This window comes from Dasypus novemcinctus, chromosome 7 (assembly GCF_030445035.2).
Source record: "Dasypus novemcinctus isolate mDasNov1 chromosome 7, mDasNov1.1.hap2, whole genome shotgun sequence".
Lineage (NCBI taxonomy): Eukaryota > Metazoa > Chordata > Mammalia > Cingulata > Dasypodidae > Dasypus > Dasypus novemcinctus.
In genome coordinates this window covers 103,440,761-103,512,849 of record NC_080679.1, presented here as the reverse complement: position 1 = coordinate 103,512,849, position 72,089 = coordinate 103,440,761, and positions in this window count along the sequence as shown.

Genomic DNA, 72,089 nt, shown 5'->3' with positions numbered 1-72,089 from the left:
GCCTGAGATGCATAATTCAACATGGAAGGGTTGTCAGAGTTGAGAATACCTTTAAATTATAAAAACTTAGCACCACGAGTTAGTTATAATTGTAATGGAAATGTAGTTTTCTGTCATTTTATCATGGCAAACATCTCTCAAGAAGCAATTTCACGTGTTAAAATATTTTGCCAAAGTGACTTTTGATTCCCAAGGGATACAGATTATCTGGTTTTATACCTGAATATTATTCTTACAAATTGACTTTAACAGCCTGTACTGCTTAAGACAGCAAACACAAGAGTATTATTAAAATCCCATTGGAAAATCTCACAGGGAGACTACAGGTTATAGTAATTCACCAAGCAGGTCAGGTTGTGCAAAAAATGTATTATTTTAGTAGCAAAATATGACAGACAGTTCTTCATCTGACATCCAATTATTTTATATGGGAAATATCTGAATATGAAAATGGTTGCCATTTTAGATAGTATTTCTTTTCCTTACAAGTATTTTTATGATTAAAAGTGAAAGTGAAAGTAAATAGTTCAAGATCTTCCTGAATTCTTAAGCTTGTGGTCTTTGACATCTTACCCAAAACTTTCTCCTCTCCTGATCATAGCTTTTTCTTTCTCCTGTTCTACAAAGCTTTAACTATTTAAGAAGAAAAATAAAATAAAAAATAAACTACATTGTAAGAACACAAAAAGCATACATTACAAACTCTAAGTTTGTGTAATGTTGATAGATGAAAAGTTTAAATGAACCCAGAATTTACAACCGTGTACTAAGAGTTTTGAGCAACAGGAGTCTTACTGAGGACACAGTTATTCAAATTGTCATCAAAACTACTTCTTTCAAAATTTCAATAAGTGCACTTATTAAGTTTACATTAGCATTTCTTTTTTCAAATTAGCCCATGAGTGTTATTCTAATCTCCAGCTAGTTTGAATAAACTTCGGATGCACAATTTATTTCTTCCAAAAATGAATAGGTGACTAAAGTGTTTTCATGTACCCAATAAATTTATCTAATATATACAATATATGCAATATTCTATTCAGTTTTGTATTTTAAAGTAAAATTAGGATAATTGCCCATTTTTATTCAAAATAGTTAATCAGGAATTTTTTAATACAAAACTATATCCAAAAAGTAGATTGAGAAAAATGTGTCAACAACTTGGACTTGATTGTATTTTTAATTAAACAAATATTTTTTGAATGCATACAATGCCTACGGTATTTTTCTAGTCACTGAGGATATATGAATAAAAAGAAGACAGAAATTATTTCCATTGTTTGGTTTACATTATTCATCTCAAAGAAAAATAGAAAATCCAGTGGGATATCTACAAACTTCAGAGATAAATAATATATTCAATAAATTATTTTATCATGAGTTTTCCATACTTTCTGGAAAAGAAGATAAAATTCAATAGAAGCAAATTAAGTGTCATTAGTGTTTTTAATTTAAGAGTTCTATGAAAATAATTAACTTCATATATATGTATTCCTTGCAAATAATGGAAAAAATACATATCTGAAAGGAAAAGAGGCAGAAAGGAAAAAAGTGCATGAAGCAACCCTTTCAGGCTAGTTGCTTTAACTTCTGTTTTATCTTTTCATCTATGGTATGGCATTTGAGGAGTGTAAACTCCATTCCACAGATTAAAAACTGAGAGTCAGAGTTTCAGCAATTGTCTCTGAAAAGTATGATACAAAACAAAGAAACAATCAAAAACACTAGTAATTAAATCTTTAAGTGTTCCTAACTCAGCAAATTCTACCAAATTAAATTACTTTCAGGAAATTTTCACAAGTCAAAAAACCTGAAATGATATTTATAAATAGCTTAATTCATATCCTTGCCTCTCAAAAGAATCCATTGTTCCTAAATAAAGAAGATGAGTTTTCAAATAGAACATTTTATAAACTATTTCATTGTTATTTTTCTTTACACATAGAACCTGCTATTTTCTATGCTGCATCAAATGTTTACTTAAATACACACACACATTCCTTGAAAAACTTACTACCAAGAATTTAAAATTTAAGTGAATTTCAGAATGCCAAAAATTTCCCCACTTACCCCCTACTTTACCTATTGCAATTCAAAATGATACATATTGAAAATTAATAACTAAATATTTTCCATCTTAAGATACAGGAAAAGCTACAAATGCTACATTCTCTGTCCAGAAAGCTACAATCTTGGAGATGTTGTAATACACTTATTTCTTTATCAGTACTGGAGTTAAATGCATTCTGCTGATTAATTGAATGTAGTTACAGTATTATTTTATTGTATCATGGATGGAATCATCTACAAAATAAGGAGTAATGTATTATAGTAATGTACTCTACATATGATTACTTCTGGTATAATGTGGTATAAGGTTTAAATTAATTCCAAGCAATTTCTAATTTTATTTCAGCACAACGAGATCACAAGTTGTAGGGAAGTAGAAATAAAAGTTAACCAATCTTTTCTTTGTTTTGTTTAGACTGAATATTTGAACTGCTACAACACATAACAATTCTGTAAATGTTATTTTCTTTAAAAGGTAATTTGATAACTTGTCTTTTGTGATCACTGTGACTAAATGAGTGAAAATTGGAACCAACATAGTAGAGTGAAAGAAAAAATAAAAGGAAATGGAAAGAGAAAAGAGAAAGCTGAAAATGGTAGGAGGGCAATTGAGAGGGAAATTTTTAAAAACTAAGGAGTGAAGGACAATTGGGGAGGAGATATGAGGCAAAAAGAAAGGATAGTGTGTGTTCAGCAAATTGGAAAAGTAAAACAGGCAAAGCTCTCATTTTAACTTTTAGATTTACCTTTTTTTTATTCCTTAATAATATACCAGTTCAAATGGGAACTTAAAATTAATGCTATAAATATAGCCTTTAATACAATGTTGCATTTTGCAGAATATCACATTAGGTCTTTCTAATGAGTCAACACAATTTCTACATTGCCCTCTAATACTCTACAATAAGAAATTTAATAATAATTAATAATAAATATATTCATTTTAATAGAGGAAGAGTTAGTTGCACAAGTTTTATGTCAGGTTTTGTATTCAGCTCAAACTGTGAGGCAGATAGACTTTGTGATGTGGGTTCATATCAACAATATTCTTTTTTTAGAAGACAAAGACATTTCGAAGTTGACTCATCTTTTCATCAACCAAAGGGACATTGTGTTGAAATTTCAATCTCAGCCTGGGATCTTGATAAATATTGCTAATATAACTCCCTTTCTCTTTCTCCCTCCATTTTGACTCTTGGCCTTTCTATCTCTCCTTCTCTTGATCTCTCTGTCTCACTCTTTCTCTGACTTTTAGATTATTAAATAAAATGCTCTTACTAATTCAGTAGAATTAGGTACCTACATTTCCTATCTGAATGTGAAACTACTGAGTGTAGAGTTAAATAATAGTTTGTTTTAAGTTCTGCTTTACTTCTGAATCATTTAATTATTATAAGCAGGTGGTTAAATTGACCTTAAAACATGTTTTACCTCAGTCTGTTGAAAATTATAGAAGCTATATATTGTGAATTTCCAAATATAAAATAACAAAAATAGCACTTATGTATTATGGACGACAGGAACATTCTGAGTAACAACATGTTTTGACTGACCTACTAAACATCATAAAGCACTATCCACCTGTGATTTTATTATCTTAGTCCACCATGCTATCTTGTTTTAGTAATCTAGGCACCTAAAATATTCACTCCACAAGAATATTATTGAATTTTTTCAAACTTCAAGATAATATATATTAAATCAGAAAATTTGGAAAACACATAAACAAACATTCCAAATCACCTGATATGCTTCTATCTCCCCAAAGAAAACCATGACATATAACTTTCTAGTTGATTTCTCCCTGAATATATCATGTATTTTTATAGGTTTATATTTTTTCACTTATCTGAGATGGTTTTCAATTAGTATTCTGCAATGTGTGGAGAAAATTATGAAAATAAAATAAAGCTTGCTTGAAATCAGCCTTTGAATGGATGGCAAAGAACATAAACATGTTTTTACTTTAAAGCAACAAACAGAGAAATTAATTTCCAAACCAAGTATAGTCAACAAATAGTCAAGATACAATGGGAATAGGAAGCCACTGCAAACTGGATAGAAAAGAGAAAATAGCAGTAGACATAAACCTTGGATACTTAGGTTACTATTTTTGTTGTTGTCTGATTTTAGGATGCCATTTTTTAAATGAAGTAGATGTGATGAATGTTCTTTGTTGCACTGAGCTTCTTTATAGCAAAAATTTCCCCAGGATCAGCCTGATGTTGAGGACTTTCTCTCACTGCTGGTTCTTTCTTTGCTTCTATCCATATCCATACACTTCATAAGGCCTTATAACTTTTTAATATGAATGGTAACAAAAACGACAAGTATCCAAACTCTCTTGTGACTAGTAGACTGGTCAAATACTTTCGTGGGCTGAGTTGAGGAAGCAGACCATCTAATGAGAACTGAATACCAGTTTACAGTTCTAAAATCAGTAAGTTTTCTAAGTTACATTTTATTAGATTGTATTAAAGCCAGACCCATTACAGCTAGGGTCAGCCTTTCCTTTCCCCTCCTCCCTTTTCAAAGAACCTTTATGATCTAAAAATGCCTCGGTCCAGTATTCGTGAATTCTATTAATGGAAGCATTCTTGCACTTACGTCAAGTTATACTGCATATAAATGGAGGATAAAAGGATTACCAGATTATAAATCAAATGGGAGTTTCTGGCAATATAAATCTCAGCTATGTCAGGCTCTTGTGTTAATGGAATTGCAGAATTTCATTGGCCAGAAAGAATTTAAATTCTGTGTTAGAGACCTTGCTAATTTTTCACAGGACTGTTCCAGCAAAATACTAAAAAATAAAGGGGAAGGTTTGCAAGCAAATTTGTATCAGGTCTTAAAATTGTGTTTTAAGTGGTGCCAAAATACTATAGGCATTTGAAAATATATTATAGTACCAATACTATGCAATTCTAAGGCTAGCCTTGGAACTTATTTATTACTTTAATCACTCAAATAAACATAGCCAAATTTTGTGAACTAGATAGTATATTTAACATTGACATAAATGGTATGATTTGGACAATGGAGTAGAATCAAATAAGATAGTATCTGTTTCAGTCAAATATCTGAACAAATTTGTTCAATCTAACCAACCAGTTCATTCTAACAACCATGATAAAATGTTTGTGATTATGCATTTTATATATGCACAAAAGTACACAATTAACTGATTGTAGGAATTAACCTGGATTTAGCAGTTGTGTTTGTGGATGTAGTAACTGGCCTTATCTCTGAATATATATCTAATATCAACACACATGATATTATTAACTTGGTTTTATTGAAAATTATATTTAGTATGGGTGGTTATATAATGAAATTAACTTGAGGTAATAAAAACAATTTATATATAGTAACTTTTAAGTTATGTTTCTTCAGGATTGTCTGTGTACATTCTAATATACTAAACATTAATTCATTCACCTAATCAATATTTATTGAGCATCAAGAAAATACAAAGGATTGTGCTAGATATGGGATTTATGAAACATAGTAAGATATCATGCCTGACCATGAAGATGAGACAGATTGTCAAGACTGATCTTCAATAACAATTGAAGGAATTATACATTCCTTTTAAAAAGTCATGATCAGAAATTATCTCTCTTTCATTCAATATTTTTATCCAACTTTCCTCAAGGATTAAGCATCTTACAAGCTACTGTCAGTCTGTAAAGGTCATTCTGTGATATACTGTAATTTCTTTGCCTTAAGTGATGTTTGCTTTTATATCTCCCCTAGTCCCTGATGCTAGACAGAATGGAGAGGACCCATCTCCTATGTCTCACCTGGATGTACAATATCACCCAGATCTGTTTGTACTTAAGAGTGTCAAAAGATACCAAGAATTCATCAGAACAGAAAACAGACTTTAGACCAAACTTCACTGACTTTTTGTCTTAAGAAGACCCACATATTCTTCATTTTTAAGCCTCTTTTAAAATACATTATAAATTGGGGCTTAACATATTCATTAATTTAAGTCCATTGCTTAGGTGAGTCTTGGGTAAAAATGCTCTATTAAAGTATAGACACCTCACGCTTGTTGCTTTTTAATGTTATCCGTAGGTCCCAAAGCACCATTCTTCCAAAAGTAATACCACTTGAGAATGTCCTCTTCAATAAATGGTGCTTGGAGAAAAGGACATCCATATGCAAAAGAAAGAGAGGGATACAATCTCACACCATATACAAAAATCAACTCAAGGTGGATCAAAGATCTAAATATAAGAGCCAAGACCATAAAGACCTTGGAAGACAAGGTAGGGAAGCATCTACAGGATCTTGTAATAGGAAATCACTTCATGAACTTCATGCCCAAAGCATGAATATGAAAGAAAAAAATAGATAAATGGGACCTCCTCAAAATTAAAGCCTTTTGCACCTCAAAGGAGTTTATCAAGGAAGTGAAAAGACAGCCTACCCTATAGGAGAAAATATCTGATAACCATATTAATGATAGGAGCCTAAATCCAGCATATACAAAGAAATTGTAAATCTTGAAAAAAAGACAAACAATCCATTTTAAAACTGGGCAAGAGATTTGAACAGACATTTCTCCAAAGAAGAACAAATGGCTAAAAAGCACAGGAAAGGATGTTCAGCATCATTAGCTATTAGGGAACTGCAAATCAAAACTACAATGAGATGCCATCTTACACCCCTAGACTGGCGACTATTAAAAAACAGAGGACTACAAATGTTGGAGACAATGTGGAGGAATGGGAATTCTCATCCATTGCTGGTGGGAATGTAGAAGGATCCAGCCATTGTGGAGAACAGTTTGGTGATTCCTCCAAAAAACTAACTATAGATTTATATGACTCAGCAATTCCACTGCTGGATATATACTCAGAAAAACTGAAAACAAGGACACGAACGGATATATGCATGCCAATGTTCATAGCAGCATTATTCACTATTGCCAAAAGTTGGGATCAACCCAAATGCCCATCAACAGATGAATGAATAAACAAAATGTGGTATATACATACAATGGAATACTACTAAACTGTAAGAAGGAATACAGTACTAACACACAGGATAACATGGATGAATCTTGAGGTCCTTATGTTGAGTGAATCAAGCCAGGCACTGAAGGACAAATACTACGTGACCTCTCTGATATAAATTAAGCAAATCACGCTGTATAACTGAAATAAAACCTGGAAGATAGGCTTACAGGAAGTAATGGGGGAGGGGGGGAGGAAGTTTGTGAGCTGACACCTACATGAGCAAAGTCTATAATAAAGTGGAGGTAAGTAGTTGTGCAATGAAGGGATAACACAGGGGCATGGAGATATTATTGGGTGGAGCTTCACAGGCTTGAGAGGTGCTAAGGTTGGGAAGATGGGTCAGATGGTCCACAGAATTGGGGGGAAAGTTGGGGGGGAACAGTTGAACACGGGAGATTGTCAGGTATGTGGTTGAAACTATAATATTGAGAAAACTCTTTAGAAAATATAATAAGGAAGGTTTACTGGTGTAAGATGCTTGATGCAGGTATCTGGCACAGGGTGCAGCTGGGGCAGACTTCTAGGGAGTGTGTGAGTGCTCATCTTGTCATAGTGTGTTATATCAGTGGGTGGAGACCCATACAATGAGTGGCATTTTACCCCCATCCTGGGGAGGCCTGATGTTCTCAGATAGAGAGGAGGGTGTCTTTCGAGAGCATGGGTGGCTCCCAATGGGGGAGGACAGACTAGTGTGTCAAACCCTCAGCATTGTTGCAAGTATCTATGAACCTTGTCCCTCAAGCAGTGAAGCTTGTTGTCACTGTGGGCCCCAAGGGAAGGGGAAGAGAGGAATAGAATAGATGGAAGAGGAGGTAACTGGGGGGCAATAGAAGTATTCCATAAGATTGTGCAACAATGGGTACAGGCTATGTTAAATTTCATCAAAAATGTATTAAAGTATGTAGTCTGATGACTTCCAGGACCCCAGAAACAGCCAAAGTGGATACAACCCCAGGCACTGCTTCTCCTGAGGGCTTCAGAGACCCACAGGGATATGGTCATGGCAGATAGCTCTGGAGCTCAGTACCATGTCAGTGGGCCCTACTGTGGAATTTGTGTCCTTGAGTGTGATGGAGTTGGACTCAGATGTGACCTTTCTACACATGCCTCTTCTGTCCCTTTTAATAAACCTTTGGTTGGTGCTAGTGTTGGTGTATACTCAGGAAACTTGAATCTCTGGACTGTCCATATGCCAGCTGGGCCCTGAGCCTCAGCAGAGTTGGAACTCCTACTCTCTGGTTCATTGGACTTATGCAGGTCAGCTAACAGGGAGGTGAAAATTGTCAATCATCACAGCAGGAAACTGAGAGTGCCTACAACTGCAAGCAGGAAAATTGCATCCATCATCCATGTGGAATCTAAGCCCCCTCTCAATATGGAGGTGGAGTGGATATCACCATCCCAGGGCCCCACAGAGTGGAGGAATAAAATATGGATTAGAGGGAACTTACTGATAGTCTACTATAAAACTTTTGTGACTACTAATACAAAAAATTGTATCATTGATGGGGAGAAAGTGGCCACATTGATGGGGAGAAAGTGCTGAGAAGAAGAGATGTGATGAAGGGGCATTTTTGGGACTTTGGAGTTGTCCTATATGATATTGCAGGGTCAGATGCTGGGCATTATATATCCTGCCATAACCCACTGAATGTAACGGGAGAGTGTGAACTACAAAGTAACCTACTATCCACATGGTGCAGCAGTGCTCCAAAATGTGTTTGCCAAGTGCGATGAGTGTGCCACAGTGATGGGGGAGGTTGTTGGTGTGGGAGGATTGGGGTGGGGGAATAGGGGGTATAAGGGAACCGCTTATGTTTTTTATAATGTAACCTTTTTTGTGAGGTACATATCTTCAAAAATATATAATTTACAAAAAATGATGGGGGTGAGGGAGTGGGGTGTGAGTTATATGAGAATCTCAGTTTTTTTAATGTAATGTTCTATGTGATCTATTAACTTTATTTTAAAAAGTGTTAGTAAAAAAGTATATTGTCTGAAATGTAAACCTAAAATTTAGAAAATGTACAGTCTACAAAAGAAACCATAATGTAAACCATAATGGAATCATGGTTGTAACTATGTTTCAGTATCTGTACATCATTTGTAGCAAATGTAACATTTGAAAAGATCATTGCTGGAGAAGGGGGAAAAGTGTTTGATGTTGGGTGTATGGGAGTCCCCTATATTCTATATGTGACTTTACTGTGACCTAAAACTTTTTTGAATACATAATAAAAAAATTTTTTAAAAGAGGATATTGAAAATGGGGAAGAAATGGAAGAGATTGCCTTAACACTGTACATACAGGGCAACATATATTAGAGTGATGAAAGGCAAAATGTCAAAAAAAGTTTTATGGTATTTTTCATTTTTTAATACTCCAAATAATTATTTTACTTTATTTTAGTTTTTCTAAATTATTATCTATTCTATTTCTAATCCTTAAGCCTAGCATTACTCTTGCATTTTCCTACTAATTGAATTTGCCAATATATTAGGCTTCATTTTTGAAGAAGTTTTGGATCACAGAGGGGTTCCACTATGGAGGAGCACTGGTGTGGGTGTCATTGGTGGGGGATGCGTGGGTGGGAGGGAGTTCTTCAGGGCATACATATAGGGTATATAGATATGTTTGGATGTTTGTTGGGTATTTTTATGGTGGGTAGAGTCACACATGACAACTGAAGGAGTGCTGAGTTCCCATCCTGGGGAGCTCTGTTGCATTCCCCAATGGAATAGCAACAATTCACCAAGTGCAAGAGCAAAAACCAGTGAGGAAGGATGGTCCAATGATGGGCCCTTGACACTGATGACTATGCTTATGAGCCTGTGTGCTCAAAATTTCAATTAGGCCTAGAGCTTCAGGGTGCCTAAGATTTACCTCCTGAGAGACTCCATGTTGCTAAAATGTGGGCACTCTCTAAAAGTCAAACTCAGTGTGTAAATGCATTACCTTCCTCCCAGCATGGGACATGACTCCTGAGAATGAGCCTCCCTGGTGCCAATGGATCACTACAAAGCACCAGCTGGTTATGCAACTAGAAAAAAACCTTGAACAAAAGGGAGAAATGGTAGAGACAAGTGAGTTTATTTGGCTAAGAAACTTCAAAATAAGTTGGGAGGTTATCAGAGGGGTCAAGCTTATGCATGATTCAGAAGGATCACAGGACAGTCAAAGTAGATCCAACTCCAGGTAGTGAAGCTCCTGAGGGCTGCAGAGACACTCAGATCCTATGGTTATGGCAGATGACTCTGGAGTTCAGTGCCTTGCCAGTGGGCCCTACTTTGGAATTTGTGCTCCTGAGTGTGATGGAGTTGGACTCAGATGTGACTTTTCTATACATGTCTCTTCTGTCACTTTTACTGAACCTGTGATTGGCACTGGGTTTGATGTAAGCTCAGGAGCCTTGAATCTCTGGACTATACATGTGCCAGCTGGGTCCTGAACCTTAGCAGAATTGCAACACCTATTCTCTGATTCATTGGACTTACCCAGGTCAGCTAAAAGGGAGGTGAGAATGGTTAACCACCATACCAGGGAATTGAGAGAGTCTACATCTCCAAGCAGGAGAATCCCATCCATCAGCCACATGGGATCTAAACCCCTTCTTGGTGGACTGAACACCATCAGGACCTCAGGATGGAGGAATAAAATATGGATTAGAGTGGACCTACTGTTATTCTACTGTAGAATTATTGTGGCTCTATCAATTGAAGAAATTGTATCATTGATGTGGAGACAGTGGTCACAGGAGTTGCTGAGAGCAGGGAGAGGAAAGAAGAGGTGTGATATGGGGGCATTTTGGGGACTTGGAGTTGTCCTGAATGATATTGCAGGTACAGATGCAAGACATTATATATCCTGCCATAAACCACTGAATGGACTGGGGGAAAGTTTATAAACTACAATATAAACTATAATCCATGCAGTGTAGCAGTGCTCCAAAAGGTATTCATCAAAGGCAATGAATGTACCACACTAATGAAAGAAGTTTTTGATGTGGGAAAAGTGTGGGTGGAGTGTGGGGAAATGGGAACCTCTTATATTTTTTAATGTAAAATTTTCTGTGATCTATCTATCTTGAAAAAAAGATAAGAAAAATTCATGAAACTAAAACATTTTACAGTAGTTTTCATAATTTAAATATTTACAATGGATTTATAAGCACAGACCATAATTTAATAGAATTTATATGGAACCATTTGATCTGGAACTTCATGAATGACTAGAAACATATCAGATATTGAAGATGGGAGAGACATTGAAAGCTGAGGAAAGAGATTGGATAGAGGCATAAAAGTTGGAGCCCATTAAAGAAAAGCCATCATATATAAAGAAGCAAGAAGGGACATTATCCAATCCATGTCTCTGAGAGTTGTCTGTGGTAATAGTTTCAATTGGAAAACTGAGAAAGTAGAGTCAGAAAGAACAATTGAGTTGTTTCAAGGATTCACATAAAAAATGGTGGAGTCTAACAATTGAAGTGATGTGGAAAGGAGTTAGATTCAAAATAGTTTAAGTGGGGAATTAGGAGTGATGATTTCACTACTGCTCACTTCTGTTATTGCCTAGTTGCACTGGAATGTGCATGGATAGGAACTGAGTACTGGTTCTGAAGTCAGGCAAGTCTATATTGATGGTACAGCTTATCAACTGTGTCACCTAGGATGAGTATTTTAATCTTTCTAAAGTTTTTATTTCCTTATGAAAATGTGAACATAATAATCTCTAACCCATAGAATTGTGGAATTTAGCAAACTTTCCACAAGTGGTAGCTTTTAGGTATTAGAAATTTTTTTTTTTTTACTGCTGTAAGCATCCACACCTGGACAGTGATAGCAAGAGAAGTTACAACTGCTTTAAAATTTTGTATGAGTATGTTGACTTTCAGAGAACTTATAAAAGCTGATTGGATTTAGGACAACATTAATTTTCATCTACTTAGAGGAGATTGTAATCTGTAAATTGGAGAACAGCACACATCATATGCAGTGGTACAGTGCTTCTTGGGCTTGGGTTTTGTAAAACGGATTTATCAGAAACTTCAAAAATAGAATTACTGGGACAAAATCCAAACCTGATGAATCAATAAATCTAGGAATTGAGTCCCAGAGCCGCTATTTTTAGAGGATTCCATGTGATTGTAATGCACAGGTTAAACTGATCATCACTGCTTTAGGGGGGCCACATCAGTGCTTCTAAAGATTTAAGATGCATAAGAATACCTGGGTGAACTTGTTGAAATGCACAATGTAGACCTGGAGTGAAGCCTGAAATTAAGCAATTTCAATGAGTTCTTAGTAGATAATTACAAACCATACTTTGAGTAAAAAGAATTCAGGTGATTAAGATCAGAGAGGTTGCTGTCGACGGGGAAAGCTTCCTGAGCTTGGGTCAAGGATGGGCTGAATTTTGTTGGTTGATTGCAGGATGGACATTCCATTCTCTTCAGGTAGACCATGATGAACACAGATGTACACAGAGGCTGCATGGAGGACACCATGACTGATGCATAAGTAGATTTGGGCAGAAGATAAAGCTGACATGTAGAGGATGACTGAGACCAGACAGAAGGTTTAAAAGCTCTGGAGAGGTAACCAGGGCTTTTAACTCGGGTTTAGACAATATATTGGAGGCAGTGGGGAGCATAAAATGTTGAAATATGGGAGGAAGAGACTTTATGCCAAAAGGGTGAAAACTGAGAAATGTAGTTATCAAGGGGAAAAGCAGAATTTCCCCTGATAATTAAAGCCCTGTGGTAAGAATACAAATGGAAGTACATTTTTAAAAAATGTTTGTAATAAATTTAGGTACAATAAATATCAATAATGGATTTTATATATGCCAGGCATTCTGTAAATGCTCTGGGTAAATTACATAATTTGTATTGCTTCTGTTTTATTGATTGTGAACAATATAGGAAAGAAAACTCTTATCTTGTCCAAGATCAGAAAACTGATCAATTCAGAGCTGGCTACTCCAATAATTTTCAGTTATTGAGAAACATCTCTGTACTATTCCCACTTTTAAAATTCCAAGTTGCCATGTTTATAGTTGTATTCCATTACTGCTAAAACAGTTTTAGTGAAAACTCAGTAGGCTGTTGAAAATTTGTCCAAATTCTGTTAAAAATGCTGAAATACATTGCATGACTTAGTCTATGAAACTATATAGTCCTCTTTTTATGGCATTATACGTAGTGGTTTGGAAAAGATATTTTTTAAAGATTAATATCAGTATTCATAGTTTATCTATTTGTGACCTTATATAATGCTTATGTAATATCTAAAAAGGTATTTTTTAAAGAGTAATACCAGTACTCCATAGTTTATCTATTTGTGACCTTATGTAATGCTGAATATAAAAGCCTTGTTCTTCAAGTAAATATCTGGGGCTCCATACTGCTTAGGTTCCTATATCCTAAAGCTAGAACAACAATTTTCACTTACATACTTTCCTCTATATAGCTTATAAACCCTTTGGAAAGTTTTTTTTTTTTTTAAAGGACAGTCTTTTGCCATTAAGTATTATGTTTTTTAAATATATTCCTTTTATCATGTTGAGGATATTTCCATCTATTCCAAGTTTTTAAGCATTTTTATCAAGAAGTGGTGGCTCTCTCTACCTGGAGGGGCCTATACCAAAACTTGGTGTATATTTCTGTCTTTCTCTATCATTTCTCAGCAAGCTCTGTTCTTTCCCACTTAGAATTTCTCAAATAAATTCTTCTTATAGGCCTAAGTAAAAAATTAAAAATTAAAAAAAGGTGGTGCTGGATATTGTCAAATGCCTTTTCTGTATCTATTGAGATGCTCCTGTATGGGTTTTTTTCCTCCCTACTTTATGTTAATGTGGTGTATTATATTATTTGATTTTCTTATATTGAACCACTCTTGCATACCTGGGATAAATCCCCTTGATCATGGTGTATAAATTTTTAAAGTTTGCTCTTAGATGTGTTTTACTAGCCTTCTTTTGAGGAATTTTGCATTTATATTACACAGGATGTTGGTCTGTAATTTTCTTTTCCTGCAATAATTTTATCTGGCTTGGTAGGATGTTGATGTGACCTCATAGAATGACTTAGGAAATATTACTCCTCTTCAATTTTTTGGAATAGTTTGAGTGAATTTGTGTTAATTCTTGGAATGTTTGGTAAAATTCCCATGTGAAGCCATTTGATCCTGGGCTTTTCTTTGTTGCAAGGTTTTTGATGAATGATTCAAAGTCTTTACTATTAATAGTTATTGGCCTGTGATCTATTTCTTCTTGAGTCAGTTTAAAGAATTTTCCAATTTCTCCTAGATTATCTAATTTGTTGGTGTACATTTCATCATAGTATCCTCTTAAATCCTATTTATTTCTGTGGGGTCAGAAGTAATGTACCCCCTTTCATTTTCAATTTTATTTATTTGTATTTCTCCCTTTCTGTCTTTGTCACTCTAAAAGTTTGTTGATTTTAATTGATCCTTTCAACAAAATGAATTTTGGTTTTGTTGTTTCTATTATTTTCTTCTGCTCTATGTCATTTATCTCCCAGTCTATGGATTGTCTTTTCACCTCCTTAATAGTGTCCTTTGATGCAAAGATAGATACAACATTGTACATTTTCAAAGCCTAAAAAAAATGGTACAGCAGAAAGTGTAAACCAAAATATAAACTATAGACTTTGGTTAGTAGCAAAGCTTCAATTTTGGTTCATCACTTTTAGCAACTACATCACACTAATATAAGATGTTAATAATAGGTGAAGCTGTGTGTGTGTGTAGGTTATATAGGTATTTCCTATAATTCCAGTTAATTTTTCTGTAAATGTAAATCTAAATCTTCTCTAAAAATAGAGTTTATTACCAGAAATGGTTTTAAGTTAATAAAGTCCAACTTGTCAATCTTGTCTTACCACTTTTTTGTCATATGCTTTTGGTGTCATATCTAAGAAATCATTACCTGACCCAGGATCACAAAAAATTACTCCAGTATTTTATATTCAATATCTTATAATTTCAGCTGTAACATTTATGTCTGATCTATTTTGAATTAAATTTTGTATGGTGAAACATAGGAAAAATTCCAGAGACCTCCTATTAAAAAATAAATGTAATTTATTACTTTTACTGAAAAGCAAGGTTTGAAACAGCATAGTATCCTAGGTGATCTGTCCTTAAATTTTAACCCTGCATAATACTGAATGAGGAATATACTAACATTCATATTCCTGAGTCCTACTCCTAGAAAATCTGACTCAAAAGGCCTTTTGCAAGGCCCACAAATGTAACATTTTGACAAGATTGCTCAGTGAACAATACAGTATTTCCAAACCCCACTTTGAGAAACACTACTTTAAGCCAATTATTTCCAGTAAACAGTGAAAACTTTAAGACACCTTTTGAAATAGTGTTTTGAAAACCATGATAAGCCTAAGGGGACTGTAGACATCCTGACCCTGAGAATTGAGAATGATAACTCTGTATGCTAGAGATGGACTGCTTTAAAGTTACTAAATATGATGCATTCTCAGTCCCCTTGGTGTTGCATTCAGTGACTAAACAGCAACAGGGTAACCACTCTCATTTTCCTATACTGTAACAGACTATCGACCATTCTGAATCTACAGACAGGGTCAACGCTTTATTGCAAGTGGGACCTTCTGATTAGATTATTACAATCAAGGTTCCTTTGATTAGATTACTTCAGTAAGGCAATGCCCAGAGTGGGGCTTAATCCTCTTACCAGAGTCCTTTATAAATGGGATGAATACACAGAGAAATGCAGAGAGAAACCCCCAGAAGCTGAGAGAGAAACTTCTGGAAGCCAGAAGTTGAAATCAATGGATTACAGAAGCATAGAGAGAAATCTATGGAAGCTGACAGAGGAAGCCATGGAAACCAGGAACTGATAGACATGAGACCCAGAGGAAGAGGGAGACATCACCATGTGCTACCCTATTTGACAAAGGAGTCCAGGATCACCAGCAGCTGGTTTTCAGGGAAAGAGCATTGCCTGATGCCATGATTTGGACATTTTTTCTCAGTCTTAGAACTGTAAGCTTATGTTAATAATTCCCCACTGTAAAAGTCAACTCATTTTTGGTACATTGCATTGAGCAGCTTTTGGCCAACTAAAACACCAGCTGTGTCATTAAAATATACCTTTTCCATACGAATACCATGTGTTCTGGATGTTTCCTTGTCATGATCCATTATCCTCAATGACTCTTTGAGTATACTGAAACTTAGTCTAAAGCTACTCACTGAGAAGAGCTGTCTTGATACTTGTCAAATTAAAATTTGCATGTTACAGAGTTCATTCAAAGCAAATTTATCATTTCTAATTACTTTGAGGATGGGTATAAAATGCAGTTCCCAGAAACCCGCCCCCCCCAAAACAAAATTGTAACATCATGAATATAAACTTGAAGGAGAACCTTTCATTTATTTAAAAATGTGATATGGAAGGGTAAGGGGCTCTGAATAATGAAAGCCAACTTGAACAAGAAGAATGAAGTTTGACCCGTACTTCAAATCTTAAAACTCATTACAAAACTACAGATTAATGTTAGACATGGTACCATGCACAAGGACAGACATACAGACTATTGGAATAGAATTGAGGGCTTAGAAATCAACCCTTAAATTTTGACAAGGGGGCAGAGACCATTCAAATGGGAATGAACAATCTCTTCAACAAATGGTGCTGGGAAAACTGGATCTCCATTTCCAAAGAATGATGGTGGACACATACCTCACACCATATGCAAAAATCAACTAAAAATGGATCATAGACCTAAATAAAAGAGAACTATACAACTCCTAGAAGAAAATAAAGGGACATATTTTCAAGAAATTTTGTTAGGCAACGGTTTGTTAGACTTTATACCAAAAACCACAAGCAACAACAGAAAAAAATGGATAAGTGATACCTCATCAATATTAGAAACTTTTGCACCTCAGAAGACTTTCTCATGAAAATAAACAACAACCTACACAATGGAAGAAAATATTTGGAAACCACTTATCTTATAAGGGTTTAATATCAAGAATATATAAATAAATTCTTTAATTCAACACCAAAAAGACAAACAGCCCGAATTTTAAAAAATGTCCAAAAGTCTTAAATATTTTCCCCAAAAAGGTAGATAAATGGCCAAAACTCACATGGAAAGATGTTCAACATCATGAGGCATTAGGGAAATGCAAATCAAAATCATAGTGAGATACCATTTCACATCTCTAAGAAGGGATATTATTAAAAGAACAGAAAAGTACAAGTCTTAGAGAGGTTGTGGAGAAATAGCATACTCATTCATTGCCGGGTGAATGCAAAATGGTGCAACCACTGTGGAAGACAGTTTGGCAGTCCTTCAGAAAGTTAAGTATAAAATTACCATATGACCCACAATCCTACTACTAGGTATATATTCCCAAAAATTGAATGCAAGAGCTTGAATAGATGCACACAGATTTTCATAGCAGCAGCATTCAATTGACAAAAGATAGAAGCAATCCAAGTGGCTATCAACAGTAAATGGATAAACAAAATGTGGTATATATACACAATAGAGTATTACTCAGTGGTAAAAATGATGAATTTCTGATATATGTGACAACATGGGTGAAACTTGAAGACACTATGTTGAATGAAATAAACCATACCCAAAAGGACAAAAATTGTATGACTTCACTGACATGAACTAAATAGAATAAGCTACTCAAGAGATAGAATCTAGGATACTGGTTACAAAGGGATATGTTAGAGGTAGGAACTAGGCAGTTGAGGATTAAAATGTACGGTTTCTATTTGGGACAAAGAAAATGTTTGTGTAATAGATGGCGACGATGGTAGCACAACATTGTCAGTGTAATTAACAGCAATGAATTATATATTTGAATGCAGTTAAAAGTGGAAATTTTAGGTTGTGTATATGTTACCGGAATAATTTTTTAGAAATGTGTAACACAAGTAAGACAGATGCTAGCATAAGGGCTGGGCAGGTTACATCCTGTAGCATATTTTGCCAATTGCCAGACAACACAGTTGTCTAAGATCCTCATTCACTGTGAACAGCTTATTTGGAAACCAAGTAGGATTTTACTTTTTAAATTTATCTATTATTCCTAACAAAAACTGTTAAGAAAGAGATGGAGGAAAATATTTTGCCTGTTTAACAGTGACAGTTTTAGAACCATCTAATTATTAGAAATTTGACAAAGGCAGAGTCCAAGAAATCATCGTCAAGCCATGAGCTTTGTATTTCCTTGCAACTCACAAGGCCAAATAATGTCAAATGTTTAAATCCTGAACATAAATGTAAAAGGGAAATTTGTGACTGTGGAGTGGACTACATAGGATGATGAATTTAAGACAACATTTCTGAAAATCACATTGTAGGGTTTTTAGGACAGTAACTGGCAGCTCAGATGATACTTGAAAAAGAAACTAAATGAAAAATACCTTAGGAAACAGAGAGAGACAAATATAAAGTAATGACTCAAGGGCAACATGAACTTATTGCTTTCTGGTTTCCTTCACCATAATACTTTTTTTGCTGATTATTATAAGAAATAAATGTCAATGAGACAAGATGGCAGAAGTTGATTCTGCTAGGTTGGTAAAAATGTGAAGGATATTTTTCCTCTGAAAGGTTGGCTGAGAGTTTATAAATGTGATTTCTGGACAGACTGAAAACAAATGATTGTCAGTGTAAGACATTTCAAGGCAAGCTTTATGCTTTCTTGATCTATGAACAATCAGATATACAATGTTTAACAAGTTGCTGTACTCTTCTTTATTGGTTAAGATGGAAAAAATCCAGTCTTTAACTCTGATTTGTTAAAAAAAAAAAAAGCAGTGGGAAAGTCCTTTGAGTTTTGTGTCATATACAAAATATTTCCAACAAAAAGGTTTTTGGTAGGACCTTACAAATGTGTGCTATACATCAGGGTCTCCTTGAAATAATGATAATGCACTGAGAAGACATGACCCCAAGGAATTCAGGAGGGATTGAAGAGGAAGAAGGTGGTATGAAAGATAGTAAATTATGCTTCCTTCTGTCATTGCCACTTATATATTCAGGTTTCAAGTCATGGTTTAATATATCATTAGAGCAATGCATTATAATTCTAGTATGGCCCAGTTGTGGTAATAGCACTCTGATGTCATATTAGACCCTGACAAAGAGCCACAATGGGCATGAAAGTTTAGCCATCCTGAGAAATGTCTCTAGTATTTTTTTTCAAATTAATGATTAATATTAAGCTGAACTAAAGAAACAACTCACTTAAAGAAGTGGAGGTCAATTGTTAACTGTTACTTCATAGTATACACTGGCATAATGCCAGAGAAACAGAAGGGAAAGCCCTGTAATAAAATATGTTTTAATAAATTATTAATTTTTTTCATAGCTAAGCTAAAGATTTAGCAGAAGGTTGGCATTTTCTAACTAGGACACAGGCTTACTGAGTTTAAATCTCCTTTTTTTTTTTGCCCAACATTGCAATATAGATGGTCCTTGCTCTAGCTTATCATAACTACATTTCACAATCGATAATCAAATCCTGAAAGACCAGCAATAATGGATGCAAAGTGAACAGATCAATATTCAGCCTTTTCTGGAATGTAACTTTCTTCTTAGCCCTAATTAGTCCATGGTACAGAGGTTGATTTTTTATGTCCCTGTTGTTTAGAAATCTTACTGATTTTACTTTTTAATTTTAAATGCTAAAAAACACATTGGAGAAAATGTAGAGATAGCTATTGACAAACTTACTCTAAAAATATGATTAAATCGTTTCAATGTCTTTCAGGACCATTTAATACTAAATTTCAATTGTGACAGGTAAGTAGGATTTTTAAATTTAGAGGGAATCAGGTTACTTAAATATTTATGAAAAGATACTTCCTTATGATATTGTTTGACAAAATCGCCTGACTACCTGAAAGTCATTTGGAACAGTTCATCTTTAAAGGACAAGAACTACTTACAAATTGGATAAAATATTTGATTGCATATTGATATTTGTGATCAGTTATAATTTGTCTATGAAGTTCTATAAAGGATTTTAAGGAAATAAAGAATTGGAAAAAACTTCCTTTAGAAATAGCAGTTTCAACTTATCACTCTGTAATAGGAATTATTCATAAATGTGGACTCTCTTCCCCAAACCCCCACTCTATTTAATGTTAATAACAATAAGAGCAAAACTACCTTAGGCAGCTAAATAAATAACAAATTTGCTAGGTAGAAGGATACATTTTTGTGGCAGTTCTGTTTTTGAAGTGTATGAAGGTGTGCTGCCTCATAATTTAAAAAAGTTTCCAACTGGAGATGTCCAGTTGGAGTAAGTCCAGGACAGCTGATTACTACTTAAAACTTGACAAAATTCAAAAATGCACTACCTGTGGAATATTAAAAGTAAATTATAGCAGTTTGATTCGAGAGAAGAGACAGTCAACAGATGGCAATCCTGAGATGACCCAGATTTGGAATTACCAAAAATTTTAAAGAAGTTATTATAACCATACTTCATTAGGTAAAAATGAACACTCTTGCAGTGGAGCCAAAATGGCATCAGAGTAAGGAGCTTCTGGAGTCAGCTCCTGAAATAGGGCAGTCGGTGGTCACCCAGAGCTACCTAAAGCACCTTTTGGAGGACCCAGGAGACCAGAGGAGTATCCTGCAACATCCTTGACAGTGTGAAGGAGGAGACTACCCATCTGCATAGAGTAATCATGAGTAGAGCCCTCCACGCTACAGAGGTCGGTGCCCATGGCATGCAAGCCACCTTGGGAGCTATTCTGTGGTTGAAGTTCCATCTCCCCCAATAAAAATGGGAGGAAAGCACGGTATGGCACCAACTTCAGCTACTGATTAGTGGATTTGGCGGGCTAAAGTAGAATCCTGGGAACAACTAAACTTTGAGGCTGTCCAGGTCAGAGGGAAGCCAGTGGCCACCATTCTGGCTCCACTCCTGGCATGAGGGGAAGTGGTGCTGACTGAAAATCATAGTACTTATAAGGCCCAGCTTCCTTCCACGCAGGTTGGATTGCAGGTCTAGCATAAACACAGTCCCAATTCTGGCAGGGAGGAAGCTGGGGGGACTTGCACCACCTCTCTGGGAAGCTGCAAGCCACACCACAGAGGCTGGTGCCCATCCTACTCTGGGGGCTCAAGCTGCCTCAGGAGGTATTCCATGGCTGGAGTTAAAAGCTCCATTTCCCATAAATGGTGGAGGAAGAGACAGATGTCCACTGGCATCAGCTACTGATTAGCGGACTCAGTTGTCTAAAATATAATCCTAGAGCCAGCTAGGGTCTGAGCCTGTCCAAGTGGGAAAGAGCTCAGTAGCTGCCATCTTGACTCAGCCCCTGGCATGAGGGGGATCCTGGCTGACTGAAATCCAATGAAGTTAGGGACAGGCTTCTTTCCACCAAGATCAGACTGCAACCCTAGCCTAGGTTCCAGCCCCAGCTCCAACAGAGAGGTAGCTGGCAGGACCTACACCAGGCTCTCCAGGCAAGTGAAAGTGCTCTCCACTGGCACAGGCTCAAGAGTCAGACACCTGGGGCTGCATCCCCGCACCCCAAGAGAATAGGAGAGGAGTTGGGTATCCTCGTCCTCTCCAGGCAATGGCAGGAATTTTTAGCCCACACAGATTTCTTGAGTGCCTTTGAGCCCACCTCCGCCTCTGTCCCCCCACAGGATAGGAGGAAGCTGGTGATCCCTCAACCTCTCAGGGCAACAGTTTTGGGCTGCACAAGTCTGACTGTTGGGCACCTGTGGCTCCACCTCCATCACCAATAGGACAAGAGACTGACTGTTGTTGTCCAGCCTCTTTGGGTAACTGCAAGTGCTTTTGGTCCACACAGTCTGGTCTGGTGGGTACTTGTAGATGCATCCTCACCCCCCATTAGGAAAGAAGGGGACTGGTCTTTCCACAGCCTTTTTGGGCAACAGCAGACCTTCAGCCTGCATAGACTGGACTATTGAATATGTATGAATCCACCCCCACCCCAATAGGATAGGAGGGTTTTGGTGTCTCCACAGCCTTTCTGGACAATGGTGGGTACTTTAAGTCAACAGGGACTGAACTGTCGGATGCCCGTGGATCCAACTCCATGCCTTAACAGGATAGAAGGCAGCTGATGTTTCCTCAAACTCTCCAGGCAACAGCAGGTATTCTTGGCCTAAATGGAGTGAACTGTTGAGCACCCATACAACCACCCCCACCACCCAATAAGGTAGGAGAGAGCTGGTGCTTCCTTAGCCTCTCCAGGCAATAGTGGGTACCTTCAGCCTACAGGACTGAACTGTTAAGCATTCGTGGTTCTGTTCCCACCCACTAAAGGGGAGAAGGGACAGTACTTCCTCAGTCTCTCAGGGCAACTGCAGGCATATTTGGCCCACAGAGATTAGATTGTTGGACACTCCAGAGGATCCATGCCCCCTCCCGGTAAGGAGGGTCTGGTGATACATCAGTTTACCTGAGCAACTGTGGTCATTTTGGACCCACACAGCATAGCTTGCTGACCAAAACTTAGCTCCATCCCTGCCTAAGGTAGGGGGAGAAGGGGTGTGAAGCTTCATCAGTGTCTCTGGGTGACTACAGACAGTCTTGTACCCAACTAGGATCATTATACATGGCTACAGCTCTGTCCCTACCCCAGACAGAGGAGAAAGGTGGGAGTAACTTCATCAATTCCTGGGGCAACATGGGTAGCTTCAGCCTCCATAACTTAAAGCACCAACTTCATGCTTGGCTCCTACTACACAACCAACAAGGGAGGAAAGATAAGAAATCCCTAAACTAAAGGGAGAAACTGCACTAGAATAAAAGCATCTAGAAAGTCAGATGTAGAAACACCACAAAAAAATCACAATCCATACCAAGAAACAGGAAGAGATGGCCTAATTAAAGGAATAAGATAAGCCTCCAGATGACATAAAGAAGTTAAGACAACTAATCTTAGATGTTCAAACAAATCTCCTTATTAAATTCAATGAGATGGCTAAAGAGATTAAGGATATTAAGAAGATATTGGATGAGCACAAAGAAGAATTTGAAAGCATACGTAGAAAAATAGCAGACCTTATGGGAATGAAAAAATGCAATCAATAAGATTAAAAATACACTGGGGGCATTTAACAACAGATTTGAGGAAGCAGAAGAAAGGATCAGGAAGCTCAAAGACATGGCCTCTGAAAGTGAAGATACAAAAGAACAGATGAAGAATGGAAAAAATTGAACAGGGTCTCAGGAAACTAAATGACAGCAAGAGACATGCAAACATATGTGTCATGGGTGTCCCAGAAGGAGAAGAGAAGGGAAAAGGGGCAGAAAGAATATTTGAAGAAATAATGGTGGAAAACTTCCCAACCATAGTGAAGGACATGGATATTCCATGTCCAAGAAGCACACGTACCCCCATCCGAATAAATCCAAATAGACCAACTCCAAGACACATACTAATCAGAATGTCAAATGCCACAGACAAAGAGAGAATTCTGAGAGCAGCATGAGGAAAGCAATGCATAACATATAAGAGATACCCAATAAGATTTAGTGCTGATTTCTCATCAGAAACCATGAAGGCAAGAAGGCAGTGGTATGATATATTTAAGGTACTACAAGAGGAAAACTGCCAGCCAAGGATTTTATACCCAGTAAGATTATCTTTAAAAAATGAAGGTGAGATTAGAATATTTACAGATAAACTGAAACAGAGAGTTTATAACAAAAAGACCAACTTTGCAAGAAATACTAAAGGGAGTGTTAAAACCTGAGGAAAAAAAAAAAAAAAGGACAGGAGAGAGAGGGCTGGAAGAGAGCCTAGAAATGAAAACTGTATCAGTAACAGTAACTATAAGTGTCAAACATAAAATGACAAACAAAATACAAAGATCAAAATGGATGAAATAAGAACTGCTTTTAGAGTAATAACATTGAATGTTAATGGATTAAACTCCCCAATCAAAAGAGATAGACTGTCAGAATGGATAAGAAAATATAAGCCATCCATCTGTTGTCTGCAAGAGACACACCTTAGACCCAAGGATACCAGTAAATTGAAAGTAGAAAGTTGGAAAAAAAAAAAAAAAAAAGCTGGGGTAGCTATACTATATTAAATAATACAGACTTTAAAATCAAAACTGTTGTTGGAGACAAAGAAGGACATTACATATTAATTAAAGGGATGATTCACCAGAAAAAATTACAATCATAAATATATATGCACCTAACTAGGATGCCCCAAGAAACATGAGGCAAACACTGGCAAAACTGAAGGGAGAAATAGACATCTCTACAATAATAGTTGGAGACTTCAATACACCACTTTCAGCATTGGGTAGAACATCTGGGCAGAAGATCAATAAAGATACAGAGAGCTTGAATAATATGATAAATGGACTAACCCTAATAGACATATACAGAATACTGCACCTCGAAACAGTAGGATATCCATTCTTTTCAAGTCCTCATAGATCTTTCCCCAGGATAGACCGTATGTTAGGACACAAAGCAGATCTCAATAAATTCAGCAAAATTGAAATTATACAAAGCATTTTCTCTGATCATAATGGAGTAAAGCTAGAAATCAATAAATGGCAAATAAAGGGAAAATTCACATAAATATGGAGGTAATACAACACACTCTTAAATAATCAGTGGGAAAAAGAAGAAATTTCAAGAGAAATCAATAAATATCTCTAGAAAAATGACAATAAGAATTCAACATATCAGAACCTATTGGATGCTGCGAAGGCAGTGCTGAGAGGAAAATTTATAGCCCTCAATGCTTACATTAAAAAAGAAGCAAGAGCTAAAAACAAAGACCTAACTACACAGCTGGAGGAACTAGAAAAAGAACATCAAACTAATCTAAAAGCAAGTAGAAAGAATGAAATAAAGATCAGAGCAGAAATAAATGAAATTGAGAACAAAAAACAGTAGAGAAAATTAACAAAACCAAAAGTTAGTTCTTCAAGAAGATTAACAAAATTGACAAACCCTTAGCTAGACTAAGAAAAAAAGAGAGAAGATGCAAATAAATGAAATAAAAAATGAAAAAGGGTACCTTACTACTGACCCCACAGAAACAAGGGACATCATAAGAGGATACTATGAACAACTTTATGCTAAAAAACTAGACAAAGTAGATGAAATGGAAAAATTCCTAGTAATGTACAAGCAACCTACACTGGCAATAGAAGATCTCAACAAGCCTATCACAAGTAAAGAAATTGAAACAGTCATCAAACAGCTCCCCAAAATGAAAAGCCCAGGACCAGATGGTTTCATAGGTGAGTTCTACCAAGCATTCAAAAAAGATTTAATACGAGTCTTACTCAAGCTCTTCCAAAAAATTAAACAAAAAGGAATGCTATCCAACACAGTTTATGAAGCCACTATCACCCTAATACCAAAGCCAAATAAAGATATTGCAAAAAAAAAAAAAAAGAAAAGAAAATTACAGAGCCATTTCTCTAAGGAATACAGATGAAAAAATCCTCAATAAAATACTTGCTAATAGAATCCAAGAACACATTAAAAGAATTATCCAACATGATCAAGTGAGTTTCATACCAGGCATGCAAGGCTGGTTCAACACAAGAAAATCAATCAGCATAATACACCACATTAATATATCAAAGAAGAAAAATGACATGATCTTATCAATTGATGCAGAAAAGGCATTTGATAAAATACAACATCCTTTCTTGATAAATATACTACAAAAAATAGGAATTGAAGGAATTTTCTCAACATGATAAAGGCCATTGTACTCAATGGTGAAAAACTAAAAGCTCTCCTGTTGAGATCAGGGACAAGACAAGGATGCCCCCTTTCACCACTGTTGTTTGACATAGTACTAGAGGTTCTACCTAGAGCAATCAGGCAAGAAAAAGAAATAAGAAGCATCCAAATTTGAAAGGAAGAATTAAAACTTTCACTCTTCACAGATGATATGATTGTATATCTAGAAAATCCTGAAAAATCTACAACAAAGCTGCTACAGCTAATAATGATTTCAGTAGGGTGTCAGGATACAAGAGCAATATGCAAAAATCAATGGTGTTTTATATACTAATAATGCATAATCTGAAGAGGAAGTCAGGAAAAAAATTCCATTTACAATAGCAACTAAAAGAATCAAATATTTAAGAATAAACAACTAAGAATGCAAAGCACTTGTGTTCAAAAAACTATTATGCATTACTAAAAAAAATTTTTAAAAAGACCTAAATAATTGGAAGAAGATTCCGTGCTCATGGATTGGAAGACTAAATATCATTAAGATGTCAATTCTACCCAAATTGATATACAGATTCAAAGCAATCCCAATAAAAATTCCACCGGCATTTTTTAAGCAAATGGAAAACACAATTATCAAGTTTATCTGGAAGGGGTAAGAGGCCCTGAATAGTCAGAAATGTCTTAAAAAAGAAAAGTGAAGTTGGAGGATTCTCACTTCCAGATGTTAAATCATATTACCTAGCTACAGTGGTAAAAACAGCATGGTATTGGCATAAAGATAGACACAGTGACCAATGAACTAACTGATAGTTAGAAACAGACCCTCACATCTATGGCCAAGTGATTTTTGACAAGCCTGTCAATCCCTGTTGGGGTATAACAATTTATTCAACAAATGGTGTTGGGAGAACTAGATATCCATAGCCAAAAGAAAGAAAGAAGACCCCTACCTCACACTTATACAAAAATTAACTTAAAATGTGTCAAAGACCTAAATAAATAAAGCTCCTAGAAGAAAACGTAGAGAAACATCTTCAAGACCTGGTGGTAGGTGGTGGATTCTTAAACCTTACACCAAAAGCATGAGCAACAAAAGAAAACATGGATAAATGGTACCTCCTCAAACTTAAATATTTCTGTGATTCAAAGTACTTCATCAAGAAGGTGAAAAGGGAACCCAGTCGATGGTATAAAATATTTGGAAACCACTTAGCCAATAAGGGTTTGATTTCTATTCTATATAAAGAGATTATACAACTCAACAACAAAAGAGAAAGCAATTCAATTAAAAAATGGGCAAAAGATTTAAATAGACATTTCTCCAAAGAGGAAATACAAATGACCAAAAAGCACATGAAAAATTGTTCCATATCACTAGCTATTAGGGAAATGCAAATTAAAACAATGAGATATCATCTAACACCACATAGAATGGGCATTATTAAAAAAAACAGACAACAATAAGTGCTGGGGAGGATGTGGAGAAATGGGAATGCTCCTTCGCTGTTGGTGAGAGTGCAAAATGGTGCAGCCTCTGTGGAAGACAGTTTGGCAGTTCCTCAGGAAGCTAAATATAGAATTGCCATATGATCCAGCAATTCTTCTACTAGGAATATATCCAGAAGAACTAAAAACTATGACATGAACAGACATCTGCACACCAACGTTCATAGCAGTGTTGTTCACAATTGCCAAAAGATGGAAACATCCCAAGTGTGCATCCACCAATGAATGGATAAACAAAATGTCGTGTATATGTATGATGGGATGCTATGCTGCAATAAGAAGAAATGAAATTGGGACATATGCGATAACATGGATGAGTTTTGAAGCCATTATACTAATGAAGTAAGCCAGACAAAAAAGGACAAATATGGCATGTTCTCATTAATATGAACTAAATACAAATAATAAACACATGGAATTAAAACCTAGAGTATAGGTTATAAGGAGATAAGAGGCGGGTTGAGAAGAACTATGGATGCTTAATATACGTAGAAGTTTTAATTAACTTGACTGTAAAAGTGTGGAGATGGATAGAGTTGATAGTAACACATTATAGTGAGTAGCAAATGGTTTATAAATTGGATTGTGACTGAAAAAGGTAGTCTGGGAAGTAAATGTGAATAGAAAGAAAACTAAAGAATAATCTAGGGACTGAATAACACAGTGAACCCAGAGGTGGATGAGAATTGTGGTTAAGAGTACCCATGCAAGAGAGTCTTTCTGTTAGCTAGAGCAGAAGTACATCACTATTGCAGAGTGATGGGAATATGGAGAAACATAGGAAAACTACAATTGGTGTGACCTATAGACTGTGGTTAATAGCAATATTATAATATTCTTTCATTAATGCCAAGCTATACTGTGTTGATAATGGAGGTGTATGGAAAAAGTGTGCCAAATGTATGCTATGGACCATGATTGGTGGTAATAGTCTGGTGATATTATCTCCTAATCTGTAACAAATATTCCACCAGGGTGTGGAGTTGTATGGGAAATCTACACATCTGTATGATTGTTTTGCAAGTTCACAATATGTGTAACAAAATATATTAAAAAATTACTATGGGTTGGGGGAAAAATACACCAAATGTAAGATAAGGAACATAGTTGGTAGTATTATTTTGATGATGCTCTTGTGTAGTTTGTAACAAATGTTTCACACCAATGCAAAGAGTTGGTAGAGGGGTGATGTTGAGACCTCTGTGTGATGTTATGTAAATTTATTTTGTAATTTCACAATCTTTACTATACACTTATTGTTTATGTGTGTTCATGTGTGAATGATATACTTCAATTTTTTAAAAAAAAGAACATGCTTGAAATGAATGTGAACATAAATAATTTTAGCAGAGAAATATAAACCATATAACGGAAATAATGGAAATTTTAGAACTGTAAAATTATAATATCTGAACTAAAAAATTCACTGGAAGTTTTCAAAAACAGAATGGAGATGTCAGGGGAAAGAGTAAGTAAACTTGAAGATAGATCAATAGAAAGCCTATCAGAACAACATAAAGAAAAAAAGATGGAAGACAAAATAAACAGAGCCTAAAGGATCTGTGGAATATTGCAAAAATGTCTAATTTTTTGTCACTGGAGTCTCTGAAAGAGAGCAGAAAGAGATCGTGGCACAAAGTGTATTTGAAAAAACAATAGTTACATATTTCCTAAATTTGGTGAAAGTCCAAATTTAGGCTACTAAAGGATATTAGGTTTCTTTTGGGGGTGATAAAAGTGTTCTAAAATTGATTGAGATGATGGCTTCACAGCTCTGAATGAATATGATGAAAATCAGTGAATTGCATACTTTAAACACATGAATTTTATCTATGTGAATTATACCCAGTAATGCTTTTATGTCAAAACAAAAAAGAACACCTAGATACCATTTCTACAACAGCTTCCTTTGTAATCAGTAAAAATTGAAAATAATCCAAATACTCCTTACTAAGGGATAAATAAACAAAAAAAATAAGCAAAAGAAAAATAAAAAAGGAACAAAAAGCCAGAGCTAATAATTGGAATAATGTATGATTCCATTTTTATGACTTTCTGGGAAAGGCAAAACTATAGAGATGTAGAATAGTTTAGCAGTCCAGGGGTATGTCTTGGGGGAGGTATTGAGTTCATATAGGTAGCATGAGGGATTTGGGGGGAAATTATGGAGCTGTTCTGTGTCTTGATTTTATTGGTGATTATATGACTTTATTAATTTGTTAAAATGTATAAGATTTCCCACAAAAAAAAAGAGTATTTTACTATAATTATTTTAAGAATGATTAATTTTAAAAAATGGTAAAATTTTTATGTGTTTTATATGAGTAAGGCATTCATTTACAACCTGCAATATTGTTAATAATATGAGGTAGGTACTATTATCTTCATTTTCATTTCAGATGAGTGTGAGACACTTAATCAAGACCACAAAACTAATACTGTTGGAGCATGTGATTTGAACCCAAGCAATGTGACTTTAAAAATCAGATGATAAAGTTGTACACAATATTCCTTTCCAAATAGTATCCATATTCATCTAGTCATGAAAAAACTACTGTGGATTAGATAGAGTAAAAATACTTACTTCTTCATTAATGGGAAATAAAAAAACAATAATAAAATTTGTAGATTTGATAAGACATTGGAGGACCTAGAAAATGTGGTGAGTGCTGGTCTGTACAATTAGCTGATGTAGATGTTCAATGAAGAATAAACCCCTGTTTATGAGGTGCTAAAGTCACAAGTAAGATCTACCTAGTGTTTTTTTTTTGGGGGGGGTGGCGGTTAAAATAATATATATATATATATATATATGTTTTATTTTTAAAAAGATATTTAGATTAATAAATGTTGCACAGAAAATATAGGGGTTCCCGTATGCCCCACTCCCATATTCCCCACACCCTCCCACATAAACAGCATCCTTCATTAGTGTGACACATTCACTGCAATTGATAAGTGCATCCTGGGGCATTGCCACTGAGTATGGGCCATAGTTCACATTGCAGTTTCCACTCTCTCCCACACAATTCTGCATGTCATGGGAAGATATAAAATGGCCTATATCTGTTGTTGCAATGTCATTCAGGATGATTCCCAAGTCCTGAAAAAGCCCCTGTATTACACCTGTTTTTCCCTCTCCCTGTCTGCAGAGCCTCCAGTAGCAACCGCCTCCACATTAATGTTGTAATTTCTTCCATTGCTAGAATCACAATAAGTCAGAAATAGAATACCAGTAAGTCCACTCTAGCCCATAATTCATTCCCCAATCCTGAGGATTCTAGAATAGTGATATCCACGCCACCTCTAATTAAGAGGGGGCTTTGATCCCACATAGCCTATGGATGGGACTCTCTTGCTTACAGTTGTAGGTTCTTTTGTTTCCTTGGTATGGTGGTTGTCAATCCTCACCTCCTTGTTAGTTGTCTTGGGTGAGTCCAATGAACTGGAAAGTAGGTGTTGCAACTTCACTGAACCTCAAGGCCCAGCTGGCACATGGACAGCTAAAAGATTCAAGTCTCTTGGATATACACCTACAGACTCCAGCATGAAGTAGAGGTTTAAATAGAAGGGGCAGATGAGTTATGTGTAGGGAGCCCATAACTGGGTCCAACTCTGTCACAGCAGCACAAACACTAAAGTAGGGATCACTGGGAAGGCACAAAATGCTGGAGCTATCTGCCCTGACCATAGGACCTGGATGTCTCCAGAGCCTTCAGGAGCCCCACTATTTTGGGTAGCATCCACTTTGGCAGTCTATGAGATCCTGCTGTAATGTGTGTGTTAACTCTGGGATGATTTCCTGAATCACTTTGAAGTCTCTTAGCCATATAAATTAATTTGTCTTTACTTTTTCCCCCTTTTAATTGACATCTTTTTCCAGTTGCATTTCTAGTTGGTGCTTGATAGTAATCCCTCAGTGCCAAGGACATTTATTCCTGGGAGTTGTGTCCCACACTGGAGGGAAGGAAATGTATTTATAAGCTGCGTTTGGATTAGAGAGATGAGCAACAAAGAAGCTCTCAGGAGGCAACTCTCAGGCACCCCACAACACCAGGATAAGTTCAATTTCAAGAGCAAAATCTCACAAGGATAGTTGTCAATATCAGGGGCACATCAATGGACAACCCTCCTTTGCCAGTTATTGCCCCTGCACTTGGGGGACTGTTGCTGCTCCATTAGAGAACATGGCAGAGCTCTCCAGGATGGGAATTCAGTATTCTCCCAGTTATTATGTGAGTCTCCACCCACTGTGACAATGCCCTGTGAACATTTGAACATATTTATATACCTTATAAGTATGCCCAGGTGAACTTTCTCCCATGTACCCCCATCACTGACACCCCTTATCAATGATCCTCCCCTGCCCTGGTTGTAACCCTTCTGTGACACAAAGCTTCATCAAAAATAGTATGGGTTGGGGGAAAAAATACACCAAATGGAAGATAAGGAATATAATTAGTACTAATATTTTGAAGATGCTCTTGCATAGTTTGTAACGAACATTTCACACCAATGCAAAGAGTTGGTGGAGAGGTGATGTATGAGACTTCTGTGTGATGTGACATATGTTTATTTTGTAAGTTTGCAATCTTTACTATACACTTATTGTTTATGCGTGTTCATGTATGAATGATATACTTCAATATAAATAAAAATAAAAAATAAATTAAAAAAAAAATGAAGCCAAGAGAAGCGGCTGTGGCTCAATCAGTTGGGCTCCCATCTACCATATGGGAGGACCTGGGTTCACATCCCAGGGTCTCCTTGTGAAGGCAGGCTCGCCCACCTGCTGCAGAGAGCCACCCAGCCCACAAGCATCGTGGAGCACCCCCTGGCCCACAGATGCCGCAGAGTGCTATCCAGCCCACAAGCACCATGGAGAGCTGACTCAGCAAGGTGATACAACAACAACAAAAAAGGTAAAAGAGATACAAGCAAAACACAGAAGAGCACGTGGCAAATGGACACAGAGCAGACAGCAAGCAAGCCGCAAGGGGGGAAGGAAAATAAAAATAAACAAATAAATAGATAGATAAATAAATAAATAAATGAATACAGACACAGAAGAATGTACAGCAAATGGACACAGAGAGCAGACAGCACACAAAAAGCCACAAGGCAGGGGGATAAAAATAACAAAAACAAAAACAAAACAAACAAAAAAATGAAGCCATTAAAATAGCCAAATACAATGAAAAGGAAAATGAAATAATGATAGGTTTAAATATAAGAAATAAAATACATAAAATTTTTTAAAAACTAGAAATAAAATTAAAAGATTGAGGTATTAAAAATAATGAAAAATATTTTTAAAAAATATTTTTTGACATTTTGCCTTTCATCATTGTAATATCTGCTTGCTGTCCTATATGTAGAGTGACATTTTCTTACATTTATTCCTCAGTGTCTTACTTATTTTCACTTTGATTTCAAAGAAGTTTTAGGTCACAGTAAATTCACATACAGAATTCAGGGGACTCCCATATACCCAACATCCTCCCCTTTGTTACAACTGATATTCAAATAGGGAAACATAGCTACTAACCATGGTTATCGGTTTACATTATAGTTTACATTTTACACTGTACACTTTAATAAATATTGATGATATTTAACATGACCTGTGTCTACCTAGTTTTGAACTTGCTTCAAAACATGAATTTTGTGAAAGTGTGCATACAAATATGCTAATCCAGATATTGAGATAGACTCCACATTGTTTGTTAATATTTTAAGTTTACAACCCTGAACTTTCCAGAAAATATTTTCCTTATTATAAATGTTTATTCTTAAAAGCTCTACAGTTAATTTTCCAAAATGAATAATCTGGCATGTATATAAGCTTTTATTCCAGGTATTTTGACAAATGTTTAACACTACAGTTGTATTGATTATAAAGCTATTGTATCTTAAATGGTTAAAAAACAAAAATCAATGTAGCAATCCTGGTGTTGATGTACCAATAGAGAGATTAGAGATAAGGTTTTTGAAAACCAAAATAAATGTCTGCAGTCATTCCCAATAAACTGTATCTGGTTCCTTCTTCTGTTAAATTGAATTGAATAAGATTCATCTGGTTCCTTTTATTCTCGTGTAATTTTGTCCTGTAAACTTATTAGGCATTTCTTGTATTTTATTCTGATAAAGAGTTGATGAGGACATAACATCTTAACTAAAGGTGGGGAAAAAAGAACTAGAAAGAAAACTTCAGAATTAGTTTTTTTTAGGAGAAATTTCTGATCTATGTTATTACTGTCTCATATTTTTCCTCTAATCTAATCCTGATAAAAAGCTATATCAATTTCACATTTTGGGGAAGAATTATATCAAAACCAAATAAACATTTATGGGAAAGTATGTTTGTTTTATTCCACCAAAGAAGTCATTGGGATTTTGTCAGTAATCTCTTTTATTGACTATGGGTTTACATTCCACCCTTAATTGACTTCAACAAGCTTAATTATGTGCCAGTTAATAGGGCATTGACATGTGGAAGTGAAGTTCAGTAACTACTGGTCTTTTTAAGGAGGATGCCTATCACTTTTCAGCACATAATAGTAAATGATAGTGCTTGAATTACTTACCACTAACAAAAAGGCAGTAAAATATATTCCTAAATATTTATTATTTAATTGATGCTAATATGATAAGCAGTGTATGTTCCCTCTGTCATCATTCAATGAACAACAGACCTTTTAAAGTTAACCCTCTCTTTCTAATTCCTAGTGATAGAGCCATTGAACCTGTGGTGGATAGGTACCTGTAGCAGTTTGGCATTGTTTATGAATTCCAAATATAGATAATGAATTATGTTTGTAAACTGGTCTGTTCCTCTGATGCATGTTCCCTTTAATTGTATTAAGTTCAGAGGTTTCACTTTTACTTGATTAAATTAAAATTAGAGCTTTGATTCAGCCACATCAGTAGGACATTGAGGACTCACAGAGAAAATGACATGGTAGAGGAGAGAGTTTGAGTTTTGATGCTGGGGCTCCAAGAATAAATACACAGGAGCAGAACACAGAGGAATTGAGACAACTCCTTAGACATGGCAGAGGCCCCATGACTAAAAAGCCTGATAGTTTACAGCTGAGCTTGTAGAGAGACCAGAGCAGCAGAGTCTAGAAAGAATTGAGCCTCAGGGACAGAGCCAAGCTGTCCATCTGATAGTTTGCTGCTGCAGACACCAGAACTCTGACTAGTTGAGAAAGCCTGGAAAGAAACAAGCTCTGGGGAGAGAGACAAGCCTTATGCTAGCCTACAGCTGAGAACAGAAGGAGCTAGACCATGGAGCCTTAGAAGGAAGAGGAAGGGTGAGAAAGTACCTCTTCTGGTACCTTGTACCATAGGTACTTTAGGGCCTGGTAGCTGTAAACTTCTACCCCAAATAAATAGCCTTTATAAAACCCAACAGATTTTGGTATTTGCATCAGAACCCCTTTGGCTGACTAACATAGTGCCCCAGAAAAACATGTTCTTAAAATTAATCCATTCCTGTGAGTATGAATCCCTGTAAATAGAACACATTGATGAGGCTACTTCAGTTAAGGTGCGGTCCAACTGAATCAGATGGGTCTTGATCCTATTACTGACGACCTTATAGAGAAGGACACAGAAAGAGAGAAAGCCAGAGGGAGCAGCCAGATTCTGAACATCAATGAAACTGAGAAGCTAGGAGAGGGCACCATGTGCATTGCCATGTGACAAAAAAAGCCAATAACGAAGGATCACCAGCAGCCAGTCCCAGAATGCCATATATTCTGAGAGAAAGCACTGCCTTATGACATCTTGATTTTGGACTTCTCTAGCCTCAAAACTGTGACCCAATAAATTCCTATTGTTTAAGTCAACTCACTGCATGGTATTTGCTTTAGCAGCCATGAAACTAAAACAGAACTAATCCATGCATTCTAATTATTTATCAAAACAACATAACTCTTTCCATCCAGTGAGAGAGGTCTATGCTTCATTTATATATTTATCATTGGATAAGAGTTATCATTATTTTGTTAATCACAAATTTATTTTTAATTTTTTCCTATATTTTATGGTTATTTGGAAGTCATGTAACAACCAAATATATAATTGTTCTTATGGAGAATCATTCATTAAATGTCTTAAAATACAAAGCTAGTTCTTTTAAAGTGAGGTATATAGACTGTCACAATTCAATTTGTCTTTATAATGACTACGTAATATAAATGCTTTCTTCATATGGATACTAAACCAGATAATATTCATCCATAAGACTTAGGACCACATCTTTTCTCCTTCCTTGACATTTAAATCTTGTATCTTCAAATTTTGCCTTGTGTTTAATCTGCACATTACTAATATAGTGAAGATAAAAGGCTCATACAAAGAAGAGAACTAAAGAAATCTTATCACCAATATATCTGAGGTAAAAAGGAGATGTAGTTAAGGACATTTACCTTATAATGGGTCAGCTCTCATACAGTATCCTTGTTGCCTCAGGTTCCTGATGGATATCCATTTACACTCTTATTTCTCATTACCATTTCCTATGGAAGAAATTCATGTTATAGTTACTTAAAAAATGTTTGTCCATATTCTCCTAGAACTCCCTCTTTCTCCCCGCCCCAACACGTTCTCTCACTTATTCATTTTGTGATGGCTAAGCTAATATGTCAGTTTGGCCAGGTAATGGTGGACTTTAGTCATCAATGATTGATTGCATAGATGGCTGGTAACATCTGCAATCAACTAAGGAGATTGCTTTCAGCAATGAGTGAAGCCTCATCCTATCAACTGAAGGCCTTAAAAGGAGAAGTTATTTCAGTATTCAGAGAGAAAATTCCCATCGATACTTTAGACAACTAACTTCCCTTGGGAACTCAACAAAACCTTCACTAGAGTCCCTGGCTTGCAGCCTGCCCCACAAAATTTAGATTTGTGTATCTCCAAGGTCATGTGAGGCAATTTTATAAAATCTTGTACTATTTGTAGATATCTCCTGTCAGTTCTCTTTCCCTAGAGAAAACTGACTAATACAGAAGGGAGTGGTTCTTAAGAAGTAGACTTAAAAATGAGATTTCAGAATTGGTTCTGGGATTTTTGCAATTGACACTTCATGCTGATTAAATCCAAGGGCACCAATGACTCTGTTTCCATTAATCTAGAGGCCACTAACATTCCATGGTATGTGTTGGCAATAGAGACACACAAAATATCACCAATAGATATGACTATGTCCATGCTTATAAGAAGCAACAGTCTGGGTGAGGGAGTTTATAACACCTTACCAGAGTTTTGTGGAGTTAAAAAGTACAATGCTGTTGACTGGTTATGCCTAAATATGCTGTGTGTTAGTCAGCCAAAGACGTGCTGATACAAAGTACCAGAAACCTATTGGCTTTTTTTTTCTTCTTCTTCTTTTTTTTTTTTTTTGTTGGATAAAACATACATATCTCAATTAAATGTACTGGATACATACACTTTTCTTTGAATCATACAATATGTTACACAACATTTTTGGTTCATAGTAATGCAATTGTACAGTATTTGTCCTTTTGTGTCTGACTTGCTTCACTAAACATAATATCCTCCAGGTTCATCCATGTTGTCATATGCTTTGCAACTTCATTTCTTTTTATAGCTGCATAATATTTCATTGTGTGAACACACCACAGTTTGTTTATCCATTCATCAGTTGATGGGTTGTTTCCAACTTTTAGCAGTCCTGAATAATATTGCTATGAACATCACTGTGCAGATGTCTGTTCACATCACTCCTCTGGGTATATACCCAATAGTGGTTTGCAGGATCATGTGGCAAGTCTATATTAAGCTTCTTTAGGAAGTCCTCCACAGTAATTACTATTCTACATTCCCACCAACAGTGAATAAGTGTTCCTATCTCTCCACATCCTTTCCAACACTTGTAGTTCTCTTTCTTTTTAATACTGACCATTCTGACAGGTGTGAAATGATATCTCATTTTCATTTTAGTTTGCATTTCCCCAACATTAGTGATGTCAAGCATTTTTTCATGTGTTTTTGTTTTGTTTTGTTTTGTTTTGTTTTTTTATTTGTATTTCTTCTTTGGACAAATGTCTATTCAAGTCTTTTGCCTATCTTTTAATTGGTCTGTTTGTCTTTTTATTGTTGAGTTGTAACATCTATTTATATATCCTGTACATTAAACCCTTATCTGACATGTGATTTTCAAATATCTTCTCCCATTGAGTTGGCTGCATTCTCATGTTTTTGACAGTGTCCTAGGAGGTGCAAAAGTGTTTAATTTTGAAAAGGTCCCATTTATCTATTTTTTTCTTTTATTGCACATGCTTTGGGTGTAAGGTCCAAGAATCCACCACCTACCACAAGTAATTAAATGTTTCCCTACATTTTCTTCTAGTAGTTTTATGTTCCTGGCTTTTATATTTTAGGTCTTTGATTCATTTTGAATTGATTCTTGTATAGGGAGTGAGATAGGGATCCTCTTTCATTCTTTTGGTTATAGAAATCCAATTCTGCCAGTATCATTTTTTTAAGAGACTGTTTTGTCCCATTAAATGGACTTGGTAGGTTTGTCAAAAACCAATTGACCATATTGGTTAGGGTTTATTTCTGGATTCTCAACTCTATTCCACTGATCAATGTGTCTATCTTTATGCCAGTACCATGCTGTTTTGACCACTATAGCTTTGAAATGTGTTTCAAGGTCAGGCAGTGAAACTTTTTCCACATGGTGGCTCTTCTTTAGTATGCTTTTGGTTATTTGGATGCACTTTCCTTCCAAATGAATTTGGTAATTGCCTTTTCTATTTCTGTAAAGTAGGCTGTTAGAATTTTGATTGGTATTGCATTGCACCTATAAATCTGTTTGGATAAAATTGACATCTTCACAATATTTATTCTTCAAATTTATGAACATGGAATGTCTTTCCATTTGTGTAGGTCTTTTAAAATTTCTTTTAGCATTGTTTTGTGGGTTTCTGCATATATGTACTGTATTTCTTTGGTTAAATATATACGTAGGTATTTGAGTCTTCTTGTTGCTATTTTAAATGGAATTTTTCCCCTTATTTTCTTCTGAGCTTGTTCGGTTCTAGTGTACAAAATCATTACTTATTTTTTTGGGAAGCAGATTTGGTCTAAAGGATAGGGCATCTGCCTATCACATGGGAGGTCTAAGGTTCAAACCCAGATCCTCCTGACCTATGTGATGAACTGGCCCACATGCAGTGCTGATGCACACAAGGGGTGCCATGTCATGCAGGGTGGCCCCTGCATAGCGGAGCCCCATGTGCAAGGATTGCATCCTGTAAGGAGAGCCGCCCATTGTGAAAAAAAGTGCAGCCTGCCCAGGAATGGCACCGCACACACAGAGAGCTGATGCAGCAAGATGACACAACAATTTGAGACACAGATTCCAGGTGCTCCTGACAAGAATACAAGTGGACACAGAAGAATACACAGTGAATGGACACAGAGAGCAGAAAACTGGGGGAGGTGGGGGTGGGGGGACGGGGGGGTGGGGAAAGGGAAAGAAAAAAATAAAAAGTAAATATTTTAAAAAATTACTGATTTTTGCATGTTGATTTTGTATCATGCTACTTTGCTCAACTCATTTATTAGCTCAAGTAGCTTTGTTGTGGATACTTCAGAATTTTATAAATACAGGATTATGTCATCCACAAACAGTGAGAGTTTTACTTCTTTTCCTACTTGGATGCCTTTAATTTTTTTTTTTTTTTTTGTCTAATTGCCCCAGTTAGAACTTCTAGTACAATATTGAATAACAACGGTGATAGTGAACATCCTTGACTTGTTCCTGATAATAGAAGGAAAGCTTTCAAAACTTCCCCGCTGAGTACAATGTTGGCTGTGGGTTTTTCCATTTATGTCTTTCATCAGATTGAGAAATTTTCTTTCTATCCCTATCTTTTGAAGTGTTTTTATCAAAAAAAGGATGCTGGATTTTGTCAAATGCCTTTTCTGGGTCAATTGAGATGATTATATGTTTTTTTCCCTTTAGTTTGTTAATGTGGTGTATTATGTTGATTGATTTTATGTTGAACCAGCCTTGCATACCAGGAATAAATTCCATTTGGTTGTGATGTGTAAGTCTTTTGATATCCTGTTGGATTAGATTTGCAAGTATTTTGTTGAAAATTTTTGCATCTATGTTCATTAGAGAGATAGGTCTGTAATTATTTTTCTTGTAGTATCTTTCTCTGGCTTTAGTATTAGAGTGATGTTGACTTCATAAAATGCACTGGGTAATTTTTCCCCTCTTCAATTTTTTGGAAATGTTTAAACAGGATTGGTTTTAATTCTTTTCTATATGCTTGATAGAATTCACCTGTGAAGCCATCTGGTCCTGGACTTTTCCTTGCTGGGAGATTTTTGATGGCAGATTCAATCTCTTTAAATGTGATTGGTTTGTTAAGTTCTTATATTTTGTGTAGCGTCAGTGTAAGCTGTATTTCTAGGAATTTGTCCATTTCATCTCGGTTGTCTGATTTGCTGGCATACAGTTCTTATAATATCCTCTTATGGTCCTTTTTATTTCTGTGGGGTCAGTTGTAACTTCCCCCCTTCCATTTCTGATTGTTTTTGTGTGTGTCTTCTCTCTTTTTTCTTTGTTAGTCTATCTAGGGGTTTTTCAATTTTATTGATCTTCTCAAAGAACCAACTTTTGGTTTTTTAATTTTCTTTACTGTTTTTTTTTTTTTTTGTTGTTGTTGTTGTTGCTGTTCTCAATTTCATTTATTTCTGCTCTAATCTTTGTTTATCTCTTTCTTCTTTTTTAATATAGGCATTTAGAGCTATAAATTTCCCTCTCAAGACTAACTTCACTGTATCCCATAAGGTTTGATAAGTTGTGTTCTTGTTTTCATTTGTCTCAATGTATTTACTGATTTCACTTGCAATTTCTTCTTTGACTCACTGATTATTTAGGAGTGTGTTGTTCAACCTCCACACATTTGAGAATTTACTCTTTTCCTGTCTATTACTGATTTCCACTTTTATTCCACTATGACCCAAGAAGGTGCTTTGCATAATTTCTATTTTTTTATGTTTATTGAGAGCTGCTTTGTGCCCTAACATGTGGTCTATCCTGGAGAAAGATCCATGGGCACTTTAGAAGCATGTATATCCTGCTGAGCTTGAATGCAGTGTTCTGAATATGTGTGTTAAGTCTAACTTGTTTATCATATTGTTCAAGTTCTCTGTTTCCTTGCTGATCTTCTGTTTAGTTGTTCTATCTAATGATGTGAGTGGGGTGTTGAAGTTTCAAATGATTATTGCAGAGGTGTCTGTTTCTCCTTCAGTTTTGCCAGAGCTTGTCTCATGTATTTTGGGGCACCCTGGTTAGGTGCATAAATATTTACAAGTATTATATCTTCCTGGTGGAGCATCCCTTTTATTAATATATAATGGCCTTCTGTATCTCTTATTAATTTTTTGTATTTAAAGTCTGTTTTGTCTGATATTAGTATAGCTACCCCTGCTCTATTTTGGTTACTATAATATTTGTGTGAAGTATCTTTCTTCAGCCTCTCACTTTTAGTCAGTTTGTATCCCTGGGTATAAGGTGAGCTTACAGCAGCATATGGATAGCATTTGTTTATTATCCATTTGATCAGCCTGTATCTTTTGATTGGTGAGTTTAGTCCATTAACATTCAATGACTATTAACTTTAATTAAAAAATTAAAACAAAAACCATTCAGTGATATTACTGTAACTGCATTACTTACTTCCAATAGTTTATTCTTTGGTTTTCTTGTGTTATATCATATTTTTGTCTGTCTTTTTACTCTTTTGGTTATCCTTTCTCCATTCTTTCTATGATACTGTCTTCCAGGCCTTTCTCTCCTGTCTTTATTTCAGGTTCTAAGGCTTCCTTTAATATTTCCTGCAAAGGTGGGTTCTTTTATGCAAACTATCTTAGTTTCTTTTTGTTTTTGAATATTTTATACTCACATTCATATTTGAAGGACAATTTTGCTAGATAAAGAATTCTCAGTGGGCAGTTTTTCTCTTTCAGTATCCTAATTATATCATACCACTGTCTTCTTGCCTCCTTGGTTTCTGAAGAGAAATCTGTGCTAAGTCTTAGTGGATGTCCCTTTTACATGATGGTTTGCTTCTCCCTTGCTGCTCTGAGAATTTTCTCTTTATCTTTGACAGTTGACATTTTGAGTAGCATGTATCTGGTATTAAGTCTATTCAGACTTATTCTGATCAGGGTACACTGCTCTTCTGGGATATGTAAGTTCATTTCTTTCAAGAGAGTTGGGAAATTTTACTATTATTTCCTCAAATACTCTTGCTGCCCTTTTCCCCTTCTCTTATCCTTCTTGAACTCCTATAACATGTATGTTTTTGTGTTTCATGTTGTCATTCAAATCTCTGCATCCTTGTTCAATTTTTTTCATTCCTTTTTCTCTTCAATTTTAGCTGTTCTTTTTTCAGTATCACTTATTCTTTCTTCTATCATTTTGAGGCTACTATTGTATACCTTTAATGTATTTTTGATCTCACCTATTGTGTCTTTCATTCCCATGAACTCTCTTGCTTTTTTGTTCAAGATTTCAAATTCTTCTTTGTGCTCACTCAGTGTCTTCTTGAGGTCATTTATCTCTTTAGTCATATTGTCTTTCAACTCATTAATTTGATTTTGGAAATTTATTCTTGTATCTTGCTAATTAGTTCTCTCCAATCCTGTGTCTCTTCTGGGACTTTGATATATTACTTCTCTTGGTTCATGTCTTCCATTTTCTTAGTACGACTCATAATTTTATGCTGATGTCTAGGAATATGATTAGGATGTCCTTTACTCAGTTGCTCAATTTCTTTATCTTTTTTAGGGATTTAGTGGTGGGAGGTTGTGTGCTACAACTGCTTTTTGATTCTTGGCTTGACCTGGATTATTAAGATTTTCCCCGCTATTTGCTCAAAACTGGGCTTGGATCCAGTAATTGGTTGCAGACCGGTTTTTTAGGGCCTTAGGGAGGGAAGATATTAAAAACAGAAAAAGGCTCTCTTACTTATTTTTAGTTTTCTCATGAGCTTCCTTGATCTTCCAGCAGATGGTGCTCTTTGGCAGCTCTCAGTTCAGTGCCTGGTTGGAATGTGTTTGTTGCAACACAGACAGGATCAATGTGATAAACCTTCCTGCTTGGCGGCTAAGAGCCTTGTAATTCAAACTTTCTCAGTGATAGTTCTTTAGACTTTTCTGGTAGCCTCTCCCTTTTCCAGGGTTGGAAATATTTCCATTCCTCTCTGAGTCAACAATCAGTCCCTGTTAGTAGTGTTAGAGATTGGGAGGGTCATATATCTTTAGGTGCTTGCTGGCTCCCAAGGCAGACAATGGCTTGGCCCCACAGGGCCTGGAAGGGCTCCTGGGACAAAGCAGACCAAATTGATGAGTCAAAAGCAGAATCAGCCTTAGGCTGTATCCCTCTCTCTCCTTTTTCCTGGGGTGGTGGATCCCTGGAGGACCCTTTGTTTGTAGGGGCAGGCTCAGAGGCCTGAGTATTCTAAATTGTCTTTAGTGTGGGAGGGTGCTGGCAGCAGTAGCTGCTGGTTTCAACTCCTAGTTCTGTAGTCCTAATTCCCCTCATTTTCCCTGTGATGCTTATACTAATGTGTCAACTCAGACAGGTAATTTTGTCCAGTTATTTGGTCAAACCACTGGACTAATTATAATACAAGGACATTTATGGACTTTAGTTATCAGTGAGTTTACTGCATAGATAGCTGATTACATCTACATCAGTTAGGAAGATCACCATCGGCAATGAGTGACACCTTATCAAATCAGTTGAATGCCTTAAAAGGGGAAGTGATTTAAGCATTCAGAGGGAATTTCCAGCTCATCTTTGGACAGCCAGTGTCTCTGGGAAACTCATCAAGGACCTTCTTTGGACTTTCTTCAGAGCTCCTGGTTTGCAGCCTGCCTGTGGAACCTGGACTTGTGCATCCCCACAGTCATGTGAGACACTCCACTCTTATAAAATCTCATACTATTGACAGATATCTCCTATTGATTCTGCTTCCCTAGAGAACCCTGACTAATACAGTCCCTTTCTCCTCTGGGCAGTGTCCAGCCTTTGCTTGCTGTCCTAAACCCTAGAAGATCTTTTACCAGGCTGTTTCAGCCTATCCTCTAGGTATTTTTCTGGAGGAAAGGGTCCTATGTCTTTCTAATGCACCATCTTCCCAGAGGTCCCATGTTGGCTTTTATAAAGGGTATTTATTTGGGGTAAAGCTTACAGTTACAAGACCCTAAAGAGTCCAAATCAAGGTTGATTTCTCACCCAAAGTCATTTGCCATGTGTTGAAAAAAGATGGTGGGTGATGTCTGTGAGGGTTCAGCCTTCCTTTTTCCTCTTGAGGCTCCATGGGCCCAGCTTCTTCTGGTATCAGCTGTAGGCTGACATAGAGCTCAGCTGCTCTGTTCTCCTCAGCTGCAAACTATCAGGCAAATGGCTCATCTCTCTTCCTGTGGCCACAGGATGGAAGTTTTCTCTTCTTCTGTGTCTATGGAGTTCTCTCTCTTCCTCTGAGTATCTTTTTTTTGTATTCTCCTTGATTCTCCATATATATAGCCACCAAGAAGGCAGAGACTCAGCTCTGCACACCCTAATGACATGGTCAAATCAAAGCCCTATTCTTAAAATAATAAAATAAATGGAAAACCTTTGAATTTAATACAATCAAAGAGGAATAGACCAGTTTACAAACATAATCAACATATCTCTTCGGAATTCATAAATAATATTGAGCTGCCACTCTTCACCCTCTGGATTCCAAAAAAGAAAATACAATATTAAAAAAAGTTATTTAATCAGTAACAATGTTATGTACGAAATCACATCACAATCAGTTTAAAGAAAGACAGTTTGTCTTGGGCAAAATTTCCACTGTCTGTAAACATGTCAAACTTACAAAACTATTTACCTGCTTCCAATATACAAAGGGACAGACAAAGGATAAACACTTGCATTATCATAAGGAGAGTTTGGAAGGGAAACATGAGTCACTGGTCCCTAATAATTCCAAAAACCTGCAGGACATATTCCATTAGATTTCAAAGTCTGAGAGTCATTCTCCAGATGATGGTTTCTTCTCATCCTTTGGGCCTCGAGGGGGACACCCTTTCCACAGACTTGCCCAATGGCCATTTTCTTGGTTCCACCTTCATCAAGCATCTGGGTAGCAACTGAGCTTCAGACCTCACCCTCCAAGAATGCTGGCATGATGGCCATACTTTACTCAACCTCGGGGGTGGAGTCTCAACCCCCTTAGTACAGTGAGGTGGAGGCAACATTCTCCCTAATCTCTGGCGTCCAGGCCCGACCCTCTCAGAGCAATGAGTTTGTGACCTGGCCTTGCCTAATCTATGGGGGACAGGCCCAACCTTCTCAGACCTATGTGCTGTCAACCTCACTCTCTCCAACCCTTGGGGAATGGTTCCACCCCTTCTGTAGCCTAGAGCAGCAAAACTATCCTAAACAGTGGACTGGAACATCCACCCTCTTCAACTGCCAGGTCAAACTTACCCTTTCTGTACACACGGGTGAGGTTCCTCTCTTGGCCCAAGAAATTGTCTTAATTCCATACCTCAGCTTCCATGGTTTTCTTCTTAAAATTATTTTCCCTTTCATCACTTCCCTCCATTTCCCTTTAAGTCCAGACTGACAGTGGTTTTGTTCATACAGCTCTCTCAAAAAGCTTGTTAGTTTAGCAATTAGGAAGCTGGGGTCCAGGCCATCAGACAGTGAAACTTTCCACAAGTCTTTTCAGGATAACTGCATTTTCAATCTTGACTTAAAAGTTCCAAGTTTAGTTAATTACTCATATAGGAGACTATTGCCTGGAGGTTTGATTTCCAGAGGCTTGGAATTTCCAGAATCAGTTTTTAGTTTCTTTGTGCCCAGTAATTCAGTTCTCAGTTTATCTTTTTTTTTTTTTTTTTTTTTTTTTAACATTTTGCTATATAAGCTGCAAGGAGAAGCCAGGCTTCATTTTCTGCATTTAGTTTGGAAATCTCCTTGGCTAAATGACCAAGCTTGTAGTTTTCAAATTCTGCCTTCCATGCAGCATCAGAATTCAATCTTGTTAAGTTACCTGCAACTTTAAAACACAGATCACCTTTCCTCCAGTTTCCAAACATAGTTCCATCATTTACTTCTAAGGCTTCATCAAAAGTCTCTTTAGTGTCCATATTCCTACCAACAGTCTCTTCAAAGTGATCGAGGCCTTTTCTATCAAGCGCCCCACAATTCCTCCAAAAAAAAAATACCCCTTACCTGTTTATAAAACCATTCCAGCATTTTGGTAATTGCAAAAACACCACCAAGGGGGTTGGACTCAACCCTGCATATCCCAGCGATGTGGCTGAATCAAAGCCCTAATTTTAACATAATAAAGTAAATGGAAAACCTTTCAATTGAATGCAATCCAATGGTTTCACACCCAGAGGAAAAGACCATTTTACAAACATAATATCTCTTTTTTGGAATTCATAAATAATATCAAACTGCCATATGCTGGATACAGTTACAAAAGAAAGGGGTGAGCTGAAGATTTCAAATTTGAAACTTAAGCATTGCATGGATGATGTGAAACTTTTTCTGTGCGTTCTGTAAGAAAATCTTGATTTCTGCAGATACAGACCTGAGATCTCTAAAAACCAAACTCAAAGTCTCATTGTACAAGTAGCAGAGTTACAATGGAAACTAAAATCTCAGCCTTGTGGGATATCTGCTATAAAAGTGAGGGCATTGATTGGAAAGGAACCGAGTCCTGAGAATTGTTATGAGACATATGGGTTAATAATAATGGCAGTTGGGATACCAAAACCATCAATTATGCTGAGATTTTGCCAAATAAACCTGAAATGGTTTGCCCTGAGGAAACAGCCACCCAGCCTCCTCTCTGCCCTGAGAAGAAGACCACCTAATGTCAAGCTTGCATCATCTAACCTCCAGTCTGCCCCAAGGATTTCCAATCTCCTCCCCGTTCTGAGGAGAGGACCACCAAACCTCAACCCCGCACTACCCAACCTCCAGCCTGCTCCGAGTCCTAATCTCATTTCTGTCCTGAGGAGTCTGCTATCCAACCCCCACCTGAAGATATTAATCCTGTTTCACTAGATGAAACTGCAAGGGAATTCCCTAAGGTAATTGACTTGCAAGACCCTAATAATGATTCTCCTTACTCACCCCCACTACCCCTCTTCTCTTGCAGACCTATTTTTAGACTAAAGTCACAACAAGCCTACAAAGGTGAAATAAAAAGTAATGACCTATGAGGGTGTATGCTATACTCTTAAAAAGGGGTTCTTAACCTTTTTTTTCCCCATGGACTCTGTAGTAGTTTGGTATGGTTCATGAATTCCAAAAATAAATATTGGATTATGTTTGTAAACTGGTCCGTACTGGGGTGCGATTATATTATGATTAGGGCTTTGAATGGATTATGTCAGTAGGGTGTTGAGTCCCCGCCCTTTGGTGGGTAGGAACTTACAGATAAAAGACATGGCAAAGGACAGAGTTGGAGTTTTGATTCTGGAGTTTTGAGCTGGAGCCCCAGAAAATAAGCACACAGAGTAGCCTGGTCATGAGGAAAGAGTAGGCCTCAGGTAGAGAAACAAGCTATTGGCTGAGTAGTCCATATCCGTCCTTGTGGAGATAACAGAGCAGTCAGGCCTAGAAAGAGGCAAGCCCCGAGAAAAGAGGAACCCAGGAAGCCTGGGTCAAAAGCTATCTTGCTCCAACACGTGGCCATAGACATTGGTGAGGGAAGAAATCTGTGCTTTATGGCCTGGTAACTGTTAGCTTCTAACCCAAATAAATACTCTTTGTAAAAACCAACTGATTTCTGATATTTTGCATTAGTACTCCTTTGGCTGACTAATATAGACCCCTTTGCCAGTCAAGTGAAAACCACAGAACCCTTACCAGGTCCAGACTATACTGTGTATTATTTAATAAATATATCACACCTACACCAACATGTCCCCACAAGAATAATGTGGGTTTTAAAAAAATTTCAAATCAAGCTCATGAGCCCCTTGTTAAGAACCCCAGCCGTAAAACAACTGCATGAGTTTTCCAATTTATATAGACAGAAATCAGGGAAATATGTGTGGGAATGGATATCAATGGTAGGGGATAACAGTGGAAGGAATATAAAGTTGGTTCAGGCTACATTTATTGATATAGGCCCACTAAGCAGAGATTCTGGATATAATGTTTTAGTTTGAGGGGTTAGAAAGGGCTCTAACAGTTTGTTCAGGTGGTTGACTGAAACATGGACCAAAAGATGGCTTACAGTGACAAAGATCAAGATGCCAGGTTTACCTAGGTTTACTGTAGATGAGGGGATCCAAAGGCTTAGAGAGATCAGAATGCTAGAATGGATTTACCATCTCAGTCTTGCCCACCCACCCCAGGAATGTCCAGAGGACATACCTTTCTCCAGGACTATGAGAAATAAATTTGCTTTGTGGTTATTCTTCTCTGTAGTTCAGATATTACTGTGGAAAATGCTGTCACAGAACTAGAATCCTTAAACACTACGGAGATGATCAGATTCTGGGCTGGCCGAAGCCAAGTGGCAGCACTTAATCACCAAAGACAAGGTGGATGTGGCTGCCACAGTGAAAGGCAGATTTGAAGCAGCAGTCAAAAAAGTCTCAGTCACTTGGACCTATGGCACTGGTTAGTAATTCATGGGGTACCTAGAAGTAAAATAGATGGTTAGTGTACTAAATTCCGACTTGATCTGTATAAGCAGAAGAGTCCTAGGCTGAGTGAACAAAAATCTAACTTGAATTATAGAAACAGAGTCACAGCCCCTTAATCAAATCCCAGACTTGAGAAAGCTTACAGACCCAGAGTCCCTTGAATGAGGGAAAGGCCAGGTCCCCTTGGGGAAGGATCCTGTTACTCTGCCAAATAGTTACACTGTTACTTTTCTTTCCAGCTTTCTCCAAAGAGACCTATGGCCTTTTACCACAAGACATCACACTGGTACATTATATTGATGATATTAGCTGATTCGACCTAGTGAGCAAGAAGTAGCAACTATGCTAGACTTATTGGTAAGTCATTTGCATGAGAGAGGGAGGAGATAATCCAACAAAAATAGAGGGGCCTTCCATCTCTGTGAAATTTCTAGTTGTCCAGTGGTATGGGGCATGTCAAGATATTTCTTCTAAAGTGAAGAATAAACTGTTGCATCTGGCTCCTCCTATGACCAAAACAGAGGCTTAGTTAGTTTCTTGGAATTTTGGAGATTAAGTATTCCTCATTTGGGTGTGCTACTCTGGCCCATTTGCTGAGTGACTAAAAAGCTGCTAGCTTTGAGTGGGGAACAAGTGGAAGCTCTGTGACAGGTCCAGGCTGCTGTGTAAGCTGCACTACCACATAAGCTAAAGCTCTATGGTCCAGCAGACTCAATAGTACTGGACGTGTTAGTGGCCAATAGAAATGTCATCTGGAGCCTTTGGTAGGCCCGTGTAGGAGAATCACAATGCAGACCCTTAGGATATTGGAGCAAAGCCTTGTCATCCTCTGCTGATAACTACTCTCCTTCTGAGAAACAGCTTTTGGCCTGCTACTGGACCTTAATAGAGACTGAATGCTTAACCATGAACCACAAAGTTACCACAAGAACTGAGTTGCCTATCATGAGTTGGCTATTCTCTGACCCACCAAACCATAAAATTGGGCCTGCATAACAGCATTCCATCATAATGTGAAAGTGGTATACACAAGACAGGATTTGAGTTGGTCCTGAAGGCACAAGTAACTTACATGAGGAAGTGGCCCAAATGCCCATAGTCATCACTCCTGCCACATTACCATTTCTTTCTAAGCCCACAGCTATGGCCTCTTGGGGCATTCCTCAAAATCAGTTGATTGAGGAAGAGAAAACTTGGGCCTGGTTTACATATGGTTCTTCATGATATGCAGGTAGCTCCTGAAAGTAGACAGTTGAAGCACTGCTGCCCCTTTCTGGTTTATCCCTGAAGGACAGTGGTGAAGAGAAATCCTCCCAGCACATAGAATTTCATGCAATGAACCTGGTTGTTCATTTTGCTTGGACAGAAAAATGGCCAGAGTAGCATTTGCATATTGATTCATGGGCTGTTACCAATGGTTTGGCTGAGTGGTCAAGAACTTGGAAGGAACGTGATTGGAGAATTGGTGATAAAGAGGTCTGGGGAAGAGGTATGTGGATAAACCTTTCTGAGTGGGCAAAACACATGAAAATATCTGTGTCCCAAATGAATGCTCACCAGAGGGTGACTTCAGCAAAGGAAGATTTTAATAATCAAGTGGATAAGATGACCGATTCTGTCGATAGCAGTCAGCCTCTTTCTCCAGCCATGCCTGTCATTGCCCAATGGGCTCATGGAGATAAGGATGGACGTTATGATTGGGCTCAACAATATGGAATTCCCCTCACCAAGTCTGACCTGGCTACAGCCACTGCTGAGTGCCAATCTGTCAGTGGCAGATCTGTCAGCAGCCCCTCATATAGCACCATTCCCCAAGGTAGTAATCAACCTGCTACCTCATTGCAGGTTGAATACTTTGGACCACTTCCATCATGGAAGGGACAGCAATCTGTTCTAAATGGAGTAGCACATACTCTGGATATGGGTTTGCATTCCCTGCACACAAAACCACATCCATGGATTTACCAAATGTCTTATCCACCACCATGGAATTCCACACAGCATTACTTCTGATCAAGGAAAGTACTTCACAGCAAATGATTGTCGGAATGCTCACATGCTCACAGAACTCACTGGTCTTACCATGTTCTCCATCATCCTAAAGGAGCTGCATTGATAGAATGGTGGAATGACCTTTTGAAAACTTAATTATGGAGCCAACTAGGTGGCAATACCTTGCAAGGCCAGGGCAGAGTTTTCCAGGAGGCTGTGTGTGCTCTAAATCAGCATCCACTCTGTAGTGCTGTTTCTCCCATAGCCAGGATTTACAGGTCCAGGAATCAAGTGGTGGAAATGGGAGTGACACCACTCACTATTACCCCTAGTGATCTACCAGGAAAATTTTTGTTTCTTGTCCTTGCAAAACTTAATCTTTGCTCGTCTATAGGTCTTAGTTCCAAAAGGAGAGTGCTTCCACCAGGGAACACAACAACGATTCTATTGAACTGGAATTTAAGACTGTCACCTAGCTACTTTGGGCTTCTCATTCCTCTGAATAAAAGGTAAAGAAGGGATTTACTCTACTGTCTGGGGTGATTGGTCATGACTATAAAGGGGAAACAGGACTGCATCTACACTATAAAGGACAAGAAGAGTTTGTCTGGAATATAGGAGATCCCCTAGGGCATCTCTTAATATTGTCAAGCCCTTTGAATAGATACAATGGAAAATTGCAAGAATCCAATCCAGGCAGGATTAACATTGGCCCAGATTCTTCAGGAATAAAGGTTTGGGTCAACTCACCTGGCAAAGTACCATGGCCAGCTGATGTACTTGTTGAAAGTAAAGGAAACGTGGAATGGGTAGTGGAAGAAGATAGTGATAAATATAAACTTCAACCATATAAACAGCTGCAGAAATGAGGACTGTAATGGTTATGAGTATTTCTTCCTTGATTTGTTATGAGAATATTTGTATTTGTACATAAAATGACTATCTTTGTTTTCTTCCCTATCCTTTTCCCTATCCTCTCCTTATCATATGACATAATTTGTATTAGTTTCATGTCATAGCATATAAGGATGTCACATTTAAGAGTGAATATTATCCAAGGACTTGGAACCTATTCTGGAGGGATTTATTAATGATGTATTTCCAGTATTACACATATACACACACTTTATAATATAACTGGTCAATTTCTTGACACTTGAGAATGTTTCCTTTCATACCACAGACTATATTTGTCAGTTAGTGGAAAAAGCAGGAATCATAAATACAACTGCTGAGATTTTCTTGAATATGTCTAAGACTCTGTTCTTACTATGATTGTGAATTTCTTTTTAATTGTCTGAAACTTATGAGCGTGAATATTATAAACCAGGGAGAATATTAGCAACATGATGGAATGTTGAGTGTGATAAGGTAACTGAACAGAGGATGCCTTGTTTGTGTAAGAGCACTGTATTTTTTCTGACTATTCTAATACCAATATAGCTTATGTAATTATTCTCGATAACTGTAGTAAATATCAGAATTATGTTCCTTGTTGCTCTCTTCCTTAATTCTTGGAAAGAAATGTATTATAAGCACAATTTTCAATTTCACCTCAAGTTTAAGGGCTGTCACATATTACTTTTAGTTTGAGGAGCAGTTTGGAACACAGTTCACTATTAACTTAAGATTCTTTAAGGGTATAATAGAAGCAGTTTGACAAATTGCTGGAAAGTCTTCCTTGAAACTCAGAAACATTCTTTTCTCTCTCTCTCGCCCTCTCCTCTCTGAAACAAAATCCTTAATCACATTTTTCCAAATCAATTATAAAAGTTAAAAATTGAATCTTACTTTGGTTCCTTCCATTAATCCTAACAAGATTGGGTTTTTTTTTTTTTTGTCCTTATTAATAGGAACATAGTGCTAGTGAGATTTAATTTCAAACTTTTGTAATTATAGTTAAAATTAAATATTACCATGGATGAATTTCCCATGTCCATAGATGAAAGAAGTCTAGGAGGATTAGCAACTGGACCTCCAGTATGACTTATGTTATCTTTGATAATTAATTAAAATCAACATGTAAAGGCCTATATTTGGAACATTAAGGAGTTTCCAAGCAGGGCTTTTTTCAAATTCCTTTTCAAGTTCGGTGTAAGGGGTGAAGGATTGGCAATACTTTTAAGAAACTCCAGAAGTTCTTAATGTAGTAGGGTGAAACTACTGTGCCTTATTCTTGTATAACTGAAATAAGCTGAGTTAGTTGTTCTCCTAGGGTATTCCAGAAATTTCGTAAATTTGAAATACATTATTTCTTTTTCCCCTAAATGTTAAATAATTAAGAAGCAAGTATAGGGTGTGAGGAGACTGGATTATTTATTCTGAAAATTAAACTTGTATAGAGAATTAAGGAAAATGTAGGAGAAAACCTCTTAAACATGAAGACTCTCTCTATGAGGAAGCAAATACAAACAATAATGACAAATATTTCTGGTTAAATTTCAAAACATAAATATGTTAAGGCTAATGACCAGAGTGAAAACTCATACAATGTAGTTACTTTGGATATATACTAGCAAAATAGTGCAGTATTTAAAAAGCACTGCCCAGGTGGCAGACTTGGCCCAGTGGTTAGGGCATCCGTCTACCACATGGGAGGTCCGCGGTTCAAACCCCGGGCCTCCTTGACCCGTATGGAGCTGGCCCATGAACAGTGCTGATGCGCGCAAGGAGCGCCCTGCCACACAGGGGTGTCCCCCGCTAGGGAAGCCCCATGAGCAAGGAATGCGTCCCATAAGGAGAACAGCCCAGCGCGAAAGAAAGTGCAGCCTGCCCAGGAATGGCACCACACACACGGAGAGCTGACACAAGAAGATGACACAACAAAAAGAAACACAGATTCCTGTGTCTCTGACAACAACAGAAGAGGACAGAGAAGATGCAGCACATAGACACAGAGAACAAACAACTGGGGTGGGGGGGTTAAGGGGAGATAAATAAATGAATAAATAAATAAATAAATAAATAAATAAATATTTTTTAAAAAAATAAAAAAATAAAAAGCACTGTCCAAGACAAAGTTTTTGATACATTTGAAGAAAGGGGTCCAGTAAATTTCCAAAATAGTAATCAGAGAAAATAACCATTATCAAGTTCAGTGATGTAAACAAGGGATTTTTAGACATTTTATAAAGGCTATATCTGAACATAGTACATTATAAGAAATTGTCACATGATTAATGAGTCTGGCACTGCATTTGTTTCCTTACCCTGGCAGTCCTATATTTTAGAAGTACAGGGTTGTATGTAGAAAGGTTATTTGCCCCTTTCTGATGTGTTAGTATGTCTCCCCAAGAGTGACAATAACTGTATTTTGGATGGATGTACCATAAAATCTTTCATCTTGAAATCTCTCCAGTGTTACTGTACACTGCGTGGCAGTTTGAGATTATTTATGAATTCCAAAAAGAGAAAGATTATGTTTATAAACTAATCTATTCTTCTGGGTGTGATACTCTCTTCATGCATTAGATTCAGCTGGCATGTCTTGATAAATTCCCTGTTAAGTTTAGGGGTTTGATTTGACCACATCAGTAGGTCATGACTCAGAGTCCCCACCTCCCTGGTGGGCTGATACAAATGGACACTCACCCAAGAAGATACATGGAAGAGGAGAGAACTTGATCATTTTGGTCCTGCCATGTGACAGGAAGAAGGCTCAAAAGGCTAAAGCCCTGGGAAGAGAGATTTCATTTACCTGACAGTTTGCAGAAGAAGAGAACAGAGGAGCTGAGCAGCTGAGAGACTGATATAGGAATCCCTGAGAGACTGCAGAGTGCCTGCCATCTCGCTTCAACACAAGGCAGCTGACTTTGGTGAGAAAGTCCGTCTTATGCCTCTTATGGTACCTTGAGTTAGGCTTTCCACAGCCTTGATATTGTAAGCTTTTATCACAAATAAATACCCTTTATAAAAGCCAACAGATTTCTGGTACTTTGCTTCAGCACCCTTTTGGCTAACACGTCCTTTCTCCAGATTTGATCTTTAAAAGTAATGCTTCTGACATTGCCAATGAGAAATCGAATGTCTTTTGTTTTCCATAAAGCAAATTCACTATGAATCACAAAAATTGTAAGATTTAAGCCCTGTTTATAATCTCATTGCAACTGTGTTGGCATGGGAAAGTAATAAGGTAGGCGATTGTTCTACTCATTCTATTTTAATACATAGAATTCTTTTCTTCAACGCTTTAATATTTTCTTATAATTTTTAGTTCTGATCATTTGAGTTTTCAGAGTGTTCTATCACCCAGACTATCCTTGAATTTAACTTGAAAAATAGGTAATATGTTATACCTTCCTCTTCTAAGCTTGTCACCTTTTAATATGACTGTGTATCAGGAAGCAGATCCTGAACCCTTGTGTCTGAGTCCTGCTCATGTTGATGATGATCTCCTTTTTCTTTCAGTCCCATCCACCTTTAATGTCAACTGTAGCCTTAGTTTCCAAACTTGTCTTATCAACCCACTCTAGGACACTGCAGTCTCCTCCACTCTACATTTATAGTGCTTCATATCTTGGCTCCTTACATGGAAACTTTATCTTGAATTGCTCCGTGACCTCTCTATGCTGTTGAATGAACATTGAGTGTTGGTATTTCATTAAACTCTTCAAGTATGTTTATTCCATCTCTAGAAGTAGACTGTGCGTGATATGCGTTCTGTATCCTAATCATCTTTTCCCCATCCTACTCCCAGATGAAGAAAAGTAGTATCTTTGATATGATAGCTTCTCAATACATTTTTGTTAATTGACAGTTTAGTTACCAATTCTAAGTAAAAAAGATCTAGTCTCATTTTTAATTTATAATATATTAGACATTTTAAAATAATTTGATCAGAATTAGGAGAGCATATGACCAAAGAGAATTGAGGGAAAGGAAATTGAAAAAATATTGTGCTGAAGAGCATTAACTGAGTGGATGTCTACAGCTATTATGTCTGAGAGAATGATGATTCAGTGATCATCTGTCATTAGGGGAAAATACTTGTCCCAAAAATAGCTTTAATAACTTTTTTTATATGAAGCAACATTTTAAAACCCAAATTCATAGAGGAGAGCCCATTGTCTTCCACAATGATCACTATCTACAATATGATACAAGTAATCAATATTACAACTACTAGGCCACTAATAATTAACATTTTATAGCCGCAAATTCCCCTTGACAGAAGAGCATGTGAGACATCTGTTTCCACTGACTCCATTGCTTCTGTATATTATATTAACCTCCTTTTGGACCTAATATCTGTCTTTTGCTTTCAGCAACAACTTATAAGGAGATCCTCTGAACTCTGCTCTGATAGTTTCAGGGTCCTCAACCATATTATGCAGCAGTTTCTAGCCTAAGAAGCTGGGTCTATCAGCTGGTTGAACCTTGTGTTAAATTTTATGCTGCATAGCTAGAATTTCACTCACAAGCCACATTGAACACATTAGAAAGATTACTTTGCCCCTCTGACTCTAGCAGAAGCAATAAACCAGAACGCTATGAAAAGGCCACGAATTGTTGGCCCCTGAGCTTAACAGTTGGAAATAACAAACGACCAGACTGGCTGTTAGGACGGTGTCTGTCACTTAAAGTCCATCGACCCTCAAGTTCTCTATTTGCACAGTTTTACTAAGAGCAGACATCTTCCTTTTCAGACATTAAGTGTTGACTCTATAGTTGCTTTTGCCTTCACAAGGCCCTCATTTACACAAACCAATAAAATGCTCATCCCAAAATGCTGTTTCTTTTGAGTTTTTCTCTTCCTTTGCAAAGGATCTAAATGTTCTCATCTTGGGATTTATTCCTCTGATATTTTCATTTTCCTTTCAAACTTTAATTGTTTTGATTTTGTCAACAGGAAGGGAATCTGATATCCACATTTTTTTTTAAATTAGCCCATGGAGTTTTTTTCTCTAGGTATCTGGATACAGTTCCTGAGTGGGATTATCACTTTATCATTATTTTAATTATGTCCACTTTTTTATGTTTGCCTAAAATGTATTTAATAAACAATACTTCCTCTTATCTCTATCTTCTTTACCTAGTGACCATTTCCCATATCCCCAAAACAGTTCAACATCTCACTGTTCTGCATTTACTTCTCAGTTATTCAATAGAATAAGCTTGAGAATAAGCCTAAGAATCTCTCTTCTACATATATCCCAGGCCTTTTTTTCCTTTATAAGAGTCAGATGTGGACATCAATTCCAAAAGTCCCACAGAAAATGAAGAGTGGAAGGTCAGGTGGGATAAAACATCCAGACAAAAAACGTGCAGAACAGATTTTCATGGTTTCACACAGTTGTCCAGACTATACATCCCTAAGACCTACCAAAGCTTTGAGCTGATGTTAAGAACAGGCAGGGACATAGAAAGAGTATCAACTTTCAATATAGGACACTGAAAATGTATGGCAACCATTACTACACTCTTATACCAAAGATTACCAGCCTGTGGGAAGAACAACTAGAAAAAGAAGTATATTGTCACTTGTGGCAGGAAGATTAGCAATAGATATAGGACATTCTTCTGAGTTAAATCAAACAAGGTGGATGGGAATGGGGGTAGATCAGGAGCTCTTAACAAGTGTTCCATGAGTTTGAATTGAAATTCAAAAAAACATTATTCTTGTGGGAACATGTTGGTGTGGGTGTGATATGTTTATTAAATAATACACAGTATAGTGTGGGCTTAGTAAGGGGTCCATGGTTTTCACCTGGCTGGCAAAGGAGTCCATGAAACAAAAAAGTTTAAAAACTCCTGGGATAGATTGTATTTAAAGGAGACAATGAGCCTTCCTTGATAAGATAACATACTGACAAATTTTCTTTCTAATCATAGGAATTTGTGGGATCAGGGAGAAAAAAAGGAAAATGTCTAAGAAGAGAAAAGTTTCCTCAATTTTATGGGCATTTTGGAGGGAAAAGAGGACAGAATTTAATAATAAAGTGTTAACTTAAAAGAATTTCTTTGATTATTTCAGTTTATGAAATAGGGTATGACCCATGATGAATTGATTTGATTGGGTTAGGTATAAATAATAATGATCATTGTTTTTGATATACTCCTATATGGTGAGAACTGTTAAAAGCACTTTTACTGCTGGTATGAACGCCTCATTACAATTTTATGCCATGGACATTGCCCCATTTTAACATGAGGAAAAATCAAAGTTTGGAGACATTCAGTAATTTGTTTAGGTTCACAGAGATTGTAGAGCTAAAAATTAAATGCAAGAATGTCTACTCTGTCACCAAGATTTTCCATAGAGCTAATGCAATCACATTTTATAGTGATTTAAATATCTAAGATCTGTTTGTGCTTATTTGCTTGTTTTCAGTTTTTACTAGGGGATAAAAATATTTCATGATTTTTTTTCTTTGATTAGAATCAAATAGATGAAGCAATATGCTTACCTTGGTGCTGGTGCGAAATTAGAGCTGCTATTTCCTCTGCACATTCCAGAGAGTGTTAGGAGTATGGAAGGATATGTTTCCCAAGCATTGTGTTGGTAGGCACGCTTTCTTTGGAGACAATATCATTTTTATGGGTTTTTTTTTGGTGAAGACATAAGATGATGCAGGATGTTCAGTTTGAACCATCCACACACAATAGTAACAGCTATATTTTCCATCTGTATAAAGATGCCAGGTATTTCTTAGGTTTAAATCACTGGAAAAATAAGATTGTCATGTTTTGATAGATCATGTGTTTAAAAATAACAAATGCAGTTGCCTCAAAAGATAATAATGTCAGAAAGAGAAAGCTCAAAATGACAGAAACCAATATAAAGTCTGAAATCTAGAACCCAATGTGTATCTTGGTTCAACTGACAAATATGCCAAAAGTTGAGGATGTTTTAACTTTTATTTTACTCATTTACCCTATAAGATTGCATAGGTCCATCTCAGTTGTATATGCTTCGTTGAGGTATTTTTTCTTTTTAATTTCTCTCCAGTCTACATTCTAGTTGAACAAATGAATAGGGAGAGAGAAAAGAAAAAAGAAAAAAAAAATACACACACACACACACACACACGGGTTTCTCTAAAGGGCACAGGGGTTCACAAAGCTTCAGTGATAGATTTAAATGGTCATGAATTTACACTGACCTTACAATGTCCCTCTTTATCCTGAGGTACCCATACCATTTTCCCCCTTTAGTGCTTTGATTAATGACTCTTCACTTTTTTCCATAGTTTCTCTTTTCTTAACTTCCCTGTTGATAAGTATGTTTCAATTCGAAGGCAAAGTGTCACTGTGGAGTTGGGGGGTCACTTCCTGTTGGTCTAAGTTACTTTGGAATTGCCAGCCCCGTGGGTTTAGCTGTTACAGCATTACAAATATTTCATCTTGGTTATGTAGTGCCTGTGACTGGGCCACATTGTCTATTATTTTAGATTGAGTGGCCTATGTTTCCTTTTTGTATGGCACTTGAGTAACACTGTATGACAGCTGACCCTAAAAAAAATGAGATGTGCCTCCCACAAGACAAGAACTGAGCACGGAAACTTCTAAATAATGTTTAAATAGAAGTCAGTGTACTAACTCTGGACTGTAAATCTATGCACACTTTCTAACTTCCCAAATTTAATTTTCCTTACATCCCTATGTGCCAGTTCAACTTGTGTTGAGTCTTCAAAACTAAACAATGTTTAAACACTCTTTCCCCTTTAAGCATCTGGCTGCACATACTTAATTCTATCACAGTTTACTCTAAAAAAAATGAAATCTCAAAACGAGACTCGACCCTGACCAGATTCAGTGTTTAGTTGCTGCTCTTCTTGGACATGGAATTAGTACCATGTCACTCAGGTACACTTGAGATGCCTGTTATTTTTCATAATACCATAAAATGAAAATGAACTGCAAGACTTTGTTCCCAGAATTATCAAATACAGCTTTTGAAGGAATTTGAGAATGAGAGAGGTGGGGCATTGATGCCTATGGCATCAATCTGCCCCTCTCTCAATCCCTTTTTCTCTCTCTCCCCCACCCTCCCTGTGGAACATGCAATAAGAAAACAAATCTCAACTTCGTAATTTGTAAGAATTTTTTCCCATGATACAGTCTATCATTATTTGGATGACTAAAAGCTTTAATTATTTACTTTTGGGAGTCCCTGAAACCCATGTCATCACAAATATTGAAGAATTTTCTGGGAAAGGTTTGAAACACTTCCAGTTAAACTCTTGACTTAATATCTCAAGAAGGAAAAAAAAATAATGTTTCTACCACATATTTTATCAAACCCTTTAGGTCGTTTTACAAGAGAGGAAATACCAATTAACGTATAATTTAGCAGAACAAAATATTATCCCATTTCAACCAGTACCCACTTCCTTGAAGTTTATTCAAGCATTAATAACCATTTAATGCAATTTAACTACACTGAGGTATCCATTACATTAATATCATATATCCATCAGGAAATTAGAGTTTTGTCTCCATGAATTTTGTATTATAAGAAGGTCTTTATAAATTTATTCTACATTTTATGATGCTTAATTTCAGCTCTCAGTCTGTTACAGTGTGAGATGATCAAAATGTTCCTAATGTTAAAAAGATTACAATTTGATTTCTTAAGCCACACATCACAAATAGTTTCATATAAACACATATATACTGTTAACATATTTGAGGACTTAAGCCTCTAGGTATGTCAAGAACATCAAATCTAGTTAAGAATTGATCAATGTGACTATATTTCTGAGAGCTGATCATTAACAATAATCATTTTAAAACACACACATTGGGATGATGACCCTAAAGTAATAGCTTCATGGACTGGAGAACTGCACAGTGTTTTCAAAGATAAGTTACAACTAGATCTGGAGGTATTTCTGACAAACTTTAGCTCAAGAAATAACCGATCATGGAACTTCAACTGTGTTCCAACACACAAGGAGAGAATGTAACTCTGTGAGAGCATGTAGTAAAATATTAGATGTTCAGGGACCTGAAAGGCCTTCCATTGGACTTCCTATATTTTGCAGCAGATGCTTAGAGAGCTGAAGGAATTGATTGAGGCAACTTGGCTGCTTAGCATTAGGATTAAATCACTGGGATCTCAGGGAGCAGGTTAAATACAGCATTTTCTCAAACCCAGCAAGCTCTCATCTAGGTAGGGAAAAATCAGGTACAAACAACTTTGAAAGACATAAATCCATGAGTCAGAGCATCTTTGCTTTCTTTTCTGGAGGGCTGTGGGGATATTCCATCAGACTGTTGAACCCTTTGCAGGGCTTCCCCATGCCACAACAGCATATAAACAAACTCTGCTCTCAAGAGAATCATGCTATCTCCATGTTAGAAAGGGCTGTGAACCCATCCTGCATCATACTTGTCTTTCAAATAAAATATGAATCTTTACCTTAGGATTTATTTCTAAAATTTTTGCCTAATTTTCAAAATCTACTATTCACTTTTTCTATGATTATAGAGCATTCACTTAAATGGAGTGTGCAAATTGTAGAGTTTGAAGGTGATGGTCTGGAATGGAAAATACGAGAGAAGTTCCTAAAATCTTAAGTGAAATTACAGAGGTTTTAATATGGTTAATTCAAGATAAAGGCTCCTATTTCTAAGGGAGTTTTAAATATGTTTATATGGGAAAGGCAGAAAAGTGATTATAAAGTCAGGCAGGAATTCCAAGAATTTGAGCAAGCTACAATAACTACATAGGCAAATGTGACACCTTATTTACCATTCACCAATGAGACATTTTCTGAGGAAACAATTTCTGAAGTTTTTCTGTCTACATTGATTCAGTTCAAAAGGTTACTCATAAACACTGTTCTGAATGTGAGAAGACCATCAGCTGTAAGAAGATAAGTGCATTTTCCCAGTGACATTTAGCTAAGACCTTATGAATAATTGTCATAGTCTCAAGCTATCCTTTCCAACTCCATCTTTGTTATCAATATGCCTTGCAATGAAATAAAATGAGATCATAAACATATGTTGTTTGCCTCCATTTATCTTACAGATCAGACAATTAGAATGAAGCCCTCAAAGAGTGATGCCTAAGCGAGAATTGATCAATAGCTTTATATTCAATGAGTAGGGCTTTTTTACTAGAGGACAAGTAGTGAGGACAGAAGAGAATGAAAGAGGCAGCCAGGTATTTCCTTCAGCAGAGAAATGGTTCCTGGAAAGCACTTACGATAGAAGGTAAGCCCAATCTGTTTTTGCCATGATTTCTCCTGTGTTTCACATCTCCTGTTCTTGCTCTCTCTTTTTTTTTTTTTTTTCTTTCCTCCAGTTTTTATATCTAGTTTCAGGTAAATGAATATGAAGTTTTCGCCTTCATTTTCCCTTTTACATTTGTGTCTATCAAACTTCTTAGCAGACTTGCACATCTATTCATTGAATATTCATTCTGAGTGCCTGCTAGGTACTTATGCCTGCATCCCTATCCTTGTGACTGCTAGGATGCTAATGCTGGATCTCTGCTATTCCAACTATTTCCCCAGGATTCTAGGCCCTCAGAGAGTGTGCATAACTGAGAACACCCAGCTCTAAAACTAATACCCAATACTTCACCAACTCCCTAGTTGTAATGAAGTTAATCTTAGAGAAGACTAAAAAATAAGATGTGGTATATAGTATTCATTCATGATAAGATGTGAATGGAACATACCTATCCTTCCCAAAGTATCTAAATTTCAAAAGAAAAAAAAATAATGATCTCAAACATTTCTCAAAAGAATCTTTAATTATCAGAAAGTTTTAGAGAGAATCTCGTACCACATGACTGTCACATGATGAGGTGCCTTTCCTGAACCTTCAAATTTGTCTCCTCTGCTCAAGTTTAAGGTCAAACCTGACCTACAAAATCAGTCATTTTTACATGTAGAATTGACAAATTGATTGATAATTCATCTGATCAGCTTGAGTTTGAATTGATATGGTCTCAAATTTGATATTGAAAGTAGTTGCCAGTATTATTTTCTTGTATGGAAAGTAAAAACCATGGATGAAAAATACATAAACATGACAATCTCAGTCATACTGATGAAAGAGTCATGTGAGAGGGACTTTTTTTGAGTGCAATTAGTAAACAACCTATTCAAGCATACACCAATACTATTCATGTTACATGGGTTAATGATTTTTTTTAAATTCAGGCTGCCTTTCTTAAAAAAAGAAATGTTAATTGGAACCTATTGCTATGTATTTAGTATTTCTTATTTTAGTGAACATTAACAATTTTGAATTCAAATTTTTGTATTCACCCCCAAAAATGTATAATACTCTTGAAGCCACCAATAGATAACCAAGTTATCTTACAGGCCAACACTTGGATCTATATTTGCACAAATCACTGGGGACTTACCAATACTTATCTGCATGATTAAATTATCTTTAAAATAGTTTTAAAATGTCTCATGACAATGCAAGGTGTTGGTGGAGGATTGATGTATAGGACCCCTGCATGATGTTATGCATATTTGCTTTGTAAGTTCACAACTTTTACTATTCTATTAATTGTTTATATATGTTCATATATGAATGATATAAAGATAATAATAATCAGATTGGTTAGGGGAAAATACTTTGTTTAGTAGTAATAATTTGACAATGCTCTTTAATCACTAGTTAAAAAGGTTTAAAAACAATGCAAGTTATTGGTGGTAGAGTGAGATGTTATATATGTTTGATGTCATATGTTTGTTTTGTAAGTTCACAACTATTATACATTTATTGTTTATGTATGTTTATATATGAATGATATATTTCAATAAATGAAAAAATAGTTTTAAAAGATTTTAATTAAAGGATATTTAAGTTTTTTAAAAAAGAAAATGTACGTAATTTCGGATTCAAATGGCAACAATGCCTAGAGACTTCATGTTGAATTTGATTTAGTCTGTTTAGAGTTAACAGCTAATTTCCATATAAAGTTATTATGTTGAGACTTCCTCCTCTATAGCCTAAAATGTAAGGGTTGAAGCCCAAATTGGGTAAATTCCAGCTTGTTCAAAATATAAAACTACAAATTAAACCTGAAAAAAGTAAAAATAGCATTGATACTATAACCTTTCATATGCTAAACTTTTACTTTTTATACTAATAAATATTAGCTTTCAAAATTACTAACTCAACTCCTAAGTCCTTTTATTCTCTGAATGCTTTAAGTGTACCTGGCACTGTGGGAAATATTGTCAATAAAATAATCCTCCCTACATCTGAAAGAGTTATTATTATTTCTAATTTTCAGGGTTCTGAAAGAAGTACAATAACTTTTCCTAAGTAACTAATACTGTAAACTGCAGAATCAAACGTTTCAAACCTTGTTCTAACCAATTCTAAAGAGTCAAAGTACAAAAACTTAAATAACTGAATTTCTGGGTCTCTGGGCAGTTAGGTTCTACCTTTACACTAGTTCTAAAGTTTTTAAAATTCAGTGTAAATCATGACTGCATATATAAGCAGGCTATTCCCTGGGAAGTTAAAAATGTACACTTTGGATACAGAAGTAATGTCCTACCATTTGAATTCCCAAATAAAAAACTTGTTGGGGATAGTAATGTCAGGCACTGAATCAAGGCCTTTTCACTCGCAAGCATGCACACATACACATACACTATTTTACGCAACCCATTTGCTTAATTTTTATTTTCTGAATGTACAAACTCTAAGGTATGGCATAACTACAACAATTAAAGTGCATGAGGTTGATGTGAATAATATGATAACACCAACAATAGGACTAGTTACGAAAGGGTTTTTCTGCTTTTCTGATGATAACTAAACACTGTTATCCTTTAAACCTACTTTTTAAAGCAGACACAGTATTTTCTCCAGAAATTCATAAACTACAATTTATTTTCCTGAGGAACACTACTCATCCACTGATAGAACTAAAACTATAAGTAAACAAATGGGAAAGCAGAAATTTGAAAATTTGTATTTATTTCTACCTCCATTCCTGACAGAATCAATACCAGAAAACATATATATCCTTTATGCCTTGTAGTTCTAATTGTAAATAAAAGAAGAGTAGATATACTGTTTGTGCAAGTTCCTCTAGCCCAAATTCCTTTTATTAAGAGAGAAAAGTGGTCAATAATTAAGAGTCTGGGCTCTGGAGCTGGAGATGATCCTATTATAATCCTAGCTATATCATTCATTTAGTCTCCCTATGTTGAATACATCACTTAGTTTCTGGAGCCTCTATTTCCATATCTATAAAATAGTAATGTTTATATTTCAGTATTATTATGAATATTAGCAACAATGTATATAGAATACCTACAGTTGTCAAGGAATCAGTAAATGGTGGCTATTATTATTGTTCAGGATTTAATATAACAGCACGTTGCCTATTAGAGGAGAAAAAAATGACTAATCCTGCAGAAATTTAACAATTTAGACATTCTGTAAGTTTTGGGAATGCCAAAAGGGGTATCTTCTAAAAAAAGGAGATGAAATACTCTAGTCCAAGCTACTTTGTGAGAACTATGTTTTGTTGTCGTTGCTTTTTCTGTTAAGATAGAATTGAAAGACTGGACACTATGGTCAAAACAGGATTGTAAATAATAGGTGAATTTAGCCTTGGTGCTTCATTTCTTTTTCGTTTTTACAATTTCTCTTTGTGGGCATTCCCCAAGTGTTACTAAATAAGCATTACAATCTGCCACAGGACAAAGACCAATCACCATGGTAGAATGAAGGCCACTCTGGGATGACAATATAGCTATGTGTTGTCAGAGTGAATGCTTCTGTCAGAGTCAAAGACAAGTACGTGGGAAATGGGTAAGTTTGGTTTGACTTTTCATAATCATCAAAAAACCTGTATTAAGCCCATATGCAGGGGACACTAAGCCAGGCAAATGAGGTCTGCTGTTTCACTCAAATAGCTTTTTATTCCTTGCAGTATAATAAAAGCAGTCCTATATTCAGGCATTAGTTTTCAAATACAGTTGTTTGGAATGTATGCTTTCCTTCGTTCATGAAAATAGATAAGAGGGGCATAATTTGTCTATAATATTGTTCAGTAAATAAGTTGGCTTTATATTCTAAGTAAGTTTACTGATAATGAAGAATTTAGCATAGAAAATCTGATGACAAGACTGTCACAACCCACAACTGCCAGGCATAGAATGATCTTCTTGATACTATTTAGCTTAAAAATGATCATTTAGGGCAAAACCAATTATCTATATAATTTGCTTGTAAAAAGCATATTAAAATAAAAATAATCAGAAATGTGGGAATACTGTTTGTTTTCCTACTCTATCACTGAGTGATTGGGTTTGTTCTACAAGCTTTAGCAACCCCTACTGATAGCTCTCACTACTTAAACACCTAACCATTTTTTGTGTGTATCATACATTTATGACCTTGAACATGTAATTGATTATTGTTATCTGCTTCCAAGGTCTTTCATTCCTTGGGGACAGAGGCTGTGTCTTATATTATGTTAATTCTCTGGAGATCCAAGCTCACACTATAAACTTGTTCCAGGCTCAAAATCATGAACTAATAAATTTCCATTGTTTAAGCCAATCCACTGTATGGTATTTGTTTCAGTGGATAGGAAACTAAAATAGGTTTTGTACCAGAAGTGTAGTGCTACTCTGACAAATACGTAAAAATGTGGAAACAACTTTAGAATTAGGTAATATGTAAAGGTTGGAATTGTGAGTATTCAAAAATGAGTGAGAGCTCTATAGAAATTTTGAATCATCTAAAAAAACACATAATTCATGAAGTGACTGTTGGTAGATATATGGATGTTAAAGGTATTTCTGATAAAACCTTAGAAGGAACTGATGACTGTGTCACTGGAAATTGGAAGAAGGGCAACCCTCATTATAAAGTGGCTGAGAATGTGGCAATATTGAGTTCTGATGTTGGATGGAAGGTAGAACTTGCAAGCAATGAACTCAGATATATAACTGAGGGATCTCTAAGTTGTGAAAGGGGCAGACTGGCTTCACCTTGCAGCTTACAGTAATATGTGAAAAGAAAGTGATAAGCTGAGAATTAACCTCTTAAACACAAAGGAACCAGCCATTGTTGATTTTGAAATTTCTCAGCCTACTCAGTGTGCCAAGAAGATAGGCCCAGAAGCAGCGAAGAGATCTTCCTCAGTTTGTGGGAAATGACTGCTGAAAGAACAGTCTAACTGAACTACCCTTTGCTGCAGAAGTTGTGAGTGAAAATGAGTCCAGTCTTTCATTTCTGAGGAAGTCAGGATTGGAAATGTAGTTTTCCAGGAAGTATCTGTGGAAAGTTACATTGTCTGATGGTTTTTACCTGCTGCAACTACATGCAAATCCAACAAAGGTTTTGCAGATTTTTTTAATGAGCAGAACCACTGCCAGCCTAGACAGAAAGGACAAAGAAGGATGAACTCAAGGAAGATTGATTCCAAGTCAGAACCATGAAAGCAAAGGTCTGAATGGAAAAGATCTCATAGGCTTGGTAGAGCAGACCCATCCACATGTGTGGATAGAGCTGGTCTACCCCTGTGAACAGGCCATCTGCTCCATGCTACCATGGTTCGCAGAGAGTCTGGCCACCATTCTGATGCTTGAACAGGGTGAAGCCTTCACCTCACTGTCAGGGAGTGCATGGCTGCTGTACAAGCACTTGGAAAGAGGTGGGGCTGCCTTTCCACCAGGCCCAGAGGACACACATCAATCTATAGATGAGTCTTAGATTGTAAAGTCATACGTAGTTTGCCTTGCCAGGTGGGTTTTGGACTTGTTTGGGATCTGTGACCCATGTTTACCATACAATCTTTTCTTTCTGGAATGAAGATGTTTATCCTATGCCTTTCCCACCATTATATATTAGAAGCATATAACTTATTTTCTAGGTTACACAGGTCCATCAGACAGAGGAATTTTTCCCCCACAATGGGCCACACCCATAACTGATTTTTTTTTTGGGGGGGGGGCAAGATGTACTGGGAATTGACCCTGAGACCTCATATCTGTGAAGGAGGTGCTCAACCACTGAGCTACACCTGCTTCCCACAACTGATTTTGAGGAGACTTTGGATTTCGCATTGTTCTAAAATGATAAACAAAAGCTGAGGTTGTTCATTATCACTGAACCTGTACTATATGCAATGCAAAAGGGGGTTCTTCATACTAAAAGGAAAGGACATTACAAGTAGATTGAATGAGCATTAAAAATAAATAAAAACCTCTAGTAAAGAAAGTCACATAGGTAATTTACTAAATGCCAGTACTATTGCATTTTTGGTATGTATCTACACTTTTTGATTTGTACAGGATGTAAAATACAAATGCATAAAAGGTAATAATAAATCTATGGTTTTGAATACAAAAAAAAATAAAATAAAATGACTAAAGGCTTTGGGATGTTGTGATGGAAAGAACATATTTTGCATGTGGAAAGAACACATCTTTTGGGGGTCCAGAGGGCCAACTGTGATGACTTGGAGTTGTTTACCAAGAAAGACATGTTCTTAATCTTAAGCCATTCCTGTGGGTGTGACTCCAATGTAAATAGCTAAATAAGACCTTTAGATGGGCTTAATTCAATTGAGGTGTGGCCCAACTGAATCCGGATGGGTCTTAATCCTATTAGTGGAGGCCTTATGGAGAAGGCCACAGAGGAAGAAGCTGGAAGTCAGTGGAACCCAGAAAAGAAAGATGCCACCATTTGCTTTGCAATGTGATGGAAAGCCAAGGAACCCCAAAGATTGCAAGCTAGTCAGAAGATGACCTTAAAAAGAATCAAACCTCTGAAATTGTTGGTCAATAAATTCATTTTATTAAGAAGCCAACCCATTTTATAGTATTTGTTTTAGCAGCTAGGAAATAGAAACAATATGAAAAGGTAAAATGTCCACATACTTCAACCAAGAATCCCTACTTGAAACACTTTCCTTGCACCCTTCTTCTTTGCACCGTTTTCCTCATTCTACCAACACCCCATTTCCCACCACATCATTTTTTTTTATTTAAATGGATAAATCCTATTATTTCTTATATTTTTGCTTAAATGAAACACCCTCTAGGATGCCCTTCCTAATTCTAAAAATGTGAGGTGGCCTTATTTTGGATTCTCAAAGTCTACAATATATCTCTTATTCCAGCATTTATTTACTCAACTGTGTGTCCCCTATGCCTATCAGAATGACTGCCTTATACTATATACTTAATAGGGGTTTATTAAATTGAGTAAGTAGCTGAGTGAATAAATGAATGAATGAATTGATGACTTTGAGACTTTCATGTGGAAAAGCATTTTTTTTTTAATTAAAATTTACCAAATACTGTAATATTAGTATTTTTTTCAGGGCAAAAGTCTTCATTTCTCAAAGGGATTTTTAAAACATATAACCAAGTAAGAAACATAAATTGATGCTCTCTTTCTATAGTAACTGGATGAAAGAATGATTCACATGCTTATTATAAACATCCTCTCAGCAAGTATGATATTGTGCTCTATAAAAGGAAAATGCATAGAACTAGGCATTCCATTAAGGGGAATCATGGAGCTGGATTTATTCCCTCCCTGAATTGTTTATATCAATATTATACCCTAGTCCAATTGTAGCTGGGAATGATCCCTCAAGAACACTGTGCATTTGGGAGCATTCCAGCAAAGAATATTTTCTCTATTCCACTTTTACCCCACTGAGAATCTTTTATAGCTAATCCTCCCATAAATATATAGTGAAGGTAAAAATGTAAGAAAACAGCTATGTGAAATTGTCTATTCAATTTTCTGCTTGTTTTATGTATTGAAAAAGAATCACAATTTCCCTAGAAAGACTTTAGCTCCCTCTTTTCAATGTATTAATTATCTGTCCTCATGTGTTATAAAAACAAAAATGTCAAAGAACAAATTGTACTCCATCTTATCTAATCATAAATCAGGTAATTTAAATGACTGGTAGATCTATCAGATTCTTAGCCTTCATTTGATGCAATCCCCTCAAATGTAGGGAAACTGAAACTCAGAGATGTTTGGTGTTTTTTTTTTTTTTTTTTAATGTGTCTTCTTCAAGGACTAAACATGAGTCCCTGGCAGCAATGGCACTGGAAACTACCTCCTTACCCCTAGACCAGGGGTCCCAGGACCCCTCACATTGCCTCCCACTTCAATTGGTTTATCTTAAGGCATCATTAATGACATTTTAGACTCTAAACTTTGTAAATGTCAATCCAGTGATTCCATATCTCTGAACTCATTCTCATAAAAGCTCACAAATAGAAAATATTTGACAATTTTATTTGCCAAGAATGACGCCTCGTAGTAAACAAATCCCACACACAGACACACATATATACATACACACGCATACCCACACACGCCCTACTAAACCAAGGGTAGTAATAGTTCCTTTCTAAGACCAGTAAAACCAAAAAAATAAATAATTATTTTGCATGCAACCATTTCCTATGACTTTCTTATGCCATGCAGCCTATTCCCACTACTCCCCACCCCCAGTGAGATTAATTGTGTGACAAATGACATGAGATGGACTTATGAAATTTCAGTCTGGAGCAATTTTTACTGCTAATGGAAATTATAAACAATATGTGCCTTTCATTAACTGCATTCTTCAGTAATCTAATTGTATCAAGCTAATGAGACCTGGGTTAGGAAATGTGCTTAGGTTCCCATGCCCCAGGTCAGGGAAGGCTGCAAATGTCTCTGAGCAGATGTGTTACATCTCATGAGGATGGCAGCTGGAGCTCTTGGTAACTCCACAGAGCCCTGGCTGTGTGGGAGCCTGTACACTTGACCTTTCTGCTAGAGGTAAAGAGTCTTCCTGTTGGTAGCAGCAAAAATGAGTAGGGTGGGAGAACAAAGGGAGGGATAAGTCTCGTTCTCACCCGCTACCTCTCCCCCACTTTTCTGTTTTTCCTCATTGCATGGAAGACTCTCATCCATTTTCTTCAAGGGAAAATGGCTGTACATGCTGCCTTTTCAGAAACTCACACATGTGTGGAGTTGACATCTGCATGTGGTAAAGGCTGCGGTGGCAGCAGGGAAAGGCTGCATAGGAGTGAAGAGAAAACGCCTCTTTTCTCTGTTTCTCCAAATCAATACTGCTTACACTGCAAACAAAGGTGAAGCAATACCACTCCAGGCTGTTATAGACTTAAACTGTTTCAAAGGTGATTTTATATTGTGGTTGGATGAGATTCCTTCAAGATTAAAAAAAATTCCAACATGTTCCAAAGGTGGCATATGCTATGACCCCCCAACCTTGAGGTTAGTCAGTGTGGGCAGCAGGGCAGAGATATAATTACCAACATCCTCTAAATGACATCATGTAAGGGCAAAGCATCCTTAGGAGTGGATTCTAAGATTTTGGTCAATCTCCAAATTCTAATTGAAGATTGTCTCCCCTTAGTTACTCATAACTTTAAAAAAAAATTCTCCATTGTAATACAGATGGCAATTTTTTTTCCTTTCTCTTTTCTTTTTCTTTCCCTATTTTTTTCACTATATTAGTACAGCCAATCCCACTCCTCCATCCTCCCACTTCCCCCTGCACCATGCATCCTGAGAGCATGCTCTCAAACACACATACATACACATACATACACACATGTGTGTGTGCTCACTTTTTTCTTTTCATTCAAGGACTACTGGTTCCATAATATCATACTAGTAAAGAAGTTTTCCTTCAGTAAGCCCCTTGGGTTTTATTTAAGATGTTTCAAATATCCAAAGAATGAAGACACTCAGTGATTTCCTAAGGATGTGATCAGTTCTCATGGTGAGCACGTTTCCCTCTCCCTTCTCATGGTTAACTCAAATTCTTTCCTCTTAGTTCTTTCTCATGTCTATTTGCATCCTGCCAAAGGATTCTTCCTCCCTGAGGCACTTACATCTTTCAGATATTTGCAGACTGTTATCTTACTCCTCTTAGCAATCACTTAGCCAAAATATACATTACTTTGTGCTCCTTTAATCTCTGCACATAAATCAAGCCTTGGTCCCCTCATCATTTTGGTGTACTTCTATGAAGTCATGCCAGCTTGGCTCTGTGTTCTGAGGTGACAAAAATGGAAGACAGATTTCCCTGTTTAGACTCATTTCTGTCGAGTTGAGACACCATCACCTTCTGATCTCTAATATGAAGATTTTTCATATGCCAACTAAATCAGTACTTCTCTTACACCATTGGATTGTATTTCTGCTATATCCCTTTCTCCCTGGAGGTTCAACTTGTGGGAACCTTGATGTGTTTGATTACATTACTTTGAAAAATATTGAGAGTAGAAATCACACTTATCTTTTATAAAGACAGTGAAAACTTATTCTAAACTGATATCTAAACCCCATCCCAAATTTTCTTAGCATTTATAGAACCTATGGATTTTTCACACTTTTCCAGAGAATTTCCATTAAGAATGGCACCAAACATGGACATTTTTAGGCCTCAAAAGGAAAGTTTTCGGGAGAGGAAAGAAAGCTGGAGTCAGTAATGAAAATACTTCTTACGACTTTTCTTAATATGCTTCCCAAAATAGGTGCGAATCAAAAATAGTTTCTTTTATCAGCACTTGCTAAACCTCAGAATGAAAACAAAATGAAACCCAAATACATGTGAAATTCTTTGGAAGCATTTTCTTGTAAAAGTGTATCCAATCACTGTTATTAAATTTGCATCATTCAGTGATAATCCTTCAGCTTCCTGATTGGCTGAGGAAGTTGGAACCAGTTAGTCTTTGAATCACTGGTGAGTGTGGATGTTAATCTCAAGGTCATTAACACCTCATATATGTTAATTCAGAGATGTGGGGTGTGCCTGTGTGTGCACTGGCAGCATTCAGAGCATTTTTTGAAAATTTATAAGTTTTGCTTGCTGAGGGTTTGATTTAAAATAGCTTCCATGTAGGCCTTTTAACTTTTACTCTGAGTAATCTCATTGGTTTCTATTTTAATTCTTCTTTTCTGAACCCCCTTGACTGACTGAAGAATGCCCCAGCTGAAAAGGTGGAAGAGGTGATATCTTGGGAAAGCTCTGTATATCACCCTTTTTACTTCCATACTGCTTCT